Source organism: Mustela nivalis, assembly GCF_964662115.1.
Source record: "Mustela nivalis genome assembly, chromosome: 9".
Classification (NCBI taxonomy): domain Eukaryota; kingdom Metazoa; phylum Chordata; class Mammalia; order Carnivora; family Mustelidae; genus Mustela; species Mustela nivalis.
In genome coordinates, this window is record NC_139028.1 from 111,624,352 (window position 1) to 111,696,440 (window position 72,089).

General features: G+C 40.3%; 1 protein-coding gene across 5 annotated transcripts; it reads left to right on the forward strand.

Moving 5' to 3' along the window:
* The first annotated feature begins 27,109 nt into the window (after window positions 1-27,109).
* On the forward strand, window positions 27,110-55,999 carry SLC22A10 (solute carrier family 22 member 10). Of its 5 annotated transcripts, none has more exons than XM_082748214.1 (10): window positions 27,110-27,647; window positions 28,857-28,960; window positions 46,275-46,429; window positions 46,532-46,700; window positions 47,896-48,019; window positions 49,366-49,481; window positions 50,917-51,131; window positions 52,553-52,661; window positions 53,455-53,658; window positions 54,974-55,999. In XM_082748214.1, the coding sequence occupies exons 1-10, from the start codon at window positions 27,246-27,248 to the stop codon at window positions 55,032-55,034; spliced, it is 1,659 nt and encodes a 552-aa protein (XP_082604340.1). In that variant the 5' UTR covers window positions 27,110-27,245; the 3' UTR covers window positions 55,035-55,999. The 5 variants fall into 5 exon arrangements, with proteins under 5 accessions (XP_082604340.1, XP_082604341.1, XP_082604343.1 ...); XM_082748215.1 differs by having other exon boundaries at window positions 46,275-46,420; XM_082748217.1 differs by lacking the exon at window positions 49,366-49,481 and having other exon boundaries at window positions 51,047-51,131.
* Window positions 56,000-72,089: the final 16,090 nt, after the last annotated feature.

A 72,089-nucleotide genomic window follows, 5' to 3' on the forward strand; every position in this document is an offset into this window, starting at 1 on the left:
GGGGGGGGGCGGGGAGGTTGATTGTTACTGTATGAGTTTGCTGTGGCCGCTGTAACGAATTTCCATAAACGTAGTGACTTAAAGCAACACAAATTTACTGTTACAGTTCTAGAGGTTAGAAGTCCGAGGGAGTCTCGCTGGGCTTAAATCAAGGTGTCAGCAGGGCTGTGTTCCTTCTAGAGGCTCTAGAAGAGACTGTTTCCTTGCCTTTTCCAGCTTCTAGAAGCTGCCCACATTCCGTGGCTTGTGCCCCTTCCTTCCAGCAACCACATTGCTCCAGCTTCTGCTCCCATCATCATATCTTCTCTGACTCAACCACTGGTCCTATCCAGATAATCCAGGATCACTTTGATCCTGCAATTTTCTTGCAATCACAAGACTGGCAAAATCCCTTTTGCCCTGTAAGGTAACATATTCAGAGATTTGGGGGATTAAGATGTGGATACTACTGACATTATTCTGTCTACCACAATTTCTGGTGTCTGTTTCTTACTTTGGGCTCTCTTATAAGCATACTGAGCCTGAGACATGACAAAGTGGTTTATTTAGGAGGTGGTCCCAGGACACACAAAAGGGCAGTGGAGAAGTGGAATGGGGAAGGGAGGGGGACCAATAGATGGTGTTTCATCAAGCCAGATACCCCTTTGGGCACCTGGAGCTGAATCCCACAGGGGAACTGCAGGAGACAGCATGGAGCTTGTGTCTCTGAGTTATTCCTGCACCCAGGCTGAGGGAGCTGGGCTATTTTGACATGAACTCTGGCAGCCACAGGTCACAGAATGTTGTGCAAATAATTAATTCCCCTGCACTTGGAGGCTGCCCTGTTTGCAGAGAGCAGGCTCCAGGGGCCAGAGAAAGCCTGTTGGTAAGGCAATAGGGAGTCAGGCCATCAATGACTAAAATGGCCAAGACCAATGGGCTGTGGTCAGGGTGTCGACAGTCCCTGCCGGTCAGCCGTAGGTAATGGAGGAAGGTGTGGTGGCAGCATAGCAAGGCTCTGTGCACCTCTATATTCTCAGGACTCCTAGGAAGGGCATGTGGCCAGTCCCAGGAGTCAGTCCACCTGGTTTACTCTATGGGTGAGAAGGGAAGCAGGTGTAGTCACCACCCCTTCCCACAGACACCATCCCCTCTGTTCACAGACACCATCTCATCTGACCTTCCATGAAATAGAGACCCCTGATAGGACCTTTGCTCACTTGGAATCAGGGTGTGAAGTTTCTGGCACTCAGTGGAGAAGGAAGGAGTGGGGGGATATTGCAGGAGAGGTGTGAAGTGGGGGGGTGCAGAGGAGTAATCACCCAGTGCCTCATACCGCAACTAAGCCTTGTCTGCGCTCACCGACTTTTCCCAGCGACGGTTCTTCCTCATCTTCTCCTTCCCCTCCCCCTCCTTTCCCTCCTTCTCTAGTGTGCATTGTTAGAATTACCGTGTTTTGTCATGTTATAATTAGACTACATACCAAACACATGTCCAAACACCAGCTCTGACTTGTACCATCATTTACTATAACCTTTCCTTATGGAATTATTCAAACATTTATTAAGATCACTCAGCTTCAACACTACGGGTGAGAAGGGAAGCAGGTGTAGTCACCACCCCCTCCCACAGACACCATCCCCTCTGTTCACAGACACCATCTCATCTGACCTTCCATGAAATAGAGACCCCTGATAGGACCTTTGCTCACTTGGAATCAGGGTGTGAAGTTTCTGGCACTCAGTGGAGAAGGAAGGAGTGGGGGGATATTGCAGGAGAGGTGTGAAGTGGGGGGGGGGCAGAGGAGTAATCACCCAGTGCCTCATACCGCAACTAAGCCTTGTCTGCGCTCACCGACTTTTCCCAGCGACGGTTCTTCCTCATCTTCTCCTTCCCCTCCCCCTCCTTTTCCTCCTTCTCTAGTGTGCATTGTTAGAATTACCGTGTTTTGTCATGTTATAATTAGACTACATACCAAACACATGTCCAAACACCAGCTCTGACTTGTACCATCATTTACTATAACCTTTCCTTATGGAATTATTCAAACATTTATTAAGATCACTCAGCTTCAACATTTATCAACATTTGGTAACTTTTGTTTCACCTATAGCCTCCCCTGCTCCATTTTATTCTCATTATTTAAAAGGACAATTTAGGGATGCCTGGGTGGCTCAGTCAGTGAAGTGTCTGCCTTTGGCTCAGGTTATGATCCCAGGGGTCCTGGGATCGAGTCCTGCATCGGGCTCACTGCTCAGCAAGGTGTCTGATTCTCCCTCTCCCACTCCCCCTGCTTGAGCTCATGCTCTTTCTCTCTGACAAATAAATTAAAAAAAAAAAATAGAAGGACAATTTAACATTATCATCATAGGGAGGAGAAGATCTGAAACTGAACAAGAGTTCTTTAAATGGGAGAATTTTAGATGAAGTAGGAATATTTACTATCTTATTTTTTCTCATTTTACTGCACACCGATACGAACTTTGTCATAGATCGGTATTTGAGAACCACTTATAAAATCCTTTGTCCTAAGTGCATAGATAAAAGGACAAAGACCCAGAGAGAGAGAGAGAGAGAGAGAGCGCAATATGGCCAAGGTCACTCAGAGAGGAATGGCAGGGTAGACCAGAAGTGTTCTTGGAGCAAAGACTCACCTGAAGCAAGATTGTGCAAATTATCTTTTCCCCCAGGAAATAAGAACGATCAGGAAGTGGCCCATGATATTATCCCCTCCCTGAATGCAGAGTTTGACCCTCTCTGGACATGAACATTTATTACCGGATTGAGGTGACCTTGAGGAGCTATACCAACTGTCTATTGCTGCCTAACAAACCAGTCCAAAATGTAGACGTTTAGGGCGCCTGGGTGGCTCAGTCAGTTAAGCATCTGCCTTTGGCTCAGGTCATGATCCAAGAGTCCTGGGATTGAGCCCCTCATTGGGCTCCCTGCTTAGCAGGGAGGCTGCTTCTCCTTTTGCCTGCTGCTCCTCATGCTTCTCACTCTCATTCGATCTCAAATAAATAAATACAATCTTTTTTTTTTAAAAAAAAGATGGAATCCGTAGCCTTTTATTTATTTATTTATTTATAAATATTTTACTTATCTATTTGAGAGACAGAGAGCATGAGTGAGGGCAGAGGGAGAGAGAGAAACAGACTCCCCATTGAACCTGACATAGGGCTGGATCCTGGACCCCGAGACCATGACCTGAGCCAACGTCAGACGCTTAACTGACTAAACCACCCAGGTGCCCTCCGTAGCCTTTTGATAACTCAATCTCAGAAATGACAGCTTATCACTTTTGCTGCTTTCTGTTTCACCCAAACATTTAAAAACTAACATTTATGCTCCTGAATCGTCAGTTACACTGACATCAAAGGCCTCAGCAGGCTCTTGGGTAGGATTGACTTATCCTTGCTTCCCTTTGTATTTGTCAATGAGGAAGGGCTTTGAGAAGTTAAAACTGTTTCTGAAGTACATGTAGCCTGTAAGCCAGAGTTCAAACCCGATCTGCTCAGTTCCATACCCCAGTTGTGCCCTTTCCATTGGGCCATGTTGCTTCTTGAGGAGAGAGTGGATTCTGTGAGGGACCCTCAACCACCTATTGGTGGTTGGCTTCTTTTCCACTCAGTTGACTGGAATCAGTCTCCTGGGGCTGTTGTAACAAAATACGATAAGTTGTATGGCTTGAAGCAACAGAAATTGTCTTGCCATGCTGGAAGCTCCGAGTCCAAAATGGAGGTGTTAGCAGGGTTGGCTCCTTCTGAAGTCTCTTAGAAGAATCTGCTTGATGGGCCTCTCTTAGCTTGTGGTGGCCCCAGGCATTCCTTGGCTTTCAGATGCATCACCCCAATCCTTCTTCCCCACGTGACATCTGCCGTGTGTGTGTCTGTGTCTTCCTGTGAGGACGTCTCTGGGGCTGGGTGAGGCGTCCTCGCCTCATTCCAGTATGACCTCATCTTCACTAAATACATCCACAATAACCTCCTTCCAAATAAAGTCACATTCTGAGGTAATGGAGGCTGGGACTTCCACATATCTTTTTTGGGGAGACACAATTCAACCCATAACAGACTCTGAACAGAACTGAACAGAGTAGAATTTAGGACATTTGAACTAGTTGGGAAAAATTACAGGCTGGAGGGGTATTTCCCTCAGCAAGTGTTCCTGTCAAGGAATGCCAAGCTGTTGACCAGGGTCGGGAGGAGAAGATATCCTTAGGACACCTGGGAAGGGCTTATTCCAAGACATATCTTTCTGTGTGTGTGTGATTTAAAAAAAATTTATTTTATTTAAATTCGACTAATTAACATACAGTGTATTATTAGTTTCAGAGGTAGAGTTCAGGGACTCATCAGTTGCCTATAACACCCAGTGCTCATTCCATCGAGTGCCCTCCTTAATGCCCATCCCCCAGTTACCCCCTCCCCCCACTCACTTGTGATTTTTAAAAAAAATTTATTTTTTATTATTAGCATATACAGTATTATTTGTTTCAAGGGTACAGGTCTGTGAATCATTAGTCTTACACAATTCACAGCACTCACCATAGCACATACCCTCCCAATGTCCATCCCCAGCCACCCGATCCCTCCCACTTCCCTCCATTCCAGCAACCCTTTATTTCCTGAAATTAAGAGTCTCGGATGGTTTATCTCCCTCTCCCATTTCATCTTGTTTCATTTTTTTCCTCTCTCCCCCTATGATCATCTTCTGCCTTGTTTCTCAAATTCCACGTATCAGTGAGATCATATGATAATTGTCTTTCTCTGACTGACTTATTTCACTTAGCATAATATCCTCTACTTCCATCCATGTCATTGCAAATGGCAAGATTTCATTTTTTATGGCTGCATAATATTCCTATACATACATACAGACAGACAGACATACCACATCTTTTTCCATTCATCTATCAATAGACATCTGGGCTCTTCCCATAGTTTGGCTATTGTGGACATTGCTGCCATAATGTCCAGGTGCCTGTAATGTGCAGGTGCCTGTTGAGATCACTACATTTGTATATTTGGGGTAAATACCCAGTAGTGCAATTGCTGGGTCGTAGGGTAGCTCTATTTTCAACTTTTTGAGGAATCTCCATATTTTCCAGAGTGGTTGCACCCACTTGCCTTCCCACCAACAGTGTAGGAGGGTCCCTCCCGGCCATCTCTAAAGCCTCTTGGGCTGTGCCTGTTCCGATGAGGGACAGGCATCCCCCATAGGAGTGGAGGGTGCTGGAATGCTGTAGAAGCTGGCTCATCTCACTCTGCTCCAGGCCAAGAGCTTCTACAGTAGAGATGAGTGTGTTCTGGAAGAAGGCTTCTTACCTGGCTATATGCACTCTTGGATCAACGATCATCTCAATGTTAGCTGGGATCCTTTCATCTAGTCCTGTGGTGAGTTCTTTAAATCTAGAGTTTAATAAGAAAACAAGAGGCGGGGCGCCTGGGTGGCTGAGTGGGTTAAGCCGCTGCCTTTGGCTCAGGTCATGATCTCAGGGTCCTGGGATCGAGTCCCGCATCGGGCTCTCTGCTCAGCAGGGAGCCTGCTTCTTCCTCTCTCTCTGCCTGTCTCTCTGCCTACTTGTGATCTCTCTCTGTCAAATAAATAAAATCTTAAAAAAAAAAAAAGAAAACAAGAGGCTATCTTGAGAGTGATGGAGACTCTGGTCTGAAATGAGAAGTAGGTAAAAATCCTGGAGTTCTCTCCCTTTCCCTCAACTCCTCCCCCTCCCATCTAATCCAGCAAATGCTGTTGGCTTTACCTCCCCAGTGAAGCCCAGTCCTTCCTCTTCTCTTTGTGGGGTCCATGGTCAAAGGAGCGAGACTGATACAAAGTGAGGGTCAAGCAAAGCTTTATTTCGCGCCAAGCATCGAGAATCAAACTGACCGGTCAGGGTCATCTCTTGCAAAGAGGCGACCCCTCCCAGTCTCACAGACTAACTTTTATAGAGCAAAGGCCATGTGGTCGAGCCTGGCCACACACAGGGGGCCAACTGAATTACAGTTTACCCTATAGTAGTTATTTGAACGAGCCTATCACTCTGGTCAGAATTGGCGCCCAAAAGGCAGGGCCCACATTCTTGGATGGTTAGGGAGGTGCTTTCCTGATTGGATGTCTCCACCTGGCTTGACTCATCCTTGTCTTCTGGGCTCTGTTACCTCCCCCTGACCCGACACGTCCTGGTATATGGGCTCTGTTATCAGGGGCTGGTCAGTCATATTTTTCTGGTTTCCCAGACTTATTTCTAAGTAAGTTCCTCTGGGGGGGGGGTGCAGGGTCAATCTAAGTTTACTGCATAAATAACAAAATGGCTCGCTCTGGCGAAGTAGGCCCTTACATTCTTGTCCTTTACTGCTTCTTCCTTAAGTCAAGCCACCTTCCTCCCTCCTTGGGACCGCTGCAGGAGTCTTCCGACTGGTTCTCCTCCTTCCATCCTTGTTCCCTACAGTCCGTTTTCCACCTAGCCTCCAGAGTGGTGTTGTAGAAACCTGAGTCCAAGCATGTGGGCACCGCATTAAAACCTCTCCTCATACCCCTTGACTTTCAAAGTCCCACACAGTCTGGTCCCTGTTTACTGAAAGACCCCCTCTCCCCTTGCTAAAGGCTTGTTTAAGTAACCTGATATCCCCACAGCACCCCCTCTCCCCTTGCTGAAGGCTTGATTGTTCCCATAGCCGAATGACAACATATATCCTGCACAAGCAGGATGTCTGTGATCACCCGGTCTGTCAAAAGAAAAGACAAATGAAAAGTAAAATGTAACTGGGACTTTCCAGAGTGCTGACCCAAGGAACCACCAGAACGCCCTGACCCCCAATGCCCAATCATGCCTGAATCAAATTAATCAATTAGACTCCTGTAACCATGCATATCTGCTTCTGTAGGATCGCTTCCTGCCACCGCCTCCCGCCAGAACAAACCATTATGTCCTTGCCTTGAACACAGTGCCTGACAATGCTTGATTTAAGTTAACCAATCAGATCCCTGTAACCATGCATCTGCTTCTGTAAGCTTGCTTCCCGCCACCCCAACCCTGCCCTATATAATCTGCTCCCCAACTTAGCCCGGCACGCTCAGCCCACAAAGGCTGATGCGTCCGCAGGCGCCTGTGTAACCAATAAACCTCTTGCAACTTGCATCCAGTGGAGGCTTGGTGTCTGCTTCTTGGGTGCGGATCGGGGGTTTTTCATTTACCTCCATCTGAAACCACTTGTATGAATTTATTTCTTCCTCGTGTCGATGCACAACGACCCAAACTTTTAGAATTTCTTTTAGAAAGGAAGTGAGTTTTCTTCGAGCCCCAGTGAAGACAGTGTCCCAGGGTTACACAATCTTCACAAAGAAGAGACTGCTCTGGAGAAGGAATGTGGGATACATTGCCACATAGTTTTGTTGTTGTTCCCGCAAGAGTTACAAATCATCACGATGAAGGGCATTTCACACAGTGAAGAACTTTATCTTATGCTGTTAGCGTCTGTGCAGTTGCAGACCTCAGAGATGTGGAATGGGGCTAGGGGAGCTTTTTACCCTTATCTTTAGTTTGGAATGTTTCTTTTAGGTCATCTGCTAATGAAACAGATGTACAGTGTGTGCTCAGGGCAGAAAGAGAGCCCATGCTTTGAAGTTTGGTGAAGTCATTCTGACCTGGGTAAAAATATAGTTTCACTGGGGGCCCAGGAGCAGGGCCCGCAAATATTAGAAGTTGAAAATTACCTTTGTCACTTGATAGGATCTGTTCCTTCCTCTGTCCCTGTCCCCTCCTCCTCCCATTAGAATGTAAATCTTCAAAAGTGAGCATCTTATCTGTGTGCTGATCATGAGACACGGAACCTTGCCCGGTGCCCTGTGAGTGCTCAGCCAACCTGTTTACCATGCAGGTGACATAAATGAATTTAGGCAAGGAACCATGGTAATTCTGTACTTAGTTCTGACATCGACTTTTGGTTCTTTCCACTGACAAAGTGGTGAGAGTCCTGAGCCAGGTGGTAGAAGGCATGATCAGGATTCTTCTAGGTTCTGCTGATACTCTTTTAGGCATCCAGACAATGCTCCTGTTTCCCACTGACCTCGGGTGCCCCAGGACCTTTTCCCATGTTACCTTCTTGCTGAACAGAGCCTGGCCTCAACCCTTACGTCAAGTACCAGATCATTCCACTAGAGGGCATGCGAGCACAGTGTTAAGAGTTGGGGGTCTGAAGGCGGTTCTTGTTTGCATCATCTTCCCTTCCGGGTGTGGTTCTGGAGTGCAGACAGTGGGATGAATCCTTGGGAAGATGATGGAGAAGGAAGGCAACAGCCTAGCGATGGCAGAAGTGCAAGATGGAGCCAGTGACAATATAACAATACAACACACACAACGTGATGGTTCAGAATTAGCGGTTTTCTTGTTTTGTTTTGTTTTGGAAGTGGGTTGCCTAGGTTCCAAAGTAAAACCTTCTCTTTGAAGACAGTCTAGAGGTTATGCACATTATTTATGCTCACATCCCATTGTCCAGCAAACACCGCTTTAAGGATACATGTGGTCACCCTTTTCTGCAAGACAGGCTGTGAGATGTAGCTTTTTTCCCTGAGTGGTCAAAATTCTGTAGTATGGAAGGAAGGGAAAATAGATATTGGAGGCTTCCTGGCAGTTTTGAACCACAGATCCTCAAACCCGCTGAGGTTAAAGAAGCAATCTGGGTTGCAAATGAACTGATTTGTAGTTAGAGGGGATTCCTGAGGTGATTCAGATCCAAGCCACTAGGGGCGCCTGGGTGGCTCAGTGGGTTAAGCGACCACCTTTGGCTCAGGTCCTGATCCCAGGATCTTGGAATTGAGTCCCGATTGGGGCTCCTTGCTCACCGGGGAGCCAGCTTCTGCCTCTCTTGCTCCCCCTGCTTTTGCTCACTCTCTCTCTCTGATGAATAAATAAAATAAAAATCTTAAAAAAAAAAAAATCCCAGCCACTAGTTTTTAGGCTTAGCTTTCTTCTTTGTTTATAGTTTACATTGTTACATCAGGTAGATTTTTGGATTTCACAAACTGGATCCTCTCCCTACCCCCCCTCGATGTTCTTTTAGAATCTTTAGGATTATGCAGAACTGGTCAGTTAGCATTATTTAAATCTTCTGTTTGCCCTCTGAGCATCTTACTGTATATTAATGGAGTCAGGTGGAATTCTTATCTCCTAGGGTGAGAGGGATGAAGCCTGAGGGGTCAGCTCTCTCCTTTTTACATTGGGCTGATTAATCCCTTTGGAACACACCCTTGACCCCTGCCCCTTGTAGCTGGCTGTTTTAAGGCACTGCTAGCTGTTGGAGCTCCCATCTACTTGATTTATCATTGATGCAGTCCTGTTCTTCATACACTCCATACTCTTTCCAGATTATTTGATTGATTTCCTTCTCTACTTATACAAGTGAAAAAAATGCATACTAATTATGGAAAAGAATACACCTACACTGGAAGAAACAAAAGGCTCAAATATGTAAATTCTCCTTGTTAACAACAATCACGTCCTTTTTTTTCTGTTATTTTATTCCACGCACCTCTCCCCCTCTTAGTATTAACCTTTCCTTTTTGAATGTTATTTATTTATTTATTTGAACTTTATTTTAATTCTTGGAATTTTACACACATACATTCAAAAGTTGAACTTTTTTCAATTAACCCTCCTTCCCTTTATTCTTTCCATCCCATCTCTCCTTCTTCTCTTCCTCCTTGTACTTCTCGAGCCAAAATTATTTCAACATTGCAAAAGGGAGCCCCTATAAACTGGTTTCTTGATTCTTTAAACATTGCCCTAGGAATGCCTGAGAGCTCAGTCAGTTAAGCGTCCGAATCTTGATTTTTGTCTCGGGTCATGATCTCCTGGTTGTGAGATCCAGCCAGTGTCAGGCTCTGTGCAGCGTGTGGAGCCTGGTTGGGATTCTCTCTCCCACTCCCTCTGCCCCTCACCCCTCCCCTTCTCTAAACAAAAGAAAAAAGAAAATAAAAGAAAAAATAAAATGTTGCCCTAGTATTTTCACAGCATCACTGCTTTCTGGAAACTGGCGTGTTCATCCTGTATTTTTCCTGTTTCCAAACTTACTGTGAGCTTTTTTCAATAAGCCCTGGTTCCTTTCAGTGGAGGACAGCATTCGTGATTAAAATCTGGGTTTTGGGGGCACCTGGGTGGCTCAGTGGGTTAAAGCCTCTGCCTTCGGCTCAGGTCATGGTTACAAGGTCTTGGGATAGAGCCCTACATCGGGCTCTCTGCTCAGCAGGGAGCCTGTTTCCCTTCCTCTCTCTCTGCCTGCCTCTCTGCCTACCTGTGATCTCCATCTGTCAAATAAATAAATTTTAAAAATCTTAAAAAAAAAAAAAATCTGGGGTTTTGCATGAGTGTTGGTGGCAGGTAAAAGCACCATTACTGTGGGGCTAATTTTAGTGATAGAGCTGGAAAAGATACTCCTTTTTTAAGTTTAGGAACTCATGCAGTGTTTATGTTTTGTGATATGCCCATAAAAGAGGTCGGTTTTTCAAAAATATTCGATTGGACTCTTAGGGTTGCTTCCATGTCTTGCTATTCTAAATAACACTACAATGAATGTGAGGGTCTGTAAATCTCTTCAACATCTGAGAGTGATTTCGTTTCCTTTGTGATTGCTGGATTATATGGCAGTTTCGTTTTAAAAATTTTTTAAAAAACCTTTACTCTGTCTTCTATAGTGGCTGTGCCAAGTTACATTCTTACCAAGAGCACACAAGGGTTACCTTTGCTCCACATCCTTGCCAACAATTACTTCTTGCTTTCTGATTAGAGCCCTTCTAACAGGGGTGAAGTGTTAGCTCATTGTGGTTTTGAATTGCATTACCATGCTGATGAATGATGTTGAGCTCCTTTTCATGTCACCCATAGCCATCTGGATGTCTTCTTTGGCAAAATGTCTATTTATTCTTCTGCCTATTTTTTTAATTGGATTATTTTTTTCTTTTTGCTATCGAGTTGTATGAGTTCCTTGTAAATTTTGGAAATCAACCCCATATCAGATATATAACTTGCAAATGTTTTCTCTCAGTCTGTAGGTTGCCTTTTCATCTTGTTAACTGTTTCTTTTGCTTCACAGAAGCGTTTTAATTGATATAGTCTCACTACATAGTGATGATGGTCACACAACTTGTTAATGTACTTCATGTCACTGAAGGAACACTTTTAAATGATTAACATGGTTAATTTTATGTTATACGTATTTCACTACAATTAAAAATAATTACTACACACAGAGACATGTATTAATAAATCACATTATAGGAGCCTCGTAACAGTGAGTTTGGCTTAAGAAATTTATCTTCCTTCAACAAAATGAGATCTGCAAGAATATTGAAATGTTGGAGTTTATCCAATACATGAGAACAGTTATCCTACTATAGCTAACAAAGTAAAAACAAGATTGAAAATATTTGCTGGGATAAGAAAATTTATAAAATAACACGATTGTGAAAATAGTAGGGCTTTAAGAAGTGAAAAATACAAATGATGTATTTGACAGCAGATTGGATTCAGTTTTCCCTGAGGTCCTACAAAAAAAATGAGCCAACTGAAGAATATAAGAAGAAAACTGTATTAGTTTAGTTTGATGAGGGAGCAGGAGGCTGGCTGAGGACAAAGCAAAAGCTGGCACCTTGCACCCCCTCTCCACCCGCTCCCCTCGGTAATGTGTGTGACATTCCTCAGGCACCCCTGACTGCCATAAGCGAGAAACAAATAGTTAATTTGCAGAGATCACAATCCTGCAAGAGTCTCCCTTGGTTTACAAATGTCCTAGAGATTTACAACGAAGAAGCTATCTAACAATAGCACAATTTCCAGAGGCAAATAACTCAGTTCCTCAAGCCTTAAATAAAGTTAAATTTCTTCTAAACCCAAATCTCACTAACAAGGACACTTGATAGAAGAAATGTGAAGCTTTATCTCTAGACCTCCAAAATAGTGTCAAGAATCATTCCCAAGCATGTGGCCCACTGATACACATCTAAAGGGTCTCACAAGAAGATTTTTACTACTAGTAATAAATAACCTTTCTCCCAACAATAGCCTGAGACCTTGCTTCCAAAATTCCTTAGAGACTAACATCACCCCCTTTGTTCTCACCTACCCAACTCCTGTGTAAATAATCAGCCACTCCTCAGGATAACGGCTCAGCAGCTCTTTCTGCCCACCGGTCCTGTCCCCATGCTTTAATAAGCCACCATTTTGCACCAGAGATGTCTCAAGAATTCTTTCTTGGTCATCGGCTCTGGACCTCGGCCCACCGAACCTCACCTACGTTCTAGAACTTCATCAAGTTGACTCCAGCAGTTCTAGGAAAAAAACCTTTCAAGTTCAAGAGATTGAATATTATAAAAAAATTTCTTGCTCACTCAAAAAGTAAGTACTGTAAGTTAGGCAGATTTCCTTGGCTGTTCTCATCAAGTAAAGATCTGGATGTCTTTCTATGAATGACTTTGACATCGACATCTTTAAGTCTTTTTCTTTCTTCCAGACTGGTGTGTGTGTGTGTGTGTGTGTGTGTGTGCGCACATGTGAGTGTGCACAAATGCAGTTTTTCAATAAGTAAAAACTAAAAAACAGTCTGGGGTTGTAATAGATATTATTAATGTAATTTATAATTAATTTCATTTACTACATTTATTTAAATAGGTTTTGGGGCATCCAAACTAGACATAAAGCTTTCAAAGATGAAAGGCATTTTGCTTCATAACACTAGAAAAACCACTGGGCTGATATTCATAGTAAAAAAAATCATCTCTAGATGATGAAAATAGGCAAAGTTTCAAGATGCCATTTTCTCTTCATTGCAGGTGTGGGTAGAATTAATTCTCAGCCAATGAAAAGACAAATTGGATGTAATCATTTTAGATTTTTCTTTCTTAGCATTGATTTTCAAAATACTTGGGACATCTGGCTATGTGCTATGTAAGAATTTTGTTTAGAGAATTTCCATGAAGATCTAGTTAAAATGAATTTGCAGAATTACTACCATTATCATGCTACTTATTAACTTGTGTTTCAACATCAGTTTCTCCAACGCTTTCTGTACTTGACCCTCAGTCAATTGTGTGTATAAATGAGACAACAAACAAATTAAAATTCCAAACAGTCCAAACCATCACCAGGAAAGGCAGTTCAGCTGAGTGGGAAATTCTCTAAGTCGTGAGCACATTCATCTGCTCTTGACCAACTGTTCCACTTTGTCACACAGAATTCTTTTGGTTCCATTAAAAAAAGACTAATACGTTAAAGCTAGTGTGTTAATGGAGACAGAGGGAAAATTAAGACGGGCTTCCAGTTTTAGATAAGATTTGAAACTGGCATGACCTGTTGGTATCGTTCCTCAAGCCCAGCCCTAGAGGTGCCAGAGAAGTAAGAGAGAGAAGTTCATGGATAAACTCCAGTAAAACCTGGGAGAAAACCACGAGGAGGCAGAGGAGGTTGGATCACAGAGTGTGGGTGTATACACTAGCAGGCAGGTGCATAAATAGGCTCTCTGCAAGAAGACATTTCAGATATATTATTCCTCACCCCATATAACTTAGGGTGGATTATTTCCCTATCTGTGCTATCTTATCCTCCCCACCAGCTTTATTCAGATACAATTGACATATGACATTGTGTAAGTTTAAGGTGTACAATGTGATGACTAGCTACATGTACACGTTGTTGAATGTTTTCCGCAATAAGGTTAATTAACATATTCTTCTCATAATTACTGTTGTGCAATTACTATTATTCTGATGGAACATTAAAGCTGTTCTCTCACAGCAATTTCCAAGTGTATAACACAGACCTGTTAACTATAGTCACCGTGGTGTACCTTAGATCCCTGGAATTCATTTTATAACTGGAAGCTTGTACCCTTTGACCAACGTCTCCTCATTGCATCCACCGCCCCCGACCCTGCTACTGGCAATCACCTCTGCTCTCTATTTCTATGAGTTCAGTGTTTTTGGATTCCACACACAAGTTATACAGTATTTATCTTTCTCTGTGACTTATTTCACTAGGCATAATGCTCTCAAGGTCCATCCAGTTGTCATAAATGGCAGGATTTCTCTATTTTTGATTGGCTAAATAATATATATCATAATAATAGTACATAAATACTATATATATTTTTTATATATATAAAAATATATGGTACTTGTGAGTAAGGCTGCAGTGAACATGAGAATACTGGGGCACCTGGGTGGCTCAGATGTTAAGCATCTGCCTTTGGCTCAGGTCATGATCCCAGGGTCCTGGGATCAAGCTCCGTGTTGGGCTTTCTGCTCATCGGGAAGCCTGCTTCTCCCTCTGCCTGCCTCTTCTACTTGTGATCTCTCTCTCTTTGTCAAATAAATAAATAAAATCTTTAAAAAAAAAACCATGAGAATACATATATCTCTTAAAGATAGTAATTTGATCTCCTTTGGTTATATTCCCAGAAGTGGGATTGCTGGATCATATAGTACTTCTGTTTTACATTTCTTAAGGAATGTTCATATTGTTTTCTATAGTGGTTGCACCAATTTACCTTCCCACCAATAGTGCCTAAATGTTTCCTTTTCTCCACATCCTGACCAGCATTTATTATGTCCTGTTTTTTGGAAAATAGCCATCCCAGCAGGTGTGAGTGATATCTCATTGTGGCTTTGATTTGGGTTTTCCTGAGGATGGGTGATGTTGAGCATGTTTTTCAATACTTGTTGGCCACATTTATGTTTTCTTTAAAAAAAAGGTCTATTCGGGTCCTCTGCCCATTTTTTAATTGTTTAACTGTTGTGGTTGTTTGCTGCATGAATTGTATGAGTTCCTTATGTATTTTGGATACTCACCCCTTGGATGTACGGTTTTCAAATATCTTCTTCCAGCCTATAGGTTGCCTTTTCATTTTGTTAATTGTTCCTTTTGTGATTCAGAAGCTTTATAGTTTGATAGAATCCCACTTGTTAATTTTTTTCTTTTCTTGCTTGTGCTTTTGGTATCATATCCAAAGGCCATTGCCATGGAGATTTTCTCCTGTTTTCTTCTGCTAGTGTAATCAAATAGAGATAGGTCATACTGGAACAGGATAGACCCTAATCCCATGACTGGTGTCCTTAAGAGAAGAGAGAAATCTGGAACACAGAAGCACATAGGAAAATGCCATGTGATGATGTTGGTAGAAATTGATGGGTCTACAAGCCAAAGAAATCCAAGAATTGCCCGCAACAATCAGAGGCAATGGATGATTCTCCCTTAGAGCCTTCAGAGGGAGTATGGCTCTGCTGATACCTTGACTTGGACTTCCGGTCTCTAAAATTATAAGAGAATAAATGTCTGTGGTTTTTAAGGCACCAAGTTTGCAGTACTTTATTATGGCAGTTGTAGGCAGTCATTCGCTTGGCATCCCGCACTCTAAGCATACTGGCCTCTGCCAGCTTTTCAAATATTCAGGCTGTCTTCCACCTATGAACTTTCAAACAACCTGCTTCTCTTAGCTGAGTAACATTTCCATTAATTATTACCCTACCAACTCTCACTACTGACAAATATCTTTCAAGGGTCAGCTTAAGCACGTGTCTTTGCAGGAAGCCATCCCAGTCTCTGGAGATTTTATTAGGAAACCTGCTACACTATCATTTTACATTCTATTTGTCATGTAGCACAATGATTCTTAACTTTGGCATGTTTCAATGTCCTAGGTAGATTTTGGAAGTTCAAATCCTCGTGGCCATGCCCAGTTTCTTATTTAACTGATCTCACTTGTCGATGTTTGTGAAGATCCCATTCAGTTGAGGGAGCTACCACTGGAAGTGGAGGAAATGGTGACACTCTTCTGAGGCAAGGGAAACAAAAGCAAACATGAACTATCGGAACGTTGTCATGATTAAAAAAAACAACAAAACCCTTCTACACAGCAAAGGAAACAGTCAACAAAACTGAAAGGTGGCTTACCAAAGAGGAGAAAATATTTGCAAATGACATATCGGGTAAAGGGTTGGATCCAAGATATATAAATAACTTATCAAACTCAACACCCCCCAAAACAAATAATCCAACTAAGAAATGGGTAGAAGAGGGGCACCTGGGTGGCTCAGTTGGTTAAACATCTGCCTGTGGTTCAGGTCATGATCCCAGGGTCCTGGGATTGAGCCCTACATTAGGCTCCTTGCTCAATGGGCAGTTTCTCCCTCTCCTTCTGCCTGATGCTCCTACTGCTTGTGCTCTTTTTGTCTCTCTCCGTCAAGTAAATAAATAAAATCTTTTTAAAAAGACAGGGGTTTAAAAAAATCAGTAAAAGAACTGAACTTTATCATGCTGATCAGAGGCTGTCATTTTTTCATTTCATAAGTCACTTGTGGGACAAGGTATAATAAAGATTCTGTTCAGTAAATTATTCTGAAGTAGGAGTTTCAAAGCCCAAAGTTGAAGTGTCACTTGAAGATATTATATAGGTACTTATGTACCAAGAGATAAAACAAATTTCCAATTATTTTGATTGATCTTGCAAACAAGTCTACCAATGAGAAGAATAGGAGTCTCTCTTTTTTTGAGATAACATTTGATTTAATTAGAGTTCAAAGTTAGTTTAGCTATTATCAAAATAAATTGTGAATATTATTATGTAAGGAGATTTTGCATATTTCATCTTGAAATACCCTGCTAAATACTGACATTAATCCACGAGCATATGATTTTAGTTGAACGTAAATTCTTGAAAGACATTTGCAGAATTCTATCAAGTGTTCTATTTTTAAAATTTAATTATTTTTATTAACATATAATGTATTATATGCCCCAGGGGTACAGGTCTGTGAATCATCAGGTTTACACATTTCACAGCACTCACCATAGCACATACCTTCCCCAGTGTCAGTAACCCAACCACCCTATCCCTATCTTCTATCCCCAGCAACCCTCAGTTTGTTTCCTGAGATTAAGGGTCTCTTATGGTTTGTCTCCCTCCCCATCCCATCTTGTTTCATTTTTTCCTTCCCTACCCCCACAATCCCCTGCCCTGCCTCTCAAATTCCTCATATCAGAGAGATCATATGATAATCATTTTTATCTGATTGACTTATTTTGCTCAGCATAATACCCTCTAGTTCCATCCATGTTGTTGCAAATGGCAAGATTTCATTTCTTTTGATGGCTGCATAGTATTCCATTGTGTATATATACCACATCTTCTTGATCCATTCATCTGTTGATGGACATCTAGGTTCTTTCCATAGTTTGACTATTGTGGACATTGCTGCTATAAACATTCAGGTGCACATGCCATTTCAGATCACTACATTTGTATCTTTAGGGTAAATACCCAGCAGTGTGATTGCTGTGTCATAGAGTAGCTCTATTTTCAACTTTTTGAGGAACCTCCATGCTGTTTTCCAGAGTGGCTGCACCAGCTTGCATTCCCACCAACAGTGTAGGAGGGTTCCCCTTTCTCTGCATCCTTGCCAACATCTGTCACTTCCTCACTTGTTAATTTTAGCCATTCTGACTGGTGTGAGGTGGTATCTCATTGTGGTTTTGATTTGTATTTCCCTGATGCCAAGAGATGTTGAGCACATTTTCATGTGTCTGTTAGCCATCTGGATGTCTTCTTTGCTGAAATGTCTGTTCATGTCCTGTGCCCATTCTCAATTGGATTATTTGTTCTTTGAGTGTTGAGTTTGATAAGTTCCTTATAGATTTTGGATACTAGAACTTTACCTGATATGTCATTTGCAAATATCTTCTCCCATTATGTCAGTTGTCTTTTAGTTTTGTTGACTATTTCCTTAGCTGTGCAAAAGCTTTTTATCTTGATGAAGTCCCAATGGTTCATTTTTTCCCCTTGTTTCCCCCTGCTTTTGGTGATGTTTCTAGGAAGAAGTTGCAGTGTCTGAGGTCAAAGAGGCTGCTGCCTGTGTTCTCCTCAAGGATTTTGATTGATTCCTGTCTCACATTGAGTTCTTTCATCCATTTTGAGTCTATTTTTGTGTGTAGTGTAAGGAAACGGTCAAGTTTCATTCTTCTGTGTGTGGCTGTCCAATTTTCCCAACATCATTTGTTGAAGAGAATGTCTTTTTTTTCCATTGGACATTCTTTCCTGCTTTGTCAAAGATTAGTTGACCATAGAGTTGAGGGTCTACTTCTGGGCTCTTTATTCTTTTCCTTCAATCTACGTGTCTGTTTTTGTGCCAGTACCATACTGTCTTGATGATTACAGCTTTGTAATAGAGTTCGAAGTCTGGAATTGTGATGCCACCAACTTTGGCTTTCTTTTTCAACATTTCTCTGGCTTTGGGGTCCTTTCTGGTTCCATATAAATTTTAGGATTATTTGTCCCATTTCTTTGAAAAAAAAAAGGTATTTTGATAAGGATTGCATTAAATGTGTAGATTGCTTTAGGTAGTATAAACATTTTCACAATATTTATTCTTCCAATCCATGTACATGGAATGTTTTTCCATTTCTTTGTGTCTTCCTCAATTTCTTTCATGAGTACTTTATAGTTTTCTGAGTACAGATTCTTTGCCTCTTTGGTTAGGTTTATTCCTGGGTATCTTAGGGTTTTGGGTGCAATTGTAAGTGGGATCAACTTCTTAATCTCTCTTTCTGCTGTTGGTGTATAGAAATGCAACTGATTTCTGTGCATTGATTTTATATCCCGACACTTTACTGAATTCCTGTGTGAGTTATAGCAGTTGTGGAGTGAAGTCCTTTGGGTTTTCCACATAAAGTACCATATCATCTTCAAAGAGTGAGAGTTTAACTTTTCCTTTGCCAATTCAGATGCCTTTTATTTCAATTTGGTTTTCTGATTGCTGAGGCTAGGACTTCTAGTGCTATATTGAAAAGCAGTGGTGATAGTGGATATCCCTGCCATGTTCCTGACCTTAGGGGAAAAGCTCAGTTTTGCCCATTGAGAATAATATTCACTGTGGGTTTTTCATAGTTGGCTTTGATGATATTGAGGTACATAACCTCTATCCCTACACTTTTAAGAGTTTTGATCAATAAAGGATGCTGTACTTTGTTAAATGCTTTTTCAGCATCTTCTGAGAGTATCATATGGTTCTTGTTTTTTCTTTTATTAATGTATTGTATCACAGTGATTGATTTGTGGATGCTGAACCAGCCTTACAGCCCAGGAAAAATCTCACCTGGTTGTGGTGAATAATTCTTTTAATGTATTGTTGGATCCTACTGGCTAGTATTTTGGTGAGAATTTTTGCATTCATGTTCATCAAGGAAATTGGTATGTAATTCTCCTTTTTGAAGGGGTCTTTGTCTGGTTTTGGGATCAAGGTAATGCTGACCTCATGAAATGAGTTTGGAAGTTTTCTTTCCATTTCTATTTTTTGGAACAGTTTCAGGAGAATAGGTATTAATTCTTCTATAAATGTTTGGTAGAATTCCCCTGGGAAGCCATCTGGCCCTGGGCTCTTGTATTTTGGGAGATTTTTAAAAAAGATCTTATTTATTTACTTGACAGACAGAGATCACAAGTAGGCAGAGAGTCAGGCAGAGAGAGAGAGAGGGGAAGCAGGTTCCCTTCTGAGCAGAGAGCCCGATGTGGGGCTCCATCCCAGGACCCTGGGATTTTGACCTGAGCTAAAGGCAGAGACTTTAACCCACTGAGCTACCCAGGCACCCCTATTGGGAGATTTTTGATGACTGCTTCAATCTCCTTACTGGTTGTTGGTCTGTTCAGATTTTCTATTTCTTCCTCGTTCAGTTTTGGTAGTTTATATGTCTCTAGGAATGCATCCATTTCTTCCAGATTGTCAAATTTGCTGGCATATAGTTGCTCACAATATGTTCTTATAATTGTCTGTATTTCCCTGGTGTTGGTTGTGATCTCTCCTTTTTCACTCATTATTTTATTTATTTGGGTCCTTTCTCTTTTCTTTTTGAAAGTCTGGCCAGGGATTTATGAATCTTATTGATTATTTCAAAGAACCAGCTCCTAGTTTCGTTGACTTGTTCTACTCTTCTTTTGGTTTCTATTTTATTGATCTCTGCTCTAATCTTTATTATTTCTCTTATGCTGGGTTTAGGCTATCTTTGCTGTTCTGTTGAAGAGGCAAAAGTTAAAAAAAATTAAAAAAGTAAAATAAAGTGACTGTTATTGTATACTGTCTCTGTTCCTTTTTGGTCTATATTACTTTTGGGCTCTCTCTTCACTTCAAGAATCCCTTTTAATATTTCTTGTAGGGCTGGTTTGATGATCACAAATTCTTTGAGTTTCTGTTTGTACTGGAAGCTTTTAATCTCTCCTTTTATTTTGAATGACATCCTAGCTGTATATAGTACTCTTGGCTGCATATTTTTCTCCCTTAGCCAGTCCTTTCCAGCCTGCCAGGTCTCTGTGGATAGGTCTGCTACCATCAAATATTTCTACCCTTGTAGGTTACAGAACTCTTATTCCTAGCTGTTTTCAGGATTTTCTTTTTGTCTCTGAGATTTGTAAGTTTCACTATTATATGTTGGGGTATTGACCCATTTTTACTGATTTTGAGGGGAGTTTTCTATGCCTTCTGGATTTTGATCCTTCCCCAGATTAAGGAAGTTCCCAGTATAATTTGCTGCAATATACCTTTTCCCCCCTTCTCTCTTTCCTATTCTACTGAGATCCCAGTTATTCTAATATTGTTCTGCTTTATGTTATCACATCTCTTTAATTCTTCCCTTGTGATCCAATAGTTGTTTATCTCTCTTTTTCTGAGCTTCTTTATTATTCATCATTTGGTCTTCTAGATCATTAATTCTCTCTTTTGCCTCATTTATTCTAGCAGTTAGAGCCTCCGTTTTTTTTTTTTTAATTGCATCTCATTACTAGTATTTTTTATTTTGACTTGGTTAGATTTTAGTTCTTTTATTTCTCCAAAAAGGGATTCTCAAGTGTCTTCTATGCTTTTTCTTTTTAAAGCCCAACTAGCATCTTTATAGTTATTGTTCTGAACTCTAGTTCCAACATTTTACTTACGTCCATACTGATTAGGTACCTGGAAGTCAGTACTGCCTCTTGTTCTCTTTTTTGAGGTGAGTTTTTCTGTTTTATCATTCTGTCCAGATAAGAATAGATGATTGAGAGAACAAAATACTAAAATGGCAACATCAACTCCAGAGAAATATACACTAAACAAACTAGAAGAGATCCAAAACTTGGGGGTAGGGGGTGGAGAGGGAAAAAAAAAAAAGGAAAAAAAATAAGAAAGAGAAAAGAGAAATAGAAAAGAAAGAGAATATAATCATATAAGTAAGCAGAATAGAGCAATACACTGGATTCTGTGTGTATTTTGGTCTGTTTTTTTAGAAAGCTAGATCCCAAAATTTTAAAGAAAGAAAAACTTATATATATGTACAAAAATAAAATTAAATATAGTAAAAGGATAGAATGTAACTATAAAAATGAAAATTAAAAGACAAAAAAAAAAAGAACAAAAGAGAAAGAGAAAGAAACAATAGCAGCAAAAAGGAAGGGATATAAACAGACAGGTGAATAGAACAGGAGGAATATATTACCTCCTGAGTGTATTTTGGTCAGTTTGTTAGAGGAAGCTACATCTCAAAATTGTAAAGAAAAAAATATATACAAAAATAAAATTAAGTACACTGGAAGGATAGAATGTTAACTGTAAAGATGAAAACTTAAAAAAAAAGGACTTAACAAAATAAAACAAAAAACAAAAAAAAAAAAAAAAGAAGAAGAAAAAAAGGGAGAATATGATCAGGTGGGTGAATTGAACAGAACCATACACTAGATTTTGGATGTATTTTGGTCTGTTAGAAGAAACTGCATCCCAAAACATTAAAGAAAAAAAACATATATAAAAATAAGATTAAATACAATGAACAGATAGAATGTAATGTAAAAATGAAAAATTAAAAAAGATTTTTAAAAGGAGTTGATAAAATCAGAAGTTGGTTGAAAAAGAAGGAAAATAATAAAAAAGAAAAAGAAAGAAAATTTAAAAAATTAAAGTTGAAAGACTAAGGAATCATGGGGGAAAAAGCTGTGAGTTCTATGTGCTGTATTCCCCTAGGGCTGGAGTTCTGCAGTTCTCATTGATCAGTAAACTTGGTTTTGGCTGGATGTTCTTGCTGATCTTTTGGGGGAGTGGCTTGTATTAATTCTCAAGTGTGTTTGCCCGAGGTGGAATTACACTGCTCTTGCCAGGGGCCAGGGCTAAGTAATCTGTTCGGGTTTGCTCTCTGTGACTTTTGTTCCCTGAAGGCTTTCTGTGTGGCATTATAGAATGAGAATGAAAATGGCTGCCTCCCAATCTCTGGTCCTAGAGGAGCCAAAAGCTCAGGGCCCCACTCTTCAATGAGCCCTCAGAGAAAAACTGACTTGGCCTGTGACTGAGTGTTTCTACCTCAGACACATGACCCTGTGGGAGTTTGGAGACTCCTGGGGCATGCTTCCCAGCCACTCCTCCCAGAGGAAGAAGGGAGATCTTCCCAATTCTGCTGCTGATGGGTCCCTGCTCAGAGAGTAGTCCCTGACTGTGCTTCAGTTCATCATTTATGACAACCCCAACTCAACTCCTGGGCTCACTCTTTGCAGCTGGCTTCCCTGCTCCAATACCTGGGAGCTCTGTTGAACTCAGGCACCCCTGTCTTCCTGTGACCCCAAGGGTCCTGAGATCACACTGCCCCAGCTAGGGTTCCATCCCTACCTAGCAGCCTGAGTGCTGTCACTCACTGGAAAAGACTTCTAAAAGTTCCATTTTTGTGCTCTGCTGCTATATCACTTGGTGGTAGCTGGCTGATAGAGGCTCCCTCCCCGCCACAGTCTATCTTCCCATATATTTCCTTGGATTCACTTCTCTGTACCTCTTATCTAGCAGAAAGTGGCCTCTTTTCTATTTGTAGAGTTGCAGCTATTCTTTTCTTAGACCTCTGATTGAGTTCGTAGATGTTCAGAATGATTAGACAGCTAGCTAGCTGAATTACTAGGACCAGATGAAATTAAGGTCTCCTATTCTTCTGCCATCTTGGACTTTCTCTCTGCCCTCAAATCTTTTGAGGCAAGTGGATATTTTCAGTAAAGTCACAGATATAATTATCTAGCAAAATACTTAGTAGCTGACAACTGAACTTACTTAAAAAACTACCTAGTGAATGATACTGATCTTACAGGCTCTTGAGATACTGAGATACTGACCTTACACGCTCCTCCTAAAGTAGACTTTAGGTGGAAATACACCTGTTCAAAGATCTGCTATTATTTTCAGAAAGGGGATGTGTTAATATTCAAAGGTAAACTGCTTTGTGATGTTTCTGTGCAAAGAGCACATAGAAGGGATTTTTCTTCATTAAGATTGAATTTTGGTTAAGGGTTGATGAAAGCCATCCTTAGTTAAAGCAAACTGGAATATGTTTGTAACTGAAGTTCTGCTTCAGTTTAGATCATACCATGATCTTTGTGATTTTTTTTTACAAGAATTATAAGAGAATTTTATTTTATTTTATTTTTTAATTTTTTTTCAGCATAATAGTGTTCATTGTTTTTGCACCACACCCAGTGCTCCATGCAATCCGTGCCCTCTCTAATACCCACCACCTGGTTCCCCCAACCTCCCTCTCCCCGCCCCTTCAAAACCTTCAGATGTGATTTTAAGATTTTCAAAATGAGGAAATTTCAAAATGGAGGAAGGAAATATTATTCTGTAATAGTTTATTTTTACCAGATTTATTGAGTCATCCAAATACCATTTGGGACTCACTTTCCCTACTCTTGCTATAAATAAAACAGTGTTGTGTGTTTATATGTATTTGTATGTTATATATTTATTTATGTTTATAAGTGAAACATGACATCAGTGTTTCAAGGTCTCATAATCTAGTTAATAAGAGACAGGTACATAAATAATTACACTGCAATGTCATAAGATAATTGTAAGGAGGATAAACAATGTGGTCTGGAAAAATTTAAAAGGCAATGTTTAATAAGTCCAGGGGAGGGGCTGGACCATGGACCAGGGTAATGATCTTTATAGAAGCGAACTTTTAACTACTGTTGAAGGAAGAGACAATAAAGCAGTGGTTGAATGTTCGGGGGAAAAATTTCTAACCAAGAGAATAATAAGCACACAATTATAGTAAAAGTTAAGTAATATTTATGCACTTACAAGACATTCAAAAGCTAGAAGCTAAAGAATATACAGGGCAATAATGGGAGAAGATAGTTTTATTTATTATTTATTTATTTATTTATTTATTTCAGAAGGCTCCACACTGGGTGTGGAGCTTGAACTCTTGACCCTGAGATCAAATTCAAAATTCAATGTATTTGTATAAATTCACATAGTAGTGTAAATCCACAGTCCTATCAACAGACAGATAAGTTGTATCATCCCAGAATTTTTTGTGCTCACTCTTCAGTCAAAGTATCCCTTAACCCTCACCTCTCCAGTACAAATTTTGTTAGGAACTAATTTTGCTTTTTTTTTTTTAATTTTTTATTTTTTATAAACATATATTTTTATCCCCAGGGGTACAGGTCTGTGAATCACCAGGTTTACACACTTCACAGCACTCACCAAAGCACATACCCTCCCCAATGTCCATAATCCCACCCCCTTCTCCCAAACCCCCTCCCCCCAGCAACCCTCAGTTTGTTTTGTGAGATTAAGAGTCACTTATGGCTTGTCTCCCTCCCAATCCCATCTTGTTTCATTTATTCTTCTCCTACCCACTTAAGCCCCCATGTTGCATCACCACTTCCTCATTTTGCTTTTTGTTTTGTTTTTGCTCAGTGTAGTATATATGAGATTCATGCATATTTTTGTTTGTATCAGTATTTTATTTCTTTTTATTGCTGAATAGTTTTATATAGTATTGATGGAAAAATATTTGCAAAACATATATCTGATAAGGGGTTAATATTCAAAATATATAAGGAACTCATACAACTCAATAGTAAACCCCTCAAATAACCCAATTTAAAAATAAGCAAAAGAACTGAATAAACATTTCTCCAAAGATGACTTAGAAATGGATAACAGTTATATGAAAAGTTGCTCAGCATCACTCATTGTCAGGGAAATACAAATCAAAACCACAATGAGATATCATTTCACACTGTTAGAATGGTTAAAAAAAAACCCACAAGAAATAACAAGTGTTGATGAGGATGTGGAAAAAAGGGAGCCCTCATGAACTGTTGGTAGGAAGGCAAACTGGTGCAGACAGTCTGGAAAACACAATGGAGGATCTTAAAAAAAATTAAAATAGAACTACCATGTGATCCAGTAATTCCACTGCTAGGTATTTGATCAAATTACTCAGCCACCAGAAAGGATGAATACTTAACATTTACAATAACATGGATGGAACTGGAGGGTATTATGCTGAGTAAAATAAGTCAGTCAAAGAAAGACAGTTATCATATGGTTTCACTCATATGTGGAATGTAAGAAATAGCACAGAGGATCATAGAGGAAGGGAGAGAAAACAGAATGGAAAGAAATCAGAGAGGGAGACAAACCATGAGAGACCCTTACTTATAGGAAACAAACTGAGGGTTGCTGGAGGGGAGATGGATGGAGCGCTAGGGTAATTGGGTGGTGGGCATTAATGGAAGGCATGTGATGAGCACTGGGTGTTATATGCAACTGATGAATTATTGAACTCTACATCTGAAAATAATGATGTACTATATGCTGGCTGATTGAATTTAAATTAAAAAAAGAAAAGAAAACAAAAACACCAATTCAAAAAGGTGTATGCATTCCTATACTTACTGCAGCATTTACAGTAGCTAAGATATGAAGTATACATACAAACTATAGGTAAAAAAAACTTGGAATGGCTATATAAGTATGAGAAAACATGTGCTTGCAGACCAGGAACACTATCAGAGATAAAGAGGCCTCATTCATAAGGACAAAATCACCATGGGGCGCCTGGGTGGCTCAGTCCGTTAAGCGTCTGCCTTTGGCTCAGGTCATGATCCCAGGGTCCAGGGATTGACCCCTGCATTGGGCTCCCTGCTCAGCAGGAAGCCTGCATCTCCCTCTCCCCCTTCTCCTGCTTGTGTTCCCTCTCTCTCTATGTCTCTCTCTGTCAAATAAATAAATAAAATCTTTTTAAAAAGAAAAAATCCTTAATCACCAATTAAGGATTCTAAACACAAGCACAGAACAGATCCTCAAATATATTACATAAGCAAATAAATAAACCCTTGCACGGACTTACCACGTCCTTCCTCCTGTATTTACATGGTAAGGAATCTAGTAACATGAGTTCCTGGTGTAATTTAAACAGAAGTACAATATCAGTCACGGAAAGGTAATTGCACCACATGCCACTTTGTTCTAATTAAAAACAAAGGATTGGGGCGCCTGGGTGGCTCAGTGGGTTAAGCCTCTGCCTTCAGCTCAGGTCATGATCCCAGGACCCTGGGATCGAGCCCTGCATTGGACTCTCTGCTCAGCGGGGAGCCTGCTTTCTTCTCTCTCTCTCTGTCTGCCTCTCTGCCTACCTGTGATCACTGTCTGTCAAATAAATAAATAAATAAAATCTATAAAAACAAAGGATTGTAGGGCACCTGGGTCTCTCAGTCATTAAGCATCTGCCTTCGGCTTGGGTCATGATCCCAGGATCCTAGGATTGAGCCCCGGATTGGGCTTCCAGCTTGGTGGGAGGCCTGCTTCTCTCACTTCCACTCCCTCTGCTTCTGTTTCCTCTGTCACTGTCTCTCTCTCTCTCTCTCTCTCTCTCTCTCTCTCTCTGTCAAATAAATAAAGAAAATCTTAAAAAAAAAAAAAACAAAAAAACCCTCAAAAAAAACAAAGGATTGTATACCTTAACTATTTTAACCTAAATTCAGTACCAAGCAAGAAAAACACTTGCTTTTTGTTCTTTCCACAGAAAAATCACACAGCCATTCACTTTTTGTCTCTCAAACTCTGTATTTTGGAAATGGCTGAGGATGCATTGACAAGCTTATTTTAGCTTATTTAGAGAGTTGTGTCCATGCCAAAGTCCAACTCTCACTCAGAAGATCATTGAGGACAAGCACATTTAGAGATTAAAATTTTAAACAGGTATCTTTGCCAGCAAAAATGCCTCTGGTAAATAATTTTCTCTGTGACTTTACTAAAAAATTAACATCTCCTGATTCCGGGAGGACTAGCAATACTCTTTCCTTGGCTCTGTTGTAGGAATGATTGATAAGAAACTGGCACTGGCTTAGTGTGAATTAATAAAAGGAAACAGTTTTCTCCCTTTGAATTTATCTCTTTAAAGTCTTCTCTTGAGGATCACCTGTTCACACTCAATGGCCTTTCAGGAGCTCTTGGATCAAGTTGGTGGCCTGGGGAAATTCCAGATCCTTCAGATGGTTTTAATTGTTCCCTTTTTGGTGATGACAGCATGTCAAATGTTTCTGGAGAACTTCACTACCGTCATTCCTGGTCATCGCTGTTGGGTGCACACCCTTGACAATGACACAGTTTCTGATAACGATAGTGGGATCCTTAGCCCTGAGACCCTCCTGAGAATCTTCATCCCACTGGACTCAGACTTGAGGCCAGAGAAATGTCACCGCTTTATCCATCCCCAGTGGCAGCTTCTTCATCTGAATGGAAGTGTCACCAACATGACTGAGCCAGACAAAGAGACCTGTCTAGATGGCTGGGTGTATGACCAAAGCTCCTTCCCCTCCACCATCGTGACTGAGGTAAGAGGCCCCGTTTAACTCTTTTAAGTATACGGTCTGGGTTTTTATTTATTTGTTTGTTTATTTATTAATTCATCGAATGTCTTTTCTTTTTAAAGATTGTATTTATTTATTTGACACAGAGAGAGAGAGAATAAGTGGGGGGAGCAGCAGAGAATAAGTGGGTGAAGCAGGCTCCCTGCTGAGCATGAAACTTGAAGCAGGGCTGGATTCCAGGACTTTGGAATCATGACCTGAGCCAAGGGCAGATGCTTAACCACCTGAGCCACCCAGGTGCCCTGGGTGTTTAGAATAACGGGATGAACATGGTTCAAGTCTTGGGTTACTGTGTGGGTACTGTAGCCAGCTCTCTTTCATTCTTCTAGCAAATTTTACTTAACATAGAGTGAAATATTGGTTTTTGGGGTAGAATTCATTGATTCCTCCTTACATACAACACAGTGTTCATCACAAGTGCCCTCCCTAATACCCATCATCCATCAAGCCCACCTCCCTCCCATCTCCCTCCGTCAACCCTGTTTGTTCTTTATAGTTAAGTAACACTTATGCCTTGTTTCCCTCTCTCATTTTTTCTTTTCTCCTTTCCCATATGGTCACCTGTTTTGTTTCTTAAATTCCACATATTACTGAGATCATATGATATTTGCTTTCTTAACTGCCAAACACTGACGTTGAATTTGAGGTCAGTGAAATCAACCAACTAGACATGGATTCCACTAAATACAGTCTGAATACTAATGATTAGACAAGTAAGTACTTGATATAGTGTGCGAAAAGTTATTATTTGGTCACTTGTTCTCAGCCTAGCCGCAAATTGGAAGTAACTGTATTAATTAAAAAAAAAAAAAATCTCCATGCCCTGGCTCCTTCTCAGAGAAAAAAATCAGAGTGTTTCACTTAAGGTAGGAAATGCAGGCAACAGTATTTTAGAAAATCTCCTCAGTGTTTTCAGTGTGTAGCAAAGATTGAGAACCACTGAGGTACGGAATGCTAAGCACATATCAAGATGGGCCCCAATATAATCCAGAAGATTTAGTTGAGGATTTCTGGAGAAAGTCATGCTTAAATTGAGACTTGGGTGGTACATGTAAGTAGATGTAGGAAAGGAAGGCTGGGGAGCATGTCCACTGACGGCTGTTGCAGCAAGTGCACACTGCGGGATTGTAAGCTGCTGTGAAACTACTCGGTGCTGACTTCCTTCTCTTCCAGTGGGACCTAGTATGTAATTATCAGTCACAGAAATCAGTTGTTCAATCCCTATTCATGGCTGGAATGCTGGTGGGAGGCCTCATAGGTGGTCATCTCTCAGACAGGTGAGTGTCTCCAGATCACACTGCTCTTATTCTATGGTGTTTTCACCAGCTTATGATTAACTCTTTCATAAAGAAGTCTTTATTGGGTTCCAAAATGCAATTTATGCTGTTATGGGTTGCCTTGGTTCCTTAGGAGCTAGAGATGGAAGTGGAGAATTAGAGTCTGTATGATAAATGCCATTTTGTTGTCACACATATCTTTGTACAGGACACAACAATGACATCTCCATAAAACCTATGGGCATTTTAGAACAGTATTTATCAGAAGATACCATAATACTTCATTTACAAAGATGAGAAGGAGTTACCTATGGGCAGGGAGAGAAAGGTACTCTAAGACAGGGGGTTCAGCTTGTCTAAAGACATGGATACGGAGAACAGCATTGGAAGCTTCAGCAGGGCTTCTCTGTTAATTCCCTACTGGACCCAGGGAGTTAAGTGCTTATAAGTTTTCAGACTGATCATCATGGCATTGTTGTCCAACTGTAATTAATAGACATTGATATAAAACATAATGAGGTGGCATTGAAGTTACATTAATAAATAATTGTGGCTAAATCTGGCTGCTTGATTTTTGTTAAAAAATAAAGGGGGGGGTATTCAGGCTTTTTAGAGATAAATTTTTGCAACCATATGAAGTAATTAGTCTAAAGACTTTGCATGTCATGATTTGTGTTGTGAGAAGTTTGGGGTGTCCTGCACCTGGCAGTGCCCATCGTGAAGTGGCAGCCAACCATGGAATGCATAGACTCAGGTCTTCCTTGGAGGAAATGGAGATTTAGAGTATCCCTTATTGTCTATTAGAAAAACTTAATTTAATCTTTCAAGTGAAAGTTGAGGTCTCTGAGTATATCACCCTAAATGTAATTCATAAAAGATATCAGGGTCAAAGTGTTGATATTGACTAATGTTTTGACGGAGTCCTTTTTGATGATTCATCATAATATGCTGATTGATGAGTTTATATGAGCTTATATAGGGTAGTTTATATTAATTCATATAGGGTAGTATATGTGTATGTGTCTATGGGGATGGGGGAGAAGAAGGTGGATATGACAGGATAGGAGAGTAGAAAATTTGGTGAAGAAGACTGAGCCTTATAGCTAAGCTACAGATTTTGAATTGAACATAAATAAAAAGCTTCTGAACCATGGTCTTGGCACCAAAAGTATAGGCAATGAAAGCAAAAATAGACAAGTGAGATTACATCAGACTAAGAAGCTTCTGAATGACAATGGAAACAATCAACAACATGAAAAGAAAATCTACAGAATGGGAAAAATATTTGCAATCCATATATTTGATAAAGGATTAATATTCAGAATATAAAGGAAACCAATATAATCAAGAGCAAAAACAAAAACAAAATGAATAACTAGATTAAAAAATATGGAGAGGAGAAGGGAGTTAGGGGAAATTGGAGGGGGAGATAAACCATGAGAGACTGTGGGCTCTGAGGAACAAACTGAGGGTTTTGGAGGGGAGCTTGGGTGAGCCTGGTGGTAGGTATTGTGGAGGGCACGTATTGCATGGAGCACTGGGTGTGGTGGCCTAAACAATGAATTCTGGAACACTGAGAAGAAATTAAAAAAATAAATAAAAATGTAAGAAAATAGGCAAAGGAACTAAACAGATATTTCTCCAAAGAAGACACAGAAATAGGCAACAGGCTTATGAAATGGTGTTTAATATTTCTGACCATCAGGGAAATGGAAATCAAAACTACAAAGAAATACAACCTTACAACAGTGTGAATGGTTATTATACCCAAAAACTTGTGTGAAGACCAATGTCAAGAAGATTTCTCTCTCTCTCTCTCTCTCTCTCTCTTTTTTTTCCCCTTTTAACTAGGAGTTAAATGGTTTCAGGTCTAATTCTTTTTTTTTTTTTTTTTTTTGAATAGAGAAGACAATTCACAGCATTTATTCAAGTTAATTCATTTCATTCAATAATCTGTCATAGTGTTGCTGTCACCATTCATATTACTGTCATTACTGTTTCTCTTTCAAGAGGACCATGCTTTTAAAAACTCTGTTGCATTTCCATGATGTTTAACTCGATGGTTAAACATTTTTTTCTTGGGGCACCTGGGTGTCTCAGTTGGTTAAGCTCAGGTCTAATTTTTAAGTCTTTAATCCATTTTGAGTTAATTTTTGTAAGTGCAATAGATGGGGGTCAAATTACATTTCTGCGTGTAATTTTCCATTTTAGCCAGGACCATTATTGAAGAGAACATCTTGTTCCCATTTTGTATTATTGGATCCTTTATCAAATATTAGTTGACCATAGTACTGAATTTTTAGATTAGCTTTAACAATTTTTTGGTTGAGTATTTAGGATTTTCACTATATAAGATCATATCACCTAATTCTTTGTTTCCAATCTTATGTCTTTTATTTATTTTTTCTTGCCTAATTGCTCTTGCTAGGACTTCCGGTGCTATGCTGAATAGAAGTGCTATAAGTGGGCACCCTTATCTTTTCCTGAACTTAGAAGAGAATCTTTCAGCCCTTTACTGAGTAGAATGTTAGCTACAGGCTGTCATATATAGCTTTTATTTATTTCACAGATTTTGGTATGTTGTGTTACCATTTTTATTTGTTTCAAGATTTTATTTATTTCTCTTTTGATTTCTTCTTTGACTCATTGGTTTTCCAGTTGTTTAATTTCCATATATTTGCAAATTTTCCAACTTTTCCCCTGTATTTCTAGTTTTATCCCATTGTGGTTGCAAAAGATGCTTGATATAATTTAAATTTTCTTAAATTTTCTTGACCTAACATACAATCTGTCTTGGAGAATGTTTCATGTGCACCTGATGAAAATGTGTATTTTGCTGTTGTTGGGTGAATGTTCTATGTGTGTTTATAGCGATCATTTTTTCTAAAATACAGTTGAAGTCCAATGTTCCCTTATTGATTTGCAGTCTGGATGATTTATTTATTGCTGAAAATGGAGCTACAATTTTTGTGGTTTTTTCTGCTTCTACCTTCAGACCTGTTAGAATTTGCTTAATATATGTGAGTGCTCTTATGTTAGGTGCATATTTACTTATGATTGATATATCTTGTTGATGAATTGACCCCTTATATAATAGCCCTCTTTGTCTCTCTTTTTTAAATTGGGGAATTCAGCCCATTTGTATTTAGGGTAATTATTGATAGATAAGTCTCATTAATTCCATCTTATTCATTATTTCCTGGCTGTTTTGTATGTCCCTTATTCTTTTCTTCCTCTTTTGCTGTCTTCCTTTTGAAAGATCATTTTCCTTAGTGGCATACTTTGGTTCTCTTCCCTTTATCCTTTGTGAATCTAATGTAGTTTTTCGTTTGTGGCTACTATGAGGCTTACAAAAAATATAGATATAACAGTTTATTTTATAGGTATAAAATAAATGAATGAAAGAAAAACAAACCTTAAGTTCATTCACATATAAAATCTCTACCCTTTTACTTCCTCTTATTTATGTTTTTGTTATGTTAAGTGTTCTTATAAAAAATAAAATATAAAATGGTGAAAGAAACCTTTTGCAGTTAATATGTGTGGCATAGGTTGTAATGATGATTTCACAGTCTATACTTAATTCCAAACTCAAGTTGTAAACATTAATTATGTACAGGTTTCGTATGTTAAAACAGAAAAGCAAAAAAATTAAATAATATATGGGTACTAGGTCTGGTTTTTGATCTGGAGTGACATTGTTTCTAAGTCCTCTTAGGTGAAAGAACAAGGACCTGCAAGTGTGTATTCTAACCCATATATATATAAATGTGCATAAATATTTTTATGTGTAATCATCTGTATGTATATTAAGATACACATGAGTTCATACTAATGTTTCCAACTCTAATCTATCACTACAATGACCATTCTAGTCTCCTTCCCTTGCTTATCTGTGAATTCCCTCCCCCAAAGTGAAAAATCTGTGTTCTACCAACCACCATCCACATAGTCATTTGTTCAATTCCACATGTGCATCAGCATCAGAATTGTTAACATGTATCTTTCTTGGGAAACAACTTTATCAATTAGATTGTAGGGCTTATGTGTAGGTTCTTTAGTTTTATATATTTTAGGCATGTCAAATATCATTTAGAATTTTGCATGCTATTGAAGTTGGCATCAATTCAAACCATATTTTTAAAATTTGGGATGTTAAATGTCATTCCATGGTAACCACAAAGAACATATCTCATAATAGACACAAAAGGAAACAAAAGAGACTTGAGGGGACACCTGGGTGGCTCAGTTGGTTAAGCCACTGCCTTCGGCTTGGGTCATGGTCCTGGGGTCTTGGGATGGAGTCCTGCATCGGGGTTCTTGCTTAGTGGGGAGCCTACTTCTCTCTCTGCCTCTGCCTCCATTTGCTCTCTCTCTCTCTGACAAATAAATAAATAAATAAATAAATAAATAAAATCTTTAAAAAAGAAAGAGACTTGAAATGGTACATAGAAAAAATCAAGTAAACATAAATGAAGGCAGTAATGGAAGAAATGAATAATGAAAAGGATATAAGACATACAGAAAACAGCAAAATAGCAGAAGTAGTTCCTTGTCAAAAACTAATTTAAATATGAATAGATACAATCCTTCTAACAAAAGGCAGAGATTAGTACAATGCATAAACAAAACATGATCCAGCCATAATAAAACATGGTGCAACCATATGCCATGTACGAGAGACTCGTTTTAGATCTGTAGACACAAATAGATTCAAAATGTAAGAATGCAAAGAGATGTTCCTTGGAGGGCATGTATTGCATGGAGCACTGGGTGTGGTGCATAAACAGTGAATTCTGGAACAAAGGAAAAAAAAAACAGTAATCAAAAGAGAGGTGGGTTGGCTATAATAAAAGACAAAATAGACTAAATAAAAAATTGTTACAAGGGACAAGGATGTTATATATTGATAAAAGAGTCAGTTCATCAAGAAGCTGTAACAATCATAACCACATATGCATGAAAGAAAAAAGTTCTCTAACATATGTTTCAATCATTGGCATAATTGAAGAGCAAACTAATTGTCTAGTAGTAGTTGAAATCTTCAATGCCTCACATTGGTTGTTGTTGTTGTTGTTGTTTTTTACTTTATTTTTTATTTGTTTGTCCACTATTTATTTATTTATTACAAATTATGCAGAATTTAAAATGAATGCAATTTTTATGAATGCTGCTTGATGAGTTTTGACAAATGCATAAACAAGTGTAACCACCAGTTCAACCAGCCATGATGGAAATATGGAAATTTCTATCCACCCAGATGGAACAGTTGAACATTTTTCAGGCAATTCGCATCCCTAAACACTATGCTAATTTATATCAGCATAGAATTTTATCTGTTCTAAGACCTCATATAACAGTATTTTTTGTGTGTTTGGCTTCCTTAGCTGAACTAAAAAATTGCGATTCCTACATTTGGTTGGATTTCATTTCAGTTCTTTCTTTTCTTTTCTTTTTAACTTCTGAACTTCAGCTAAAAGCATTCTCTTTCAGGACATAAGTCTTCATTTTTCTTGGATAAATGTCTAAGAGCAGAATTGTTGCTTTACAGTCTATTTTTAACTTTATAAAAATGATTTCCAAAGTGGTTGCTTCATTTGTAACTTACACTGAAAAATTATGAGATTTTAGTTATTCTGTTTCTTTAAGAATATTTGATAATGAGATTTCAGTGTTTATCAATACTAGTGGCTGTAAAGTGGTATTTCATTGTTTGAATTTGCTACTTTCCAATACCTAGCAAAGGCAATCTCTTTTAAATGTGCTTGTTGGTTATTATTTTGTCTTATTTGTGAAGTCGTGTTTTGCTCTTTTGGTTTGTTATCTTTTTATTGATCTGTAGAAGCTATCAATATATTCTGATAAAGTCTATCAGATGTATTTAGGGAAATATTTTTTCTCAATCTGGCTTATAGATTTTTCTTTTTTAAAAAATGATTTGTTTGGGGCGCCTGGGTGGCTCAGTGGGTTAAGCCACTGCCTTCGGCTCAGGTCATGATCTCAGGATCCTGGGATCGAGTCCCGCATTGGGCTCTCTGCTCAGCAGGGAGCCTGTTTCCCTCTCTCTCTCTGCCTGCCTCTCTATCTACTTGTGATTTCTCTCTGTCAAATAAATAAATAAAATCTTTAAGAAAAAAAAATAAAAAATGATTTGTTTGGAAGAGCAGTTGTATTTAGTTATAATATAGTCTAGTCTATTATTTTTTCTTTTATTCTTAGTCATTTTTTTGTCTTATTTAAAAAATTTGTTTATCACAGGGTTACATAATATTTTCCTATACTTTATTTCTTATACTTTAACTTTTACTTGTGTATGATATCAGGTAGAAGGTTGAGGATTTTTGTTGTTGTTGTTGTTTGTTTGTTTTTCTTTCACTCAGTTTTTCCAGCATCTTGTGTTGAAACTTTTTTTTCCTTTCCAGGTACTTGTCTTGATACCTTTGTCAAAAATTAAGAAAGTTTGGGCAAATAAAATGTGGATTAGTTTGCAAATTATTTGTTCAGACTAATTGTATTTATTTGGTTTATTGCTGTTAAATATAATTTTCTTTTACTTTAAAGATTTTTAGTAATATTTCCACTTTCATTTCTAATCTTGGAAGTCTTTATTTTTTCTCTTCTATTCTTTATCATTCTTCCTGTTTTTTTTTTCAAATTAACAAAATTATTAACATATAATGTATTATTTTTTGAGGGTTACAGGTCTGTGATTCATCAATCTTACACAACACACAGAGCTCACCACAAGACATACTTTCCCCAGTGTCCATCACCTAACTACCACATACCCTTTCCCCACTCCCCACCAACAACACTCAATTTGTTTCCTATGATTAAGAGTCTTTTACCGTTTGTCTTCCTCTCTGGCTTCATCTTGTTTCATTTTCTCTTCTCTTCCCCTATGATCCTCTGCCTTGTTTCTCAAATTCCACATATCAGTGAGATCATATGATAATTGTCTTTCTGTGATTGAGTTATTTCACTTAGCATAAACCCTCCAGTTCCACCCATGTTGTTGTAAATGGCAAGATTTCCATTTTTGATGGCTGTGTAATATTCCATTGTACATATATACCACATCTTTATCCATACATCTGCCGATGGACATCTGGGCTCTTCCCATAGTTTGGCTATTGTGGACATTGCTGCTATAAACATTGGGGTGCAGTTACCCCTTCGGATCACTATATTTGCATCTTTGGAATAAATGCCCAGTAGTGCAATTGCTAGGTCATCAGGTAGCTCTATTTTCAATGTTTTGAGAAACCTCCATATGGTTTTCCATAGTCAATGCCTCAGTTTTAATAATGGAGTAACATCTAGACAGAAGAACAGTAAGGAGTTAGAGGACTTGAGCAGAAACTAGCATGGCTGACCGACATGCAGAACTCTCTACCTGACAATAGCAGAATATACACACTTTTCAAGGGTACACGGAACATTATTTCGACTAGACTGCATTATAAGGTGCAAAACCAGGAATCAATAGACTTCAAAAGATCAAAATTATATAAAATATCTTCTCTGATTATAAGAGAGTGAAACCAGAAGTCAATAGCAGAAGCAAAACTGGAAAATTCAAATTCATAGAAATTAAACAGCACACTTAAAGACAACTAATGTGTCAAAGAAGAAATCACAAAGGGGTTTAGAAAATACTCAGATCAATTTAATAAAAATGTCAACATACCAAAATTTATGGGATGTAGTGAAGACAGTGCTCAGTGGGACATTCATAGCTATAAATACCTACATTAAAAGAGGGAAAAGAAGTGTAATGATGTCAGCAAGAGGACAGAATAGGAGGTCCCTAGGTTTATCCCCATATTGCAGCAATGATTTAGCCATCATCCAAAGACAAAAACGCCTTTGTTGGAACCTTAGGATTCAGGTCAGATTTTCAAAACTCAGTAGAGGTTAAGATTGAGAAGGGCAGACTTGAGAAGCATTCTAGTAACAGGCCCACTGATTGTGGTCTTAGCTGTGGACCAGAAAGGAACCTGACCCTTGCAGATCCAGTTCCAACCCAATTTTTCGGTGACTTTGCCACAAGCCACATCCACTAAGTGATCCAGGAAGTGCCATGCTCATTGATGACCTTGATTACAGATCTACTGGACTCAGACCTTACCGCAGGTCTTGAAGTGGTCCTGTGACATTGCACACCAAGGATCAGGGCAGTCTTGCCAGTCCAGGGGCCTGGCAGGAGCCACACCAACTTATACCGCCAGTAAAAGGCCCACTAAATGGGTATCATCATGGACCCCACAGCAGCCACATCACCCAGCTCCAGCCTCACCCAACCATGATCTCAGAGGCAGTCCCAACAGTCTGGGACTCAAAACCAATCTATAAAGTCAAGAAGTGTCTGCTCCTTCAATGAAGAGAAACCAATGCAAGGCTATACAATCATGAAGGATCAGGGATACATGATACCATCAAAAGAAACTAATAAAGCCCCAATAACTGTCCCTAAAGAAATCGAAATCCTTCAACTTTTTGAGAAAGAATTCAAAATAATTATCTTAAAGAAGCTCAGAGAAATACAAGAGAGCACTGATGGACAACTAAATGAAATTAGGAAAACAGTACATGGACAAAATGAGAAGTGTAATAAAGAAACAAAAGAAAAAACATTAAAAAAGAGCCAAATAGAAATCCCGGAACTGAAGAATCCAGTGACTGAAGTGAAAAATTCAACAGAGAGCTTCAACATCAGACTCGATCATGCAGAAGGAAAAATAAGTGAACTTCAGGAGAGGTCTTTTGAAATTATCCAGTTAGAGGAACAGAAAGAAAAAAAAGTTGAAAAAGAGTTCAGAAAGCGTATGAGACTTATGGGACAAAATCCAGTGAGACAATGTGTGCCTTATGGTTGTCCTAGAAGGAGAAGAGAGAGAGAAAAGGCCAGAAGAACGCTTATTTAAAGAAATAATGGCTAAGAACTCCTCAAATCTAGAGGAAGAAATGGACATCTTGATTTATGAATCCCCAAAGTTCCCAAATAGGTAGAACCCAAAAAGGGTCAATGGCAAGTCCAGTAGAACTGAATAATCAAATAATCACAAGTTAAAGAGAGTGTTTGTAAAGCAGCAAGAAGAAAGTGATTTGTCAAAAACAAGGGAATTGCCAGAGGACAATCAGTAGACTTCTCAGAAACCCTGCAGTCCAACAGAGAGTGGAATTATATATTCAAAATATTGAAAGAAAAACCTGCCAACCAGGGCACCTGAGTGGCTCAGTGGGTTAAAGCCTCTGTTTTTGGCTTGCGTCATGATCCCGGGGTCCTGGGATGGAGCCCTACATCGGGCTCTCTGCTCAGCATGGAGCCTGCTTCCTTCTCTCTCTTCCTGCCCCTTTGCCTACTTGTGATCTCTGTCTGTCAAATAAATAAATAAAATCTTTAAAAAACCTCTTAATCTCACAAAACAAACTGAGGGTTGCTGGGGGGAGGGGGGTTGGGAGAAGGGGGTGGGATTATGGACATTGGGGAGGGTATGTGCTTTGGTGAGTGCTGTGAAGTGTATAAACCTGGTGATTCACAGACCTGTACCCCTGGGGATAAAAATATATGTTTATAAAAAATAAAAAATTAATTAAAAAAAAAAAAACCCTGCCAACCAAGGACACTTTATCTGGCAAAACTGTCTCTTTGTACCATATGATTTCATTCACATGTGGAATTTAGGACACAAAACAAAGGAACAAAGGGAAAAAAGAGATAAAAGTAATAAGATATAAGATATAAGAAAAGAGATATAAGAAATAAGATATAAGATATAAGAAACAGACCCTTATCTACAGAGAACAAACTGATGGTTACCAGAATGGAGGTGGGCAGGGGCTTGGGAGAAATCCGTTATGGGGATCAAGGAGTACACTTGTCCTAATGAACCCTGACTAATGTGTAGAATTGATGAATCACTATATTGTATACCTGAAACTCACGTAACAGGTATAAGTAACACAAGTAAGTATACTGGAATTTAAAAGGCTAAAAATGAATAAATTAATGAATAAGATGAGATGAAAAACAAATAAAACCTGAAAAAAAAAAGAATGAAAGAGAAATAAAGACTTTCCTAGATAAACAATCACTGAGGGAATACGTCACCACTAGAACTGCCTAACAAGAAGTGCTGAAGGGATTTCTTCAAGTTGAAACAATGTGGCACTAAACAACAACATGAAAGCTTATAAAAGTGTGTGTGTGTGTGTGTGTGTGTAATGGGGGTGTGTGTGTGAAGTCATGATGGTGACATAGGAAGACCCTGGAGTCAACCCCCATGGAACACACCAAAGAGCACCTAAATGTAGAACAGCCTTCCTGAGGATGAACTGAACTGAAGGCCACTGAACATCTTCTGCACAACAGAAGACAGAACAGCAAAGAGAACATCCAGAGAGATAGCAACATGGTGACCAAGGGAACCTCCATCCCCACGCTATGAGGGATAGTGCTGAAGGACTGGGAACAGCTTCCTCTGTCTTTGGGCACAGGAAAAAAAAAAAAAGCAACTAATATCACACTGTACAGTAACATACTGGAATTTAAAGAAAAAAATTGAGGAAAAAAAAGTGCAGCTAGCATAAATAAAGACAGCACTAGAATTTCACCAACCAGATGGAGGAGGAGCTGCAGGAACACTCTCCAGGTCAGAGGGACTGGCTGATGCTCCCTGTCTATTTTAAAAGCCCAGACCAGTGCAGGGCCTGAATGCCATAACTGGCTTGCTGCCTCAGAGATCCCTGGGTCCACAACCTCACACCAGCCCTGGTCGAGCTGGGACACAGAAAAAAAGCTGTAGATTTTTGGTTTTTGGTTTTTTCCCTTCTTTTCTTTTTTCTTATATCCCACCCCTCCTTCTCCTTCTTCCTTAAAGCCATGGTTTAAAAAAGCAAATATGCTGAGTGAAATAAGTCAAGCAGAGAAAGTCAATTATCATATGGTTTCTTACTTACTTGTGGAGCATAAGGGATAACACGGAGAACATTAGGAGATGGAGAGGAAAAGTGAATTGGGGGAAACTGGAGGGGGAGACAAAGCATGAGAGATTGTGGACTCTGAGAAACAAACAGAGGGTTTTGGAGGCGAGAGGGATGGGGGAACCTGGTTGTGGGTATTAAGGAGGGCACATTTACATGGGGCACTGAGTGTGGTGCATAAAAAAATGAATCTTTGAACACTGAAAAAATAAAATTAAATTTAAAAATTTTTAATAAAATCACATATTTTTCTAATTAAAAAAAGCAACTAGCATATCAAAGAGCTAGCCTAGAATTTTGCCAAACAGGGTGGAGGGGAGCTGTTCGAATGCTCTCCAGGTGTGTGGAGCTAATGGACTCTGTCCACACTTCCCCTCTAACATGAAAGCCCAGATCAGAGCACAGCCTGGGTGCCCTAACTGGCATGCCACCTCAGTGAAACCTGGATCCCTAGCCCACACCAGCCCCAGGCATCCCACCAAGGCAGTCACAGGGCAGTGTACACTGGGACACTCCTGGTTAATGTTCACTACAACCCTAGTCTTTATGCTGAGGGGACAAGGGGGCAAAGTGCCCCAGAACACTCCAGAACCACACTGATTTGTTTTAGTTGGCTTGCATCTGCTTTAGCTTTAGCTGTTTTGACAGCTACATGGAAAGCCCCAGGACCCCCAGCGCATACCAGCCACAGGTCCAGGAAGCCAGCAAAAGTCACCCGCCACACACAATCTACACTGGGGACAATCATACACAAGGTTGTTCCTTCAAGTTTAGGAGAAGTCACTCTTCTGCCAGATTTATAAAAACAAACAGAGAAAGTCAAGCAAAATAGGGAGACAGAAAAATATGCTCTAAAAGAAAAAAAAAACATCAGAAAAAGAACAAAATTAAATGGAGATAAGCAATATGCTTGATAAAGAATTTAAAGTAATGATAGTAAAGATACAGACTGGAGAGAAGAGTGGAAGAACTCATTAATACTTTCAATAAAGAGATAGAAAATACAAAAAAGGACCAGTGTGGAGGGTATTATGCTGAGCAAAATAAGTCAACCAGAGAAAGACAATTACTACAGTTTCATGTATATGTGGAATATAAGAAACAGGGTAGAGGACAATAGGGGAAGGGAGGGAAAACAGAATGGGAAGTCATCAGGGAGGGAGAAAAACCGTGGAGACTCTTAGCTCTTGGAAACAAACTGGGGGTTGCTGGAGTGGAGGTGGGTGGGGGGATGGGGTAATTGGGTGATGGGCATTAAGGAGGGCACCTGATGTGATGAGCACTAGGTGTTACACAAAACTGATAAATTATTGAACATTACATCTAAAACTAATGGTGTACTATAAGCTGGTTAACTGAATTTAAATTTTTATTTATTTATTTATTATTTTTTATAAACATATATTTTTATCCCCAGGGGTACAGGTCTGTGAATCACCAGGTTTACACACTTCACAGCACTCACCAAAGCACATACCCTCCCCAATGTCCATAATCCCACCCCCTTCTCCCAAACCCCCTCCCCCCAGCAACCCTCAGTTTGTTTTGTGAGATTAAGAGTCACTTATGGTTTGTCTCCCTCCCAATCCCATCTTGTTTCATTTATTCTTCTCGTACCCACTTAAGCCCCCATGTTGCATCACCACTTCCTCATATCAGGGAGATCATATGATAGTTGTCTTTCTCTGCTTGACTTATTTCGCTAAGCATGATACGCTCTAGTTCCATCCATGTCGTCGCAAATGGCAAGATTTCTTTTCTTTTGATGGCTGCATAGTATTCCATTGTGTATATATACCACATCTTCTTGATCCGTTCATCTGTTGATGGACATCTAGGTTCTTTCCATAGTTTGGCTATTGTGGACATTGCTGCTATAAACATTCGGGTGCACGTGCCCCTTTGGATCACTATGTTTGTATCTTTAGGGTAAATACCCAATAGTGCAATTGCTGGGTCATAGGGCAGTTCTATTTTCAACATTTTGAGGAACCTCCATGCTGTTTTCCAGAGTGGCTGCACCAGCTTGCATTCCCACCAACAGTGTAGGAGGGTTCCCCTTTCTCCCCATCCTCGCCAGCATCTGTCATTTCCTGACTTGTTAATTTTAGCCATTCTGACTGGTGTGAGGTGATATCGCATTGTGGTTTTGATTTGTATTTCCCTGATGCCGAGTGATATGGAGCACTTTTTCATGTGTCTGTTGGCCATCTGGATGTCTTCTTTGCAGAAATGTCTGTTCATGTCCTCTGCCCATTTCTTGATTGGATTATTTGTTCTTTGGGTGTTGAGTTTGCTAAGTTCTTTATAGATTCTGGACACTAGTCCTTTATTTGATATGTCGTTTAAATTTAAAAAAGAATTAGAGTTGAAGAATACAACTGAAATTAAAAACACAGGAGAGGAAATCAACAGTAGATTAGTGGATGCAGAAGAACATATCAGTGATCTGGAAGACAAGGTAATGGGAAGCTCCCAAGCTGAACAGCAAAAGGGGAAAATAATTTCTTAAAAATGAGGATAGGTCAGGTCACCTGGGTGGCTCAGTCAGTTAAGCATCTGACTCGATTTTGGCTAAGGTCATGATCTCAGGGTAGTGAGGTTGAGCCCTGCATCGGGGTCTGTGCTTCAGCAGGGTGGAGCATGCTTAAGATTCTCCCTCTAAAAAGAAAAGAAAAAGAAAAAAGAAGAAATTAGAGAACTAAATAAATGGAAACTATCCCATGTTAATGAGGTAGGAAGAGGTAATATTAGGAATAAGTCAGTAGTACTTAAACCAATCTATAGTTTTTATGAAATCCCTATCAAAATCCAGTATTGTTTTTTGCAAAAATGAAAAAGCTGAACTTCAGATTCAGATGAAATTGCATGGGGATCCAAATAGTCAAATGGTGTTGAAAAAGAAGAATAAATTCAGAGGACTTGTGTTTCCTGGCTTCAGAATTACTACCGAGTTACAGTAAATGATTACTATGGTTTTGGCATATGGATAGACAAATAAATCACTGTAGTAGAGCTGAGAGTCCAGAAGTAAACTCATACATTTATAGCCAACTGACTTTTGAACAAGGGTGTCAAGGCCATTCAGTGTGGAAAAGAACATGTTCTTCAGCAAATGGCATTGAACTGAATTTTCACATAAAATAGAATGAAGTTTACAGAGGGATACCAGCTCACACCAGTCAAAATGGCTAAAATTAAAAAGTTGGGAAACAATAGATGTTGGTGAGGATGTGGAGAAAGGGGAGCCCTCCTACACTGTTGGTGGGAATGCAAGTTGGTCCGATCACTCTGGAAAACAGTATGGAGTTCCTTAAAAAGTTGAAAATAGAGCTACCCTATGACCCAGCTATTGCACTAGTAGGTATTTACCACAAAGATATAAATGTAGTGATCCAAAGGGACATATGCACCTCAATGTTTATAGCAGGAATGTTCCCGATAGCCAAACTATGGAAAGGGCTCAGATGTCCATCAACAGATGAATGGATGAAGAAGATGTGGTATATATATATAATGGAATATAATGCAGCCATCAAAACCCATGAAATCTTGCCATTTGCAATGCCGTGGATGGAACTAGAGGGTATTATGCTAAGCAAAATAAGTCAATCAGAGAAAGACAAATCATATGGTCTCACTGATTTGAGGAATTTGAGAAACAAGACAGAGGCTATTAGGGGAAGGGAAGGAAAAGTGAAACAAGATGAAACCAGAGAGGGAGACAAAACATAAGAGACTCTTAATCTCAGGAAACAAACTGAGGGTTGCTGGAGTGGATAAGGGAGGGATGGGGTAGCTGGGTGATGGACACTGGAGAGGGTGTGTGCTATGGTGAGCGCTGTGAGTTGTGTAAGACTGATGAATCACAGACCGCTACCTCCAAAACAAATAATACATTATATGTTAGTAAAAAAATAGAATGAGGTTTACCCCTACCTGGTGTTCTATGCAAAAATTAGCTCTAAATGAATCAATGATCTATAAAATTCTTAAAGCATAGAAATAAATGTTTACAACCTTGTAAACAAGAGCACAAAAAACAAAAGAAAAATAAGTAGATTGGATTTCATAAAAATTAACATTGTCATTATCAAGAGAGTTAGAAGACAACCTACAAATCAGTGAAAATATTTGCAAATCATATATCTGAAAGGGGCTTGATATCCAGAATACATAAAGAACACCTATAACTCAACAACAAGATGATAAATCATAAAAATCAGCAAAGATCTTGAATAGATATGTGGAGAAATTGAAACCCTTGTGCACTGATGTTGAGAACAGAAAGTAGTGAAGCCATTGTGGAAGACAGTTCAAAAATCTAAGCAGAATTGCCATATGAACCAGCAATTCCCTTCCTAGGTGTATACTATAAAAAATTGAAAACAGGGACTTCAACAGGTAGTTGTACACTGATGTTCACGACAGCATTACTTATATAGCCAAAGGTGAAACAATTCAAGTATCCATCAACAGATTAATGGATAAACAAATATTATATATATATGTATATGTATATATATATATACATACACATATATACGTGTATATATATATGTATATATATGTGTGTGTGTGTATATGTATGTATGTGTGTATATATATATATATATATATATATATATATGTAATATTATTCATCCAGAAAAAAGAATGGCATATGGTACAACACAAACAAACCTCAAAACAGTCATGCTAACTGAACTAAGACAGGCACAGAAGGACAAATGTAAGCATTGCCTACATTTCATAAAAATATCTAGACTAGGCAAATTAGTGGAGACAGAAGGTAGATTAGAGATTACTAGAAGGAAGAGAGGGAAGGGAAGAATGAGGAGTTGTTGCTTAATATTTATAAAGTTTTTTGTCTAGGGTGATGAAAATGGCAATAGTCATGATTGTGAAATATGATGACTGTAATTAACCACTGAATTGTACATCTGCAAAAGATTAAAATGACAACTTTTGTATTATATATATCTTCCCACAATACATATATTGAAAACTGTCTCCAACTATCATTGTGAATTATATTTCAGATTTTGTCAATTTTGATTCATGTGCTTTGTAATTCTTTGAGTGTATATACACTTGACATTTTCAGCATTATTTCTGCAAATGTATTCTGTTTTGAAATTCATTTTATTTGATATTAATATAAAGACTGCGGTGTTCTTCCTTTTGCTATATGAATTGTATATCTTTTTCTATCACGTACTTTCACCCTACAGTATTTTAAGTACGATTATTGACAGTGTATATATATATATATATATATATATATATATATATATTTAACCTATTCTGGTAATGTCTATTATTTGATAGACTGGGCTATTAGTAATACATTTGGTTGTGATTGTTGTTATGGTTTTGTTTCAGTCTACCATTTTATTTATTTATTTTTTGTTTTCTGTCTTATTTCTTGGGTGACGATAATGATTGTGATGTGGGATCATTTGTTGTTTTCATTCCTATGTTTCACACCTTTTGCCTTTTGGGGGGAATTATTTGAATACTTTTGGAATTCTTTTTCAAATATTGCAGAGGATTTCCCAATCTTAAACTTTGTCCATGTATTTTTCTTACTGAGCATGTAGACGAGCAGATTTTATTTAGTCCCACTTGTTCCAACTATGACTCCATTTTCCTGATGCCTAGTGATCCACAGAGTTTCCTTTTCTTTGTCTTTCACGTTTCTCCCCTCAGTCTACATCTCATGTAATTCTTTCCTCTGAGAAATTTCTCTAATTTTCTTTCTTTGAGCTGTGGCACTCTTACATTCTGTTCTAGATAAGGCATGTTGCTTGAGGCCTATATATCCAGCTTTAACAGAGTCCCTCTTACACAACCGTTAAGCAACTTTGATTGTTCTACTGATGTAACCATCAGTTCCGTATCAGTTTAACCTTAACCTGTATGGTCCTAGAGACCCAAGTACACAGTTAGCTCTCCTGCGTTCTAGACGATTTACAGACTCCCTACTATGCTAAATACATATGATAGTACAATGGATGCTCATAGTATACTACAATTTCCAGTATTTTTTTTTTATATATTATTACTTGGTATGAAAGGCCTCCTAGTGATTGGATAATAAAGTTTTGTTACTGTTTGTCTACATTATGAACACAGTTATTATTTTTGAGATTTCTGTTGTTTTAGCTCTTCATTTGTCAAACTCTCAGGTACAAAGAATCACTCATTAAAATATTCTCTAAATTTCAGAGTATGTTTTGGTTTTCTTAATTTTTGTGTTTTTTTTTTTTTTTTTTCTGCACAAATTCTCATTGCTCCCATAATCTAATCTGACTCTGTTTCTTAGGTTTGGGAGAAAGTTGATTCTCAGGTGGTGTCTCCTACAGCTTACCATCGTTGGGACCAGTGCAGCTTTTGTTTCCAACTTTCACATTTACTGCTTACTCCGCTTCTTGTCTGGTTGTTCTTCCGTCATCATCCTGGCAAATGATGGTCTGCTCAGTAAGTCAACAATTTTGTTCTTCTCCATTATCCAAGCCTTGAATTTGACCTTGAACTTTCACCTTTACCTGACATTAATATCCCAATTGGGTTTTCTTTCAGTCACAGAGTGGATAAGGCCTCCATCTAGAGTAATGGTAATAACAGTGATATCCTGTGCCTTCAGTGTGGGACACATACTCTTGGGAGGACTGGCATTTGTCTTTCGAGAGTGGCGCACTCTGCAGCTGGTGGTGTCTGTACCTTTCCTTGTCTTCTTTTTCTCCTCCAGGTATGATCCTTCTTTCTCATTTTGCCTTATGGGAACCTGGGACAAAAATGAGGACTGAATTACAATATATTGATTTTCTTATCTCCCAGACCCTTTCTTATTGTCTGAACCTAAAACCCATGCCTTTCATCTGTTCAGTCTGTGTAGTTCCATAAGCAGAACAGGAAGTAATAAGGACCTTTCTGTCTGGGAGTCCTAGGTATTTTTGGTTTTGTTTTGCTTTCAGTCCTACCCAGTATAGTGGTCATAGAGTTATTCCAGTATTATTTTTCTTAATATAAACTATAGACTCAAATATTTCAGAAATAAATTCTTCTAATTTTTTTTTTTTTGGCTTTGGAGTGAATCAAGTTATGGTAGTTTTCAGATTTTCATTTTTGTAGGTGAAGTTGAATAAAAGGAAGAGGCAGCAAATTTATTCAAAAAAGAGCAGCATGGTTTCTTCAATACTAAAGTTTGGCATGCAGATTGAATGATTGACATCAAATGTTAACTCCCTTCTCCCTTAAATAATTTTAACAAACACTTATTTATGGGTAACCTCATTCCTGTACTTAAAACCATCTAAAGGAGAGTCAGGTTTAGTTCCTCATGGAGACACACTATAGATTTCATACAATGAGAGGAGTTCAGAGACAGAGGAGAGTGTAATCCATGCCAGACTTATCTGTTATACCATTATATCCTGATAATTATCCTATAAGGAAGATGGTATTACTGCCCCCATTTTATTGATGAGAAAACTGAGGCAGATGTAAATAAGTGACTGACTTACATAATAAGTTACCAACATAGCTGGTAGTGGGAGGAGTACTTCTTTGTTGAGTTTTACATTTACATTATTTAGGGACTTATTTTTTTTTTAAGACTGTATATTATGAGCACAAATTTGGTAGAACCAAATTATCCATGAGGAACTCTCAAGCTTAAGCTTCCTATGCTTCTTTGAAAATCTGCTGAGTAAGTAGACAGGTGAGTTGCCTCCAGAGTCTATGTTTCTGGCCATAAAGATGTACTGCAATGGACTAGTCTTTCTTACATTTTCCTAGTATTTGTGAATTGAAACTTGAGTTTCTATTCCTAACCCAAGAAGTGGTGGATATTAGATGGAAGGCTAAAAGCATCCATAGTCAATAATCATATGACAAGTAAGCAAGAGAGACTTGACTGCACTTGTGTGCTCTTCTTCCTTCAGGTGGCTGGTGGAATCTGCTCGGTGGCTTATTATCAACAATAAACCAGAGGAGGGCTTGGAGGCCCTAAGAAAAGTTGCATACACAAATGGAATGCAGAATGCTGGAGATGCCCTGACAATCGAGGTGAGTAGGAAATGGAAGGTGGTTACCGGGTTAGGAGGAAGACTAAGCAGACTCCTCCCCCTCCCCTCCTCCACCCCCTTCTTCTTCTTCTGCTTCTTTTTAAAGGTTTTATTTATTTATTTGACAGAGATCACAAGTAGGCAGAGAGGCAGGCAGAGAGAGGGGAAGGGAAGCAGGCTCCCTGCTGAGCAGAGATCCCGATGCGGGGCTCCATCCCACGACCCTGGGATCTGGACCTGAGCCGAAGGCAGAGGTTTAACCCACTGAGCCACTGAGCCCCTTTAGTTCACTTCTTGATCTAAATCTATAAACTATAACTCCTGTGGATGACCTGCACCTCTCTGTGGCCTCATTTACTTTCTTTTTTCAAATTTTTATTTAAATTCTGGTTAGTTAAAATATAGTGTAACTTTGGTTTCAGGAGTGCAATTTACTGATTCATGTGACACCCGTGCTCAACACAACAAATGCCCTCCTTTAATATCATTTTTGCTGCCAAGGTCAAAGAGATTGCTGCCTGTGTTCTCCTCTAGGATTTTGATGGATTCCTGTCTCACATTTAGGTCTTTCATCCATTTTAAGTTTATTTTTGTGTAGGATGTAAGAGAATGGTCCAGTTTCATTCTTCTGCACGTGGCAGTTTAATGTTCCCAGCACCATTTATTGAAGAGACTGTCTTTTTTCCATTGGATATTCTTTCCGGTTTTGTTAAAGGTTGTTTGACCTCAGAGTTAAGGTTCCATTTCTGGGCTCTCTCTTCTGTTTCATTGATCTATGTATTTGTTTTTATTGAAATTTGCTATTTACAAGGATGTGGATGGACCTAGAAGGTATTATGCTAAATGAAATAAGTCCATCAGAGAAAGACAAAGACCATATGATTTCACTCATATGTGGAATTTAAGAAACAAAACAGATGAACAGAGGGGAAGAGAAGGGAAACTAAAATGAGATGAGGACCGAGAGGGAGGCAAACCGTAAGAGACTCTGAACCCTAGGAAACAAACTGAGGGCTGCTGGAGGGAGGTGAGTGCGGGGTAGGGGTAACTGGATGAAACGCATTAAGGAGGGCAATTGATGTAATGAGCATTGGGTGTTCTATGCAACTGATGAATCACTAAATTCTGCCTGTGAAATTAATAAAAAATATCATTTTGGTGTTTAATATCCTTGAGTTTTCTTTAGCTCTCTACATCTTTCATAGCCCGTTCACACCTGTGATTGCATGTACAATAAGTTATGCTGGAAAGAAAGGGAGTGTATCTCTCCTGTCCTGTTGGGTACCGGTGCTCACCACAATGCCTGACACCATGTTGGCAAATGAAACATGTTTGTTGCTATTAAAGGGTTTGAGATCCAGCATGCAGGACGAGCTGGAGGCAGCACAGACCAAAGTTACCATTTGGGATTTGTTCCACACCCCCATCCTGCGTAAGAGAACCTGTATCCTACTATTTGTGAGGTGGGTTTCACAGAGTGCATGACAACCTTAAAAAGGGGGAGACACGAATCTGTTTATTTCAAAGGTTCTAGCAGTGTTGTGGGTGCAGGGTGTGCTGATTTGAAGATACAAGGTGAGGAAAACAGACTGGATACTGCTGCGCTGGGAGACGGGCAAAAGGTTATAAGGAAACTCACCATATGATGAGGAATTAATTGCATCATATTGCTCCATTCTCATCCTGGGAGATCGATGCTGGGGCTTCCACCACAATACAGATTTTGACATTTAGTTTCCTTCACTTTTTCTTACAATTTTCCCAAATTTTTATTTAAATTCTAGTTAGTTGACATTCAGTGTAATAAAATCTTACTAGCAGTAACATGAAGAGATTGTGAAGATATACAGCTTGATAAACATACCAACGGGGAAAAATATAAGCAGCACCTAGATCAAGATAGAAATTCTAATTCCCCAGAGAGTCCCCTCATAGATCCCCTACAGTGAGAACCACCATGACACTGGGTCAGCTCTCATTCCCTCCTCACTGTTTGCTTGCATGCCACATAAAACTTACCAACAGTCCTGCTCCCCATTACCATAGAGGTGTGTTGTCTAGTCTTGACTTTCACATGATAATTTGTAGATCCCTGGTGGGAACCTGTGATTATATTTCCTATGGTACAGCTGGTGCATGTTTTCTTAAATTCTGGCATTTTCTCTTAGCCCTAGAAAATCATATATGAGCCTTAAATTCCCTAAAACTGTGGCAGACCTCAGGTGCCCCTCAGATAAAGGGGGGACACAGGTAATCTCTTCGCAGCTTCCGTCACTAGTTGACCAATTTGAGCAAGAACTAGTTGAGTTCTTCACAGTATTGGGGTTGAAGGAGAAGAAAGACTCACAGCATCCTGATGACACTCAAAAAAGAAATTCTTTTTTTTTTTTTAAAGATTTTATTTATTTATTTGACAGATAGAGATCACAAGTAGGCTGAGAGGCAGGCAGAGAGAGAGAGGAGGAAGCAGGCTCCCTGCTGAGCAGACAGCCCGATGTGGGGCTTGAGCCCAGAACCTTGGGATCGTGACCGGAGCCGAAGGCAGAGGCTTTAACCCACTGAGCCACCCCGGTGCCCCAAAAAAGAAATTCTTCTCCCTAGATTTTAATCTTTGTATCATCCAGTTTGGTGATTGGGACAGGTTAAGTTTCCCAGTCATTGCCAACTCCTTGCTTACAAAGACGAAATAACAACAGAAGGAGTATTGTCTATATATATTGCCAGACAATTATTTATGGTAACTTTAAAATTATCCTTAAAATAATGTATTATACAAATCAGACTAGGTCTTTATTCTTTAACACCAATCACTAGCTGTCTGGGTTAAAGTAGACATCAACTGCAACACGTAGGCTTTAAATCTTACGGCATGTGTCTTTCCTCCTTTGTTCATTACAGATTTGCAATCACAATACCCTTTTATGGCATCATGATCAATCTACAGCACCTTGGGAGCAATATTTTCCTGTTCCAGGCGATCTTTGGGGTCCTCACTGCCATTATCCGATGTCTTCCTCTTTTAGTACAGAATCATATGGGCCGTCGAACAACCCAGACACTTTTCATGTTCCTGGTGGGACTTTCTGTTTTGGTCAACACGTTTGTGCCCCAAGGTGAGAGAAGGCTGGACTGTAGGGGAAAGAGATGTCTTTTCCCCCATCCTCTAGGGATTGTACTGGTCACACTTGTCTGAAGCAAGGAGTAAAGAGCTAAGTATTCCCCCAAACTGATCTGAGGGTTTAAGGCAAATCCTGCTAAGAATTTGTTGGGAAAAGAGTCAAAGGTCCATAATGGGCAGCTCAGACATATATTTCTTTTTGTCACATCCTGGAAGTATCTAGAAACTGGTGTTTTTATTCCTGACAGTTTCTTCAGGATAGCAATTGATCACTTGCCTTTTGGCCTTTCACATTTTTAATAACAAGCATGAAGGGCCTAGGTTTTGCAATTATATCTCAGGTGAGGACACAATGGGGTCACTTGTTCTGGTTGGGCTCTTGTCACCAGCTTTGAAGACGAGTCAGTTTCCTGATTGCTCTGTATCCACATGTGTGTGTATGGTCTTAGGTCACCACGACAATAGCCCTTGCTTATAGGAGTCTTCTTGACTTCCAGGAAATGAAAAATTTCCCCTTTTTTCCAAGTAGTGAAGGAGTGTACAATAGGAACAGGGAATTAAGCAGATTAGAAGTCTAGTCCATTCCAGTTAGATGACTTTGTATGCTAATAGAATGATGGGATGTAATGACCAGGAGATTGTTACTGGGCATTATGGTTCAGCTACATCCCAGTGCAGGAATGTACCCTACAGCATTACAGATTGTGGACTCTACTCCTCAGAATATCATTAGTGGTACAGGCTTACTCCCTTACAATAGAGTCTTTTCTAATAGTGTAAAGCTATAATTAGATTTCTTTTCATATTATTTGAAACTTCTCTTTATTGGTTCCCAAATTCTGACATTTTTTTCCCAAATAGAAATTTCCATTCTTGGTTTCATAAGAACCTGGGATCTTCCTGGTTTTATCAATGAAAATCCCTATTGCTAAAACCCCCTAATTCCCAGGAAAACCGGGATGACTTGTCACTTTAAATTCTGCACTTTTATTTTAAAGTTTAGACAACTGTAAAATTATCAAGTTTAGAGCTAAATCTTAGACCCAGTAATTGTCCACAGGACTGTCCCACTTTCTGCAATAGGGCTGTAATACTGGGCAGAATTAGTAAAAGCAAATCTCTGCCAGATTAAACTCTTCATCTCCTTCTTTAGAAAATCTAAAGATTTTCAGGTGTGAAGAGAGATTTGCTGCAACTAACCCAGGTAATTTCATGTGTTTTTTAGCACCTACATTGACAACTCTACATTTCTCAGTTTATCAACCACCCCGCTCTTCTGGCACTATAAAATTGTCTATAGTATAGCTTAAACAAACCCACACCATACAAAGTTTTTTTTTCCCCCCTAGCTAAATTTGGTGGATGCTGATTCCTTCAGCCCAGATTTCTTAGTCTCACTGGCCTTTCTGTCTCCAGAAATGCAGACCCTGCGTGTGGCTTTGGCAAGCGTGGGAATCAGCTGTGCTGCTGCTTCTGTCACTAGTTTTGGTGTCCACATGCTTGAGCTCATCCCCACAGTCCTCAGGTATGAGTTTATGGACATTCTGCCAGGGCATGAAAGAGGACATTCTCAGTTAATAGGCATTTATTGCAAGAATAAACACAATAAGGCCTATTTATTATAGGGGTACCTGGGTGGCTCCGTTGGTTAAGTGTCCAACTCTTGATTTTGGCTTGGGTCATGATCTCAATGTCTTGAGATAGAGCCCTGCTTAGGGCTCCGTGCTAAGCGTGGAGACTGTTTGAGAATCTCTCCCTCCCTCCCTCTGCTCATCCCCTTCCACTCTCTCTCTCTCTCAAAAAAGACCTGTTTATTATAAAAGCAATCATTTGTAATTTTAACAGTAATATGATAACATTTTAGCCAAAGTTTATTGAGAACTGACTTTGTGTCATGCGTTGTGCTGAGTAGTGCCTTTTTATTTATTTATTTATTTATTTATTTATTTATATTATGTTAGTCACCATACAGTAGTTTTTGATGTCGTGTTCCTTGATTCATTGTTTGTGTGTAACACCCAGTGCTGGTGGTGAGCAGTACTTTAATGCATCATCTCATTAATCTTCCAGACAACTCATCAGGGTAGGTGCAATATATAATATTTGTGTAAAATTATGAAATCAAGTTATGAATTTGAGCCTAACAAAGACAGCTGGGAAATCATAGAGCAAATCTAAAAAACAAGTGTTTGTCACCAAACCCCATATATTTAACAATTGTGTTCTAGCATCTTCCATCTTTTACAAAGTCAGAATAATGTATCTTAGGTTGCTTCAGATTTTTATCAGATTATTATGTATTGTTGTTTAACCCGCAGGGCACGAGCTTTAGGATTAGAAACAGTGGCTAGTAGGTGTGGGGCAACGCTGGCTCCCCTCTTGATGATGCTAATGGAGTATCTTTCCATTTTGCCCTGGATCATCTACGGAGTCTCGCCCATTATTGCTGGTCTTGCTGTCCTCATCCTACCTGAAACAAGAAATCTGCCTCTACTTGACACTCTCCACGATGTGAAAAATAAGTGAGTAAATCTTCTAGCCACCTCCTGGGAGGAACTGTATGCCTTAGGTCTTTGGGTGAGGAAGGCAAAACACCACATGAGTCCTTCGGATCACTGAGAAGGTTCTGCTTTGCCTGGGATACTTTCGTCTCAGGCCACTGCCTTTCATTAGTGGCAGGGTCACTTCTAACCCCTGTGAGTTCCAATCTAGATTGCAGAAATCCCTTCTGCCCAGATCTCATCAGTAGTTTCAGTGGTGAAGAGATGAAAATTAGCTCTGTTGTGATGGCACATATTACCTACCTTCATAAGACACACATTCATGATGGTATTTCATGATTCTGAGATCCACAGGACACTTGGATATGAAGGGGAAAGAAATATCATGGCCAATAAAGGAATAATGTTAGGAAGATCACATAGAGTTAAAAAATTTTATGGAAAGATAATAGAGGAAAGAAATCTTGTTTAGGCATCTTGGTATTCAGACAATTTTGCTGCCATGAGTAATGGAAAGATTGAGGATAGAGAAAATAAAAACCAGCAAAATATTTTAAATGAGATAAGGGTATATTAGTTTCCTGGGGTCTTCATACTCAAGTTCCACAAACTGAGTGACTTAACAGCAGAAATTTATTTCCTCAAAGTTCTGGAGGCTGGGAGTCTGAGCTCAAGTGTCAGCAGGGCCACATTCCCTCTGAAGTCCTTAGGGAAGTGTCTGTTCCAAGCCTCTCTTCCAGCTTCTGGTATCTTTGGCTTGTGGCAACATAACTCCAATATTCACATGGCATTCTTCCAGGCAGGTCTCTGTGTTGATATTTTCCCTTTTGTGATACCAGTCATTGTGATCAGGGGCCCAACCTACTCCAGTATGACCTCCTCTTTACTAATTATATCTTCAACAACTATATCTGAATATGATAATTTCACATTCTGAGATACTGAGAGTTAAAACTTCAATGTATGAAGTTCATACATTGGGGATGGGGAAACACAATTCAATCCAGACAAATGAGAGAATTCGCTTAAGATTGTCAGTCTACTTCTTGACTTTCCAAAGGTGTGACTGGTGGGAAATCTGAAAAGACCAAGTGAGGGTAGCAACTTTTAAAACTGTCTTCTTGGGTCTTACTGCAGGAATTTCTTGGATCTGCAACATTAATATCAATATGCCATGAATTTTGTTGGGTTATAAAAAGCTGATAGTTGGAGGACTTGTTTGTACTTGTGCATGGAAAGCACACAAACTTATTTTTATCTTTGTTTTTTTTAATATTTGTTTTTGCTTGTTGAATGGTTGATTGGTTGACTGATTGTTTCTGTTTTGCTTTTCTAGCAAAGAATTCTCAAGAAAGGTAAATGAAATAAATTCCTTCGTAAAAGTGACCAAATTTTAAGGTGTTTCCATGAGCTGACTGGTGAGGAAAAGAAATACTATGAAATAAAAATAAAACACAAGAATGTTCTTTTATATCTACAAACTGCCAAGAAAAATATACTGGAAAACAAATCTTACTTACATTAATTTGCAGTTAAATAATTTTTGGGAACACGTAATTCTATGAATAATCTAATATTTTTGGAAAGTGGTTGAAAGTTTCAAATTTATTGGTAAATTATTAATACACATTCAGAAACAAAGGAAAACCATGGAATTAAGATGTAGCTGGCTGAGAGAAAAGGGATTACATGGGTGATGGGGATTAAGGAGAGCACTTGCTGTGATGAGCCCTGTGTGTTGTATGTAAGTATTGAATCACTATATTGTACACCCCAAATCAGAAATTAATATCACACTGTATGTTAACTAACTGGAATTTAAATAAAAACATGGAGGAAAAAAGAAAAGGGGACAGAAAACTTATTGGAAAAAATAATCGCTAAAAACTTCTCAAATCTGAAAGAAACAGATATCCAGATCCAGGAGGCACAGAAAGTCCTACCCCCCCAACCCCAAATTCAACCCAGGAGGTCCACACCAACACACATAGTAATTGAAATGGCAAAAAGTAGTGATAAAGAAAAAAAATTAAAGCAGCTAAACAAAAGGATAGTTATCTAGAAGGGAAATCCCATCAGACTATCAGCAGATTTTTCATCAGAAACTTTGCAGATCAGAAGAGAGTGGCATGATATATTCAAAGCACTGAAAGGGAAAAATATGCAGCCAAGACTACTGTATCCAGCAAGGCTATCAATCAGAATAGAGAGAGTGATAAAAAGTGTCCCAGGCAAACAAAAACTAAAGGACCTCATGACCACTAAACCAGCCTGGCAAGAAATATTAAAGGGGATTCTTTGAGTGGAAAGGAAAGACCATAAGCAAGATTATGAAAAGTAAAAAACACAAAAGCAGTAAAAACGTTTTCAAAAATGCTTTTACTTCTTGACTTTACTTCTTTTACTTTTAAAAATCTTGACTTCTTGACTTTTACTTCTTTTACTTTTTAAAAATCAGTCAAGAGATTTATAAAATAAAAGGTTGTAAAATAGGACATGGCATATTTATTTATTTATTTTTATAGATTTTATTTATTCATTTGACAGACAGAGATCACAAGTAGTCAGAAAAGCAGGCAGAAAAAGAGAGGAAGAAGCAGGCTCTCTGCTGAGCAGAGCCGGATGCGGGGCTCGATTCCAAGACCCTGCTTTTGAGCCAAAAGCAGAGGCTTTAACCCACTGAGCCACCCAGGCGCCCTGGACATGACATATTAAAACATGGGTTGGGGGAGGGGAGTAAAGAATGGGTTCAAATTTGAGTAAAGAATGCATTCAAACCAGCAACTTAATATAGATTGTTAAATGCAGAAGATGTTATATACAAACCTAATGAGAACCACTATTTGAAAACCAGTAATAGATATGCAAAGAATAAAGAGAAAGGAATTCAAGTATATCACTATAGAAAGCCAAAAAACCATGAAAGAGAGCAAGAGAAGAAACCATCAGAGAAAATCTATAGAAACAAACACAAAACAAATAACAAAATGGCAATAAATACACACCTATCAATAATTACCCTGAATATAAATGGAGTAATGGAGTAAATGCTCCTGTCAAAAGACAGAGGGTTACAGAGTGGATAAAAAAAAGTAACCCATCTATATGCTGTCTACAAGAAACTCATTTCAGATGGAAAGACACCTGCAGATTGAAAGTGATGCCAGTGGACATCCAAAGAAAACCAGGGTAGCGATACTTATATTGGACAAAATAGACTTCAAAACAAAGACTCTAACAAGAGACAAAGAGGGGTACTATATAGTAATAATGGGGATAAGCCACAAGAGGATATAAAAATTGTAAATATGCACCCACTATGGGAGCATCCAAATACATAAAACAGCTAATGACAAACATAAAGGAAATAATTGATAATGGTACAATAACAGTAGGTGACTTTAATACCCCACTTATGTTGATGGATAGATCATCTAAGTGGAAAATCAAGGAAGCAGTGGTTTTGAATGATACAGTGGACCAGGGGACTTTAACAGACGTATTCAGAACATTCCATCCTAAAACAGCAGAATACACATTCTTTTCCAAGTGCACATGGGACAAGTTTCAACAAATTAAAAAAAATTGAAGTCATACCATGCATCTTTTCTGATCTCCATGTTCTTAAACTAGAAATCAACCACAAGAAAAAAACCGGAAAAAGCACAAGTACATGGAGGTTAAATAACATCTACTAAAAAATGAGTGGGTTAACCAAGAAGTTGAAGAAGAAATAAAAAATTACATGAAAAAGAAAATGAAAACACAGTGGTCCAAAATCTTTGAGATGCAACAAAAGTGTGTCCAAGAAAGAGGTTTATAGCAACACAAGCCTACCTCAAGAAGCAAGAAAAATCTCAAATAGAAAACCTAACCTTGCACCTAAAAGAACAAGAAAAAGAACAAACAAAAGCCAAATCCAGCAAAAAAAGTAAAAAAATAATAAAGATCAGAGCAGAGATCGATGACATAGAAACTAAACAAACAAACAAAACAAAAACAAAAACAAAAAACAACCCAGTAGAACAGATCAAGGGAACCAGGAGCTGGTTGTTTGAAAAGATCAACAAAATTGATAAACCTCTAGCCAGAGAAAAAGGAGAGAGAGGGCCCAAATAAACAAAATCACTAATGAAAGAGAATAGATCATCAACACCACAGAAATACAAATAATTGGAATGGAATATTATGAAAACCTACATACCAACAAATTCAACAACCTAGAAGAAATGGATAAATTCCTAGAAGCATATTATGTACCAAAACTGAAGCAGGAAGAAATAGAAAATTTGAACAGACGGATTACCAGCAATGAAATTGAATCAGTAACCATAAAACTCCTCAAAAAACACGAGTCCAGGACCAGATTGCTTCACAGGTAAATTGTACCAAACATTTAAAGAAGACTTAATACCATTCTCAAACTGTTTAAAAAAAATAGAAGAGGGAAGAAAACTTGCAAATTCATTCTATGAACCCAGTATCACCTTGGTACCAAAATCAGATAAAGACACCACAAAAGAGAGAGAAAGAAATACAAACAAGCCAATATCTCTGATGAATATAGGTTTGGGTTTCAAGTTCAGATGGCAGAGTAGTATGGAGATCCTATGCTTGCTTCATCCCTCAAACACATTCTGAACACCCTGAGAAACTGATGTGAATACTGAGAGAACAAACTGCCCAGCTAGAGGGGGGAAAAACAGCCACATCAGACGGTAGGAACTGCTGAGAGTTGATTTGGGGGAAAAAAGAAGTGTGCTTTTCTGCATAGGTGAGGGAGCCCTCATCATGGAGAGGAGTTTGAGAGGAGAGAGAGAGAGAGAGAGAGCACGCAGGGGATTGCACAAGAAAAACTCTTCCCCAAAACCACTGACTGGGAAAAGGAGAGGGGCTGACTACCACAAATCTTTAGAAGCAGAGGAACTCAAAATCCGAAGTTCAAGATGTTGCTTGGGTCCTGCCTGGCCGCGCAGCTGTGCTCCAGGGAGGAAGGACGGTAGAGACCAGGGAGTGGACAGCGTTCTCTGAGGATCCCCTGGGGCCCCAGGGTAGGAACAGTTTCCCTCCTTGGAGTGCATTTGGGAGAGGTAGCAATGCGTCTCAGGGGGGGGGGGGAGGAAGACAGGAGCCCTGGAGGGTCCCCGTAATTAGAATAGCAGCAGAGGCACCTGCTGAAGGCAGCTAACCTAGAAACCAGCTTTTGGCTGCCCTTTACCATAAACCCCTAGCCCCACATTGTTGTTTGACCACTTTTCTGGGACAAGCTGGCACCGCCGACAGTGTGGGGAGACCCTCTCCCAGAGGATCAGTGCCAGTCTGCCCCACACCGGGGCCCCAGACTCTGGAGCTTTGAAACACAGCGTGACACCTGACATAAAGCGCAGGAGAACTGTGCCACCTGGTGGCCCGACAGACGCGATGGAGGCAGGGATCTGATGGAAGCTGGGGACACAAGAGGGGAGACTGTTGGTTCTTCTGTGAGGACTTCCTGAACAGCAGCAAATGGGAATTTCCTGCTCCTGGGATGAGAGTAGGGTGAGGCCAATCTCCCCCGACCCCACCACCAACACAAACTTCAGCGAGCAGCACAGCGCCCCTAGTGGAGACCGTAGTTTCTTACACCAAGGCCTGAGCCCCGCAGATCCATCTTTACTAGGGCAAGTCAGGCTGAGAACCATCGCAGGAGCCCCCTCCCCTAAAAAACCAGCACATGCACACACCAAGTCTACTGATCATAGAGTGCTGCTGCCAAGCTTCAGCTTTAGGGGAGATAGGATCTAGCTTCCTTTAACAAGCCGACCAAAACACACCTAGTTAGAATTTGCCATGCAGAGGACAAGTTTTAAACACTCCCCCTACAGGCAAAGAGAAACTCTGCAGGGGACTGACTCAAGGGAAGAAGCAGGCAAAACGCAACCTCAGATTGCATACTCTGAAACACTTCCTGAAACACGAGGCCCAAGAATGTATCTGACCTCTTCTTAATGCAACCATCACTCTCAGGAGCGGGAATACAATAGGCTTTCCTAACACACACAGTGACCCAGACAGAATGACAAGATGGAGGAACTCACCCCCAAAAGAAAGAAGAGGAAGAAACGACTGCCAGGGATTTAATCTGATGAATATAGAGATTAAATAGTAGCAAATCAAATCAAATCCAACAATGCATTAAAAAAAAATCATACATCACGATCAAGTGGGGTTTATTCCCAGGATTCAAGGGTGGTTCAATATTTGCAAATCAATAAGAGAAAGAATAGAAACCATATGAACATTTCAATAGATGCAGAAAAAGTGTTTGACAAAGTACAACATCCATTCATATAAAAACCCTCTGCAGGGCGCCTGGGTGGCTCAGTGGGTTAAGCCGCTGCCTTTGGCTCAGGTCATGATCTCAGGGTCCTGGGATCGAGTCATCGGGCTCTCTGCTCAGCAGGGAGCCTGTTTCCTCCTCTCTCTCTCTGCCTGCCTCTCTGCCTACTTGTGACCTCTCTCTGTCAAATAAATAAATAAAATCTTTAAAAAAAAAAAAAAACCTCTGCAAAGCAGGTCTAGAGGGAACATACCTCAACCTAATAAAAGCCTTATATGAAAAACATATAGCCAACATCACACTCAATGGTAAAAAATGAGAACTTTCCTCCTAAGGTCAGGAACAAGACAAGGATGTCAACTCTCAAAACTTTTATTCAACATCGTCCTAGAAGTTCCAGCCACATCAATTAGATAACAAAAAGAAATAAAAGGCATTCGAAATGACCAGGAAGAAGTCAAAATGTCACTATTTGTGGATGGTATGATACGATATATAGAAAATCCCAAAGACTGCCAAAAATACTATTAGAACTGATAAATGAATTCAATAAAGTCACAGGATAATGAAATCGATGTACAGAAATCTGTTCAATTCCTATACACTAATAATGAAACAGAGAGTAAAATTAAGAAATCCATCACATTTACAAATGCACCAAGAATAAAAAATTGAGGAATAAACTTAACTAAAAAGGCAACAGATCTGTACTCTGAAAACTATAAAACACTGATGAAAGAAATTCAAGATGACACAAAGAAATGGAAAGACGTTTCATGTTCATGGATTGGAAAAATACGTATTAAAATGTCCATACTCTTCAGGGGTGCCTAGGTGGCTCAGTGGGTTAAAGCCTCTGCCTTCGGCTCAGGTCATGATCCCAGGGTCCTGGGATTGAGTGCCCCATCAGGCTCTCTGCTCGGCAGGGAGCCTGCTTCCTCCTCTCTCTGCCTGCCTCTCTGCCTACTTGTGATACTCTCTGCCTACCCTGGGATCATGACCTGAGCTGAAGGCAGACACCACCCAGGCACCCCGGATCCTAGTTTCTTATTTCTTTGCAGGCACTGCTCACTTCACTCCTCAAGGTCTCCTCACTTCAATTTGTGGAAGCCTGACAGCATCCCCAACTCTGACCCCTCGTGCCTCCGGCCCTCCTCTCCTTAGACCCTTCCTTCAAGAAAGCTGTTGTGCCTGCCGAGGTATCCTTTTGGGGACACCAGAGCTAAGGACAGGGATCACCCAAAGGCTCCCCGAATTTCACCTCCCACCATGAAAAAATTCTGACTACACTGGCCTCACCCACATGAGGCTCTGCTCTGTTGGACTGGAAACTCCACAGAGTCAGGGGTAGGAACGGTAGGATACCGAGTAGGATGCTGATCCCATTCTGTCTGTGCCTTTTGAAACTGCCGCGTGACCCCTAGTATAACCCCGTGGACTTGGCCATGTTGTGTGAAGTAACTTTTCTCCATGTTGTGCTTGGGACTCAAGTCAATGAATGTGGTTGCTCACTTTCTCAGGAAATGTGAAAGTGGAAATGCCAAGTGAATCCTTGTGACTCACTGGCCATCTTGCTATCTTTCTAGGTAAGTGTACAGTCTGGTTTTAGAGGAGGTCCAGGTTCCATATCCAGTCGTCTCTCCTCCAACTTAGAACACTGCATCCCATGTGTGTGTACTCGCCGCTGAGAACCCAGCTACTTACGTCAGTGAGGGGAAAGTGGCAGAGGAGAACCTCACTTCTTACTCTGACCTTTACCCCCAAACTCTGCCTTTCTCCTGTTGCTCAGCATGGCCTTCTCCTGCCCAAAGCCAACCCTTTCATGTTCACAAGGGGTCTCACTTCCTCATATCTGCTCAACGACTTGACTCCCATCATCTTTCTTTTGTTACAAAACTCATGAGTCATTCTGCTTCGTGTTCTCCCTCCTGTCCCATTCTTTGTATTTAAAAATTCTTAACTATGGAACTTATTTATGGACAGAAGACAGTTTTAAAGACGCATTCATATGTACACCACCAAAATGAAACAGATATTGCCTGTTTGCTGGGCGGTGTTGGTACAGAGCTTTCCTTAAGAAAGGAAGAGGGTTCTGATCCTGGGGAAGATGGACAGCATCTGGTCTCTTTAACTGAATGCATCTTAAAAACAAGAAAGAAGGCAAGGGGTGACTATTTTAGACTGTGAAAAGTATATTCTATTAGCATATTAGTATGGGTGGCTCACTCAGGTGTCCAACTCTTGATTTTGGTGCAGGTCATAATCTCATGGTTGTGAGATCGAGCCCTGCTCTGGGCTCTGCGCTGGGCGTGGACCCTGCTTGAGATTCTCTTACTCCCTCCACTGCCCCTTCCCCCCCATAAATACATAAATAAAATCTTACAAAAACACATTAGTGTGGGGCACCTGAGTGACTCAGTGGGTTAAGCCTTTGCCTTCGGCTCAGGTAGTGATCCCGGGGTCCTGGGATCAAGCCCCGCATCAGGATCTCTGCTCAGCAGGGAGCCTCTTCCCCCCCACCCCACCCCCACCTGCCTCTCTGCCTACTTGTGATCTCTGTCTGTCAAATAAATAAATAAATAAATAAATAAAATCTTTAAAAACCCCACATTAGTGTGCCTAATAATAATAGCACAAAAATGGTTAAGGGAAGAAATAGAGCTACAACAGAGTGAAGTTTCTATGTCATATTGGAGGAAAAAAAAAACAGTTAAAAATCCTTAAATGAACTTAATGATACCCTAGAAATAGTCACTTGAAACACAAGGTGATTTTGAAAGAGGACCAGAGGAACAAAATAGTTAGGACGCATAAAGGAAAAAAAAAATAAAAGCAAAACAATCGATGTGATGCCAACCATATCAATAACATCTACAATCCAATCAAAGTGGATAAAAGCAATACCCAGCTGCATGCTGTCTTCAGAAAATATACTTTTGATTCAATGATACAGATTAATGGGAAGTAACAGGATATAAAAAAGACATACCATTCAAACAGCAGCCACAAGACAGCTAGTGTGCTTGTACAAATATCACAAAAATAGACTTTAAGATAACAACTAAGGCAGGACGCTTCTGTGGCTCAGTTGTTAAGTGTCTGCCTTTGGCTCAGGTCATGATCCTAGGGTTCTAGGATCGAGCACTGCATCAGGCTCTTTGCTCAGCAGGGAGTCTACTCCTCTCTCTCCTGCTTCTCCTTTTTGTGTTCCCTCTCTCGCTGTGTCTCTCCCTGTCAAATAAATAAAATCTTAAAAAAAGAAAAAGACAACAACAAAGGAAAAAGAGGGACATTTCAGGATGATAAACAGGTCAATTCATTAGGAAGATATAATAAGCATGAATATTAATCAGCATGAACCCTAAAACACATGAAGCAAAAATCGACAGAAGCGAAGGCAGATGTGGAAAATGCAACAATAATAATTGGAACTTTCCATAACCCACTTTATGAAACAGAACACTAAGGCTGACTATCAGCAGGGACATAGAAGACTTAATACCATAAACCCACCAGACCTAACAAATACAGAACACTTTCCCCAACGACACCCTCACAATATTCTTGTCAAAATGCTTCTCACACAAAGCATTCTCCAGAATGGATTACAGATTGGCCTATTAAAGAAGCTCTTAGACACCATCAAGGACTGAAATAACCAAAGTAATGCTGTGGAGAGAGAGTTGGGTCAGTTTCTTTCCAGTCTGATGTGGAGCAGTAGAATTATCCTGAAGACTCCCCGCCATGTTTTCCCACGATGCTCCTTTTGCAATAGGGTTACCAGTGAACACATTTCATTTACTTTGTGTTTTGTAGTCATTCTTTTTTTTTTTTAAGATTTTATTTATTTATTTGAGAGAGAGAGAGAGAGAGAGAGAGCATAAGCAGGGGGAACAGCAGAGGCAGAGGGAGATGAAGTCTCCCCACTGAGTAGGGAGCCCGATTTGGGACTCAATCCCAGGACTCTGGGATCATAACCTTAGTCGAAAGCAGATGCTTCACCAACTGAGACACCAACTTCACCAACTGAGACACCCAGGTGTAATTCTTGAAAGGATTCTTATAAAAAGAAAAGCAAGTTGGGGAATGGATGGTGACATCAGAAAACAATGAAGAGATGCTAGAAATTATGGTAAATTCTCTGTCTTAATTGTAGTTTTAGAGCTTCTTCCTGGATACGGCCATAGACAGCCCCTTAAAGAAGGTTCTGTTAGCCCTCTCTTTCTGAGCCACATTTTTATTTCTTTCAGGATTCCCAAAGTCCTCATTTTTATGGTAGCAACCGTTCAAAGTAGCCAATCTCATCATGTACATGAGGCACAGACACAGATGGGGCCATCAGGCGTAGCTCCTTAACTACACCTCTGTAGTTCTGTAAGTCTTGTCTAATGCTATGTAACAAGTCTCCCCTTCAACCAATTCCCATTAACATGCTCTGCATTTTCCTGTAGCCCTCTTACGATTTTGTTAAATTAGCATTTGGTGAGTGGAGCACAGGACACTGGGTGGTACCCTGTGGTTCAGTAAAAGACCACAGGAGAAACTGACATAGAGAAGTTTACGACTTGAGGTCATACCTTGAAGGGCAACTTGGGGAGAGCAAGGCAGGTGCAGACAGAAAGAACAACAAGACTTGGGGCCCATGCCCTTATTAGGGGCTGTGGGTGGCGTGCTTTGAGTTTCCCTGAGCTAGGGCTACATTGGTCAATGCAGACCAAAAGAGTAGGGTTTTGGTAATAAGGCCCATGGGTGGGTCTTATTTCCAGGAGACTTGGTAGTTACTGTGGGGTGAGTGTTTGGAGACTCTAGGGCGAGGAATTAGCATTAGAGAGTGGGGTAAAAGTTCTGCCCATTTGGAGAAACCACTTATTGTTTAAAAGCTTGAGGTTAAGTGTCTGACTTAACCGATGCTTGAGTCCATTAAGTGTCTGACTGGCTCAGGTCCTGATCTCAGGGTCCTGGGATTGAGCCCTGCATCAGGCTCCCTGATCAGCGGGGAGTCTGCTTCTCCCTCTCCCTCTGCCCTCCCCGTGCTCATGCTCTCTCTCTCTCTATCTCAAATAAATAAACAAAATCTTTTAAAAAGTAAAATACAATAAAAGCTTGAGGAGCATGTCTCTGAGGAAACCATTATGTCTCTCTCGGTCTGGCCATGGGGGTGGTGGCCATAATCTAGGTAGAAATTCCATGAGATCCCATGTTCTGCAGTTCATGATTGAACACTTGGGAGGTGAAATGGGCACCTCGATCTGAATCCATAATGTCTGGTGGGTCGGAGGGGATGAACTCACATCTGGTTGAGAGGGAGATCCTGTGATGGGAGGCAGCGGGCTGGAGAGTGCTACCGGCCAGAGTCCAGGTAAGCTACCCAAGATGGTGGGTGTATACCTAATAGCTCCAGCAGGGGGCAGCAGTGGCCCTAGAGGGTTCTGTCACCCTGGGGCCCAAGTCTCCCCCTGGGAGACTTTCAGGGTTTTGTTTGGGAACAAAGGAGGTAGTTATCTACCTCCAATTTGGCTAGAGCCTGGGTGAGGGCTTCCCACGGCCGTGTCTGCACACCCAGTCAGTGAGGGCTGTCACTCCCCAGTGGCCTGATGTAATATGGGCCCACTCAGCACTAGTGGGTACGGCATCTTGGAAGGAACAGTCGTGTCTGGGGCAACGTCTGGAACGCTGGGAAGTCATTCGTGTGGGGTCTTGAGACATACATGTCTTTTGGATAAGGATCTGCAGTGTAGTTATAATGTTTCTGGTGTCTGCCAATGTGTGTGTGCAGTGTGTGCAGGCATGAATGACCATAACCAGCATGTGTAAGTTGGCTGTTTCTCTCCAAGTGGAGGCACCCCAGGTCGGCTTTCTCTGAATCATGAAAGTACCCTTTTGCCATTGTCTAGGCCAGACAATGAGCCCCTCGGCTACCTCCCAGAAGTCGGTAAAAATGAGCGTCCTTGGAAGTATCATTTGTGTGGCCAGGCACATCGTTACCGATTCTGCTTGTGGGATGGAGCCAGGAGAGCCCTCCTGACCAGGGACAGGCCAGTAGCAGGATGATAAGCTGCAGGGTCCCAGCGGGCTGCCTCGCATACAAGGATGCTGCTGTTATCAGTGAGAAATACAATTCCCTTTCCACTTATTATTATTATTTTTTTTAAAGATTTCATTTATTTACTTGAGAGATAGAGGGAAAGCACTTAGGGGGAGTGACAGGGAGAAGCAGATTCCCCGATAAATAGAGAACTCGGTCCCAAGACCCTGAGATCATGACCTGAGTGGAAGGCAGATGCTTAACCAACTGAGCCATCCAGACACCCCTCCCTTTCCATTTTAGACAGTTGGCTCCAGTGGGCTCCCTGGACCACCAGAGAGGCTGGCATTGGGGGTGCTGCCAGTGGGTAAGGGGCTCAGCATGGGGGAAGCCACATCCTCTTATAATTTGGAAAGGCCCTTAACATGAGGTTTAGCCCTCCCTGAAGGGCCCAGAGGGGCCTCCGGGGCGATGTCAAGCCTCTGCTGGGTTGAATCTCTGACCCAAAGCAGGATAACACTTTGTGGGAAGCAGTAGACACTGTGAGCTCATTATTGCCTTTTTAAAAGGGCCCTGTAGTCTGCCAAGATTTGGTGTTCACATTGTGTGTACAAGGCTGCTGCCTAGGGCAGATGGTTGGTCCGGAACCCATGGGCAACCAGATGGAGCCAAGTTTAGACCAGGAATGCCACCGGTTATAATCAGGTGTTGACAGTAATTCTACACAAAAGTCTGAGCTCAGATGGACTAAAGGCAGGGCCTGCTCTAAGTCACCTGAGGAAGGTTCTTCCTGATGGAAAGAGGCTGATTTGCTTGCAACAGCATCAGTGGGCCTCAGTAGAATGGATATGTATGACATGTGTTGCCCCCAAGGGTGAGGAGACCTCACACGTGTTGTGCCTGCTGAAGCAGGAGGCTTGATGGTTTGGGATCATTGTGTTCCAGAAAGAGGGACTCTGTGGCTCTCAGCTGGTCACCCTCTGCCCAGAAACCCGACAGGAGTGGCCAGGCCTTGGCTCTTACAATGGGCAATGATGCATTCTCTCTGCTATAAATGTTGTGTCACCAGAAGTAAGTATCCCTGTGTGGCATCCTCAGAGCCCCCCATATAGAATGTCATCTATATGATGGTGAAGGGGGCAGCGGGTTAGTTTGAGTGGATTTGGATCTTGTCTGCAGAAACTATGTGCAAGGGGGGGGCGGGGCTACTCAGATCCCTGTGGGCAGCCGAGGAAATGTATATTGGGTGGCCTCAAAAGTGAATGCAAATTGAGGCCAAGAGTCTTTGGTCAGTGGAACCCAATAAGACATGTTGGCAACAGCCAGGAAGCAGAGAGAGGTCCTGAGCCTTTGCATACCATCTGTTATGTCTACAATACTGGGAATGGGGCCTCAAGGGCAGGAGCCTGTGCATTTAAGTTCGTAAAGTCAATTGTTAGTCTCCATTCATTGGTGGTCGGTTTTAACATTGTCTGGAACTCTTAAAGGGTGAGATGGTAGGCCTGATGATCCCAGGTCTCTAATGAAGGTCCAAAGGCCTTCTGTACTTTGTTTCGGCCAACATTTTGGTGTATTTAACATTTTCTCTAGAGGAGGCAACTGGATGGGTTCTCATGGGCAGCTTCCAAGAGGAAAACCAGGAATTTGGATTTATTCCCAGACATGTCACTGAGTGAGGGTCTTCATACCTCTCCTAGGAAGAAAGAGAGCTAGGCGGCCACCACCACCGGCAACTGTTCTAGAAATACAGTGCCAGTAGACACGTCAAGACTAATATTCACTCCCTTTACAGTTTTACCCGCCACGTCTTGTAGACTGTGGGAAGTTTCCTCGAGGAGTTGAGAAGGGTTATTTGGAGTTACCATGACTGAGCTTCTATGTCTAACAGGACCACCAGGACTGTAAATGGATGTTTGTCCCTAGAAGGTGGGACAAGTTCCAGGGAGCCATTGAGTCCCTCAGGGTAATGCTCTAGGGGACACTGCTAAGCTGCAGTTGGGGAAGGGAAGTTTTGGGGGACAGAGGGGACCTTGAGAACTTGGGCCACCAAATCTGGGCTCTGTAGTGAGGTAACTGCTTGTTTTAGGGAGAGGAGTTTGCACCAGGGCCATCCAGATATAAGGTCATTAGAAACCCTAACTGGCAGAGCTGTTCATATAAGGCACTCTCCTGTTTAGAATCATCTTAAGCGTTGCTTCCCAGTAGGGTTAGCATGGGGCTTTGGGACCAGGAAGTGGGAAGGGTATTCTGCAAGGAGTGTTGCAAGGCCTGGAACCCAAGGGCTGGCACTGGGGTTGTAGGCTGTCTGTGTGTGCCCTGTAAACTCTGGGAGTCTGTGTGTCTCCTTCCTGGCAGAACACCATGTATGTTCCCTCCAGGACTCCTGAATAGCATAGGAGGCCTCATGAAGTAAATAAGTACAGACTTGTAATTGGGGGGAGTCCCTGTAAGAAGGGGCTTACAGGGGTCCCTATTAGAAGAATTCTCTGGATTTGGGGTCGATTTGGGGCCTCTTTAGAATTAGGTATATAATCCAGATCATCTGGGTTGCTATATTCAAAAAGATGAGAAACCCATTGGACCATACCAATCTTAGGGAGAAGGAGTTGGGCTTCATCTAGTGTCTTCTGTTGATGTGGAGCCTTTGCAGTGACAACCATGACAAAGGGATGTGAGGTTTACATTTAGTGGGGAGCATGATAACTTCCTTAGGTGTTTTAGATACCAGCACCGGGTGTTCAAGCCATGCACAGCTCGGGACATTAGATCTTGTACCACCATGCCTCAGAAGTGGGGCCCATGATACCCCATAGGGCTGGGGTGGAAAGTGAGGTGTGACGGCAGCCAGGTATACAGCAATAGAGGGACCGCAGACCCAGTCTTCACTTGCCTTTGCGAGGAGCCATGCCTTCCCCAATGCTAAGGGCCCTGCCTGGTACCTTTATACAGCAGGCCCACACTTGGATGCCGGTCGCTACTCCCATGTCCCAGCCATGAACTAATGCAACAAGGCCTTGAGAAAAATCATAGCTAATTTACCTAACAGTTGGCTCTACTTAGAGTTGTGAAATACACTCAAAGTCTATTCCCTGCGGGGGTAATTCACCCTCTGTGGGCATTAGCAAGCAGAAGACACACCCACCCACCACCACACACCCACTACCCTGAACTGAGTTCAGGGCATTCTTCCCTTTCATTTAAGGATAATGCATGTTCACAACCAGGTAGTTTCATTGACCTACCCTGTAGAATCCCCAAAGTGTAACCACTTTCCTTTTTTTCTCTCCCTCTTTCACTTGTCTTCAGTCCAGGCTGGCAGTATTTCTGCTGGCATAATGAAATCACCTGAAATCACTTTAGCAAGTGATGGCCCAGCCACATTTCGGATGTTTTCTCCAGAACATTCTTTCTCGTTTTTTTGCAACATGGTTACGCTAAGAATTTTCCAAATATTCAAGTTCTGGTTTGCTTACTACTTCTATGCATCTCTCTCCTCTTCCATCTTACTATGAGAAGCAAGGAGAAGCCAGGTCATACTTTCAACGCTTTGCTTAGAAATCTCCTCAGTTTGGGGCGCCTGGGTGGCTCAGTGGGTTGGGCCTCTCCCTTCGCTCAGATCATGATTCCAGGGCCCTGGGATTGAGCCCTGCATAGGGCTCTCTGCTCAGAGGGGAGCCTGCTTCCCCCTCTCTCTCTGCCTGCCTCACTTCCTACTTGTGATCTTTCTCTGTCAAATAAATAAATAAAATCTTAAAAAAAAAAAAGAAACCTCTTCAGTTAAATATTCAAGTTCATCACTTACTAATTCTACTTTTCACAAAACACTAGAACACAATGCAACCAAATTTATTTGAAAAAACAAGGGTTTTTTTTTTTCCTCCTCCAATTTCCAGTAACATGTTCTGTCCATCTGAAACCTCACTACAGCCATCTTTAATAGTCACGTGTCTACAGATATTCTACTCAAGATGGTGTACGCCTTCTCTAAGATAAAAAAATAAAAAACAAAAAACTTTCTCTAAAGCTCTCTCTTTTTTTCTTCCTGATCACTCAAAAGAATTACCATTAACGTGCATATTTCTACCAACAGTTTCTTCAGGGCAATCTAGGCATTTTCTATCATGCACTTTAAAACATTTCTAGCTTCTCCGCATTACCAAATTTTAAGGCCACTTACTTCTATGTTTTTAGATATTTGTTACCAAGAGGTAAAACTCCATATGACAGTACCAACATCTGTAGCAATACCCAGGACAAGGAACAGTAGGGATAGAAGCTATACATTAAGCCAACAAGACAGGCTCCCACTCACATGTCTGAATTAGCTACAGCTACAGCTCAGTGTCAAAATGTTGGGTCGATTAATATGTCAATGTTGGATCAACAACACCATGTCATTTCTCCAGGAGACCAACTAGAACATGGACACTGAACTGGTCATATTAGATCTCTCTCAAGACCAAAGGGGAGTGATTCGTCTTAACTGGAATCAACCCAGACTAAGTATTTCTCTTTCTTGCCTTTACGACTCAGCTAGAATAACTGTTCAAAGGCACAGAGGAGCACTGATTCACCAACATAAACATATTCATTACACTTCATCGAGCCGAAGAAGACATGGGGTGTGAAAAAAAGGCCTGTCAATGGGTTCATGACCACCACATCCCTGATCGCCTGGTTGAAATTCACACTCTACTACATGGAAGCTGCCAGCATCATAGAGTGATGGGATGGCTTTGTTAAATTTAAAGGGCACTGGGGAGCCAGCTAGGAGACGATAGTATGCAAAAACTGGAAATTATTTCCAAATTAAATTACATACTCTTTATCAATGGCCACTCTATAGTTCTTCATTCCCCATTGGTAGAATAAATAGTTCTGAGAACAAAATGGTACAAGTTGAAATAGCCCCATTTACCAAACTCCTACTACTCCACTTGGGGATTTTGTTCCCTTTGTCCCTGCAAATCAGGCTATGTATATGAGCATAGAAGTCCTGGTATCCAGAATGGGAACCTCTCTACCAGGAAACACAGGAAGAGCATCATATATTTAATTATGCCTACCCCACTGTCATGTCCTTTTCCTGGGCTAAGAGGCCAGAATTCAAGGAAAGGAGTCACCAATTGGACTGGATTAATAAACCCTCAATGTCAGCAGGAGGTACAGCTGATCTTTCTAGTATATCTACATATTCTTTTCCTCCAGAGTTGTTCCACTGGCGGGATGAGGGGGGACCATCTTGTGGTACCTCCCTGTCCAACTCCAATGGTAAAGAGACATGGGAACTTGCCAGCCCCTGGAAAGAGCATGGTGTGTAGAAAGTCTGACCCCCCAAAGAGTAGGCCACTGCTCCTGGTATGACTCGTAGACCAGGACTGTGAGGGGTACCTAGAATATGTTATAGCAGAGAGAGGGAGGGAGAGAGAGAATAAATAATACTTGTAGATCTTAGATTAGCTGCAATGATGGGATCTGTAGTTTACAGACTAATTTCCTCTTGTAAGTTTTCCCTGAAAGAAGTTATTCCATGGTGATTGAATTTATTACATAAATCATATGCATTGACCCAGCATGAGAGGTGGACTGTGTGGGTAGTTCCTGTACACCCCTAGATACACCTAACCACTGGGAGTTTTGACAGATGGTGGCTCATGGCAGGATTTAGCCCTTGGAATTGCTCTCGGCCAAAGGAAGGTATATGGTTCAATGTTACATCCCAGGGGGCACTGCCTGTATCCAATAATCGGTCAATGTGGGGTTGCAATGGCTTATTCTGTGCCTCAGTTACAGATGTTTGTGAAGAGTCAAACTTGTTTTAAAAAGAACAAAAAGTTGGTTAAGCGACTGCCTTCGGTTCAGGTCATGATCTTGGAATCCCAGGATCGAGTCCCACATTGGGCTTCCTGTTTGACATGGTGTCTGCTTCTCCTGCTGACCTCTCTCCTCTCATTTGAACATCACAGCACACGGACTCTTACCCTCATCTCCCAAAGAAAAATAAATAAAGAAAGATATTCATATTATATAATGTTCTCCCTCCCCAGTATTCAACCATCACATTGACAGGGCTCTGGGACAAAAAACAGTGGATTACCAGGGAAAGAG

Excerpts from the sequence above, each read along its gene's own strand:
- SLC22A10 (XM_082748214.1), top strand. The coding sequence starts at position 27,246 with ATGGCCTTTCAGGAGCTCTTGGATCAAGTTGGTGGCCTGGGGAAATTC. Across the intron at positions 27,648-28,856 it reads CCTCCACCATCGTGACTGAG|TGGGACCTAGTATGTAATTA; the intron begins GTAAGAGGCCCC and ends CTTCTCTTCCAG. Across the intron at positions 52,662-53,454 it reads CTCATCCCCACAGTCCTCAG|GGCACGAGCTTTAGGATTAG; the intron begins GTATGAGTTTAT and ends TTTAACCCGCAG.